We start from the raw sequence: 72,089 nt of genomic DNA, 5'->3' as shown, positions 1-72,089 counted from the left end.
TTGTTGACAAGTTACATTCTGCACCTGTTTTGAGAAGCACGTTTCACCATGGCAACAAACTGATGAGATGTTTGGACTGTGCCTGTCTTGTTTAAGTGATGCTCTGTGTATGTTCGTTTGTGCAGACACGCATGCGAGCAAATCAAAACACACAAATACAAACAGTCATCACTGTGGCTATATCTAAAACCAACGATCAAAATAATGAACAATCGACCGAACTAGCATAAACGACACCAGAACAGAGAAACAAAAGAACTCTCTCTCTCTCTCTCACACACACACACACACACACACACACACACACACAAACAAACAAACACCATTTCAAGCTTTAATTAACTTTTGACCCTTTCAGGGAGGGGGGGGGGTGGACGATTCAAAAAAGCGGCATAACCAAGAACACAATCAGGTTTATCCCCAACACACACACACACACACACACACACACACACACACACACACACACACAGAGAGAGACACACACACACACACACACACACACACACACACACACACACACACACACACACACACACACACAGAGACACACACACACACACACACACACACACACACACACACACACACACAAACACAAACAAGCACACACACACATGTTCATACACATTCTCTGTCTGTCTGTCTGTCTGTCTGTCTGTCTGTCTGTCTCTGTCTCTGTCTCTCTCTCTTTCTCCCGGGTTTCCGACATCGTCACTCATGTCAAACAGCGTCAGTCCGTCTGTGTGATTTATGGTTGTCTGGCATCAACCGCAGTGAAATCGTAGGCGCTGTTTTTCTTGACTTACAGAAAGCTTTTGATCTCGTTGACCACAAAATGTCACTCACAAAATTGTCATTGTATCTCAGAGACCCCACCACGCTGTCCTTTTTCGAATCATTCATCATCGACAGAACACAACATGTGTTCACCAATGGTAGATTCTCTTCTACGGGAGCAATAAAAAGTGGAGTTCCTCAAGGATCTGTTTTAGGGCCGCTTCTATTTTGCATATTTATTAATGATCTTCCTTTGTCTTTATCAGACTCCAGAGTCTCGTGTGACCTTTTTGCAGATGGCACATCCCTTCATTCCAGTGCCGTCAGCGTTGCCTCAGTTCAGAATTCTCTTCAAACGGGCTTAAATGATATTTCTAAATGGTGCAAATCCAACTGTATGACACTTCATCCCAAAAAGAAAACAAAGAGTATGATTATCACGTCAAGACAAAAGCATCAAGAAAACCCCTTTGTTCTCACCCTGAATGTCGATGATAACTCCATAGATCAAGTTCGCGAGCACCGCGTCTTGGGAGTAATAATTGATGAAGAACTGAAATGGCAAGTTCACATTGATTCTGTCTGTAAAAGGTTGGCACGCAGTCTGTTTTTACTCAATCAGCTCAAACCTTACATAAACAGTGAAGCGCCCAAAATGTTATTCCACGCTCACTGTCTTTCTCACGTCAACTATGCATCTGTTGTCTGGAGCTGTGCTGCAGATGTTCATCTTAAGAAACTAAATTCTCTCCACAAGAGAGCAGCCAGATTAATTCTACCAGATCACTCACTGTCAACGTTAGAAAAGCAAACCAGATTAAATATCCTTCCACTTCAAAACCAGCTAGAATTCAACAAAGCATTACTCATGTACAAAACACACAATAACTTGGCACCACAATATCTCAAACGCCTGCTTACACGAGCCTATGCCGATATGGCTCTAACAAATACATTTTACCATGTACCCGAATTGATTTGTTCAAAACTAGTTTTGCATTTTCGGGTGCATCCCTGTGGAACTCCCTTCCTTTGCACATACAAACGGGCAGTTCTCTTCCTATTTTCAAATTAAGTCTGCATAAACATCTTCACCCCTTCCAACAGTAAATAACTCTGATCTTTGAATTACTGTAGGCAGTAACAAAGAGGTCAGTTATGTCTTATTTATTGTATTGTATCAGTTATTGTTGCTGTTGTTGTTGTTCTTTTCTTGCTTTCTCATTTCATCTTGTTTTGTTTTGCTTCTTTTTTTCTTTTCTTCTCTCTCTCTCTCTCTCTCTCTCTCTCTCTCTCTCTCTCTCTCTCTCTCGTTCTATTTCTTATGCATGCATAAATTTATTCATTTCGTTCTATCATAATCGTGACAAATGTCCAAGTAATATTGGTGTTGGTGGTAGTCACTGTAGTATGTTGCACTTGCCACACGTAGATTTCAGAGGCAGTAACAATACTGTACCTTTTGAACACCCGGATGTTTCTGGAACTTCTATACTGATGACATCTCTCAATTCTCTCTCTCTCTCTCTCTCTCTCTCTCTCTCTCTCTCTCTCTCTCTCTCTCTCTCAGTCTGTTCCATCCATCTGTCAATCTTAGTGTGTGTGGGGAGGGAGGGGGGGCTGTCAGTGTGTGTGCGCGCGTGTGTGTGTATATGTGTGTGTGTGCACGCTTGCGCGCGTGCGTCTGTGTATGCATGTGTGTGCGTGGGTGTGGGTGTGTGGGGGGGAAGGGTTGTTTTCTTCATTATGTATGCCCTTCTACATGAATACCTTTTTCCTTCATTTATGTGTGTGCTATTTGTAATAGATGTAGATTAGCAAGGACAGATTGGAAGAATAGGCTATGTCTAAAATCTTAATCCTTGAATAAAAACGTTTTGAGTTCTGAGTTCTCCCCCCCCCCCCTCTCTCCTTCATCGCCTCTCCTGTCTCAGTGGTGAACGTTGGCCACAGCAAGTTCCCAGAACTCTGTGATGTCTGACGTCCAAGAGAGACAACTGCTGTGTATTTTTGTCTTCTCTATCTCCCATCTGATTTATTTCTTTTATTTTCTCTCTCTCTCTGTCTCTCTCTCTCTCTCTCTCTCTCTCTCTCTCTCTTTCTTTCTTCTTTTTTTTTTCTTTTTTCTTTCCTTTCTTTTTTTTTCTTGGTTTCTCTTTCTTTGTGTGTGTGAACTAATTCGTCGGGCATCCTTCTGTTTTGCACGGAGATGAATTGTGTTCCCAAAACTCGTCTTGTTTCCTGACCACTTCAAAGGAAAGGCATCAGCTGTGTTTTTCATGAAAGGAACTAATCAATCACCAAATCAAAACAAAAACAAAAAAAATGTAATCCAGTGTAATCCTAGAAAGATTCCACCCGAGAGCAAACTGGGTCAAAACCTGGAAGACACTGAGACTGTCATTGTGTCAAATTAAACGTGACTGCTTCAGGCTGGTGGATCCGCATCGCTGTTGATAAGCAAACCGAATCCAACACTCATTGCCCACAGTGTGTGGGGACAGCATCCGAGGAGTGTTGGACGGGTGGTGTGATACCCGGGGACAGCACCCGAGGAGTGGTGGACGGGTGGTGTGATACCTGGGGACAGCACCCGAGGAGTGGTGGACGGGTGGTGTGATACCTGGGGACAGCACCCGAGGAGTGGTGGACGGGTGGTGTGATACCTGGGGACAGCACCCGAGGAGTGGTGGTGTGATACCTGGGAACAGCACCCGAGGAGTGGTGGACGGGTGGTGTGATACCTGGGGACAGCACCCGAGGAGTGGTGGACGGGTGGTGTGATACCTAGGGACAGCACCTGGGGAGTGGTGGACGGGTGGTGTGATACCTGGGGACAGCACCCGAGGAGTGGTGGACGGGTGGTGTGATACCTGGGGACAGCACCCGAGGAGTGGTGGACGGGTGGTGTGATACCTGGGGACAGCACCCGAGGAGTGGTGGACGGGTGGTGTGATACCTAGGGACAGCACCCGAGGAGTGGTGGACGGGTGGTGTGATACCTGGGGACAGCACCCGAGGAGTGGTGGACGGGTGGTGTGATACCTGGGGACAGCACCTGGGGAGTGGTGGACGGGTGGTGTGATACCTGGGGACAGCACCCGAGGAGTGGTGGACGGGTGGTGTGATACCTAGGGACAGCACCTGAGGAGTGTTGGACGGGTGGTGTGATACCTGGGGACAGCACCCGAGGAGTGGTGGACGGGTGGTGTGATACCTGGGGACAAACGGGCAGTTCTCTTCCTATTTTCAAATCAAGTCTGCATAAACATCTTCACCCCTTCCAACAGTAAATAACTCTGATCTTTGAATTACTGTAGCCAGTAACAAATAGGTCAGTTATGTCTTATTTATTGTATTGTATCAGTTATTGTTGCTGTTGTTGTTGTTGTTGTTCTTTTCTTGCTTTCTCATTTCATCTTGTTTTGTTTTGCTTCTTTTTTTCTTTTCCTCTCTCTCTCTCTCTCTCTCTCTCTCTCTCTCTCTCTCTCTCGTTCTATTTCTTATGCATGCATAAATTTATTCATTTCGTTCTATCATAATCGTGACAAATGTCCAAGTAATATTGGTGTTGGTGGTAGTCACTGTAGTATGTTGCACTTGCCACACATAGATTTCAGAGGCAGTAACAATACTGTACCTTTTGAACACCCGGATGTTTCTGGAACTTCTATACTGATGACATCTCTCTCTCTCTCTCTCTCTCTCTCTCTCTCTCTCTCTCTCTCTCTCTCTCTCTCTCTCTCAGTCTGTTCCATCCATCTGTCAATCTTAGTGTGTGTGGGGAGGGAGGGGGGGCTGTCAGTGTGTGTGCGCGCGTGTGTGTGTATATGTGTGTGTGTGCACGCTTGCGCGCGTGCGTCTGTGCATGCATGTGTGTGCGTGGGTGTGGGTGTGTGTGGGGGAAGGGTTGTTTTCTTCATTATGTATGCCCTTCTACATGAATACCTTTTTCCTTCATTTATGTGTGTGCTATTTGTAATAGATGTAGATTAGCAAGGACAGATTGGAAGAATAGGCTATGTCTAAAATCTTAATCCTTGAATAAAAACGTTTTGAGTTCTGAGTTCTCCCCCCCCCCCCTCTCTCTCTCTCTCTCTCTCTCTCTCTCTCTCTCTCTCTCTCAAACGAACGAACGAGCGGACGAACGCACAGAAATACAAACGACTGACCTGGTGACTGACTGACCGCCTGACCAAACAACCCCCCCCCCCCCCACACACACACACACACTTCCCCCAGGCCCCAAGACAGGTGGTTAGTGTGGTGTACTGTGTGGTCCCTCAGGGGCAATCCGGGTGGCCGCCCCTTTACCTGTGGGGTCCTTGATCCTGGCCGTGTGTGGCATCGTGCTGACAGGACTGGGTGCCATCCACAGGAACGGCAAGACCGTCATTGCTGCCGTCACCTACATCCTGTCAGGTACCTGTATCAACATACCTACATAGCAATCCCCCCCCCCTTTCTCTCTCTCCCTCTGTGTGTGTGTGTGTGTGTGTGTTGTGAGTGTGTGTGCGTGTGTGTACAGGGAGAGAGAGACAGACAGACAGAGAGAGATGGATAGAAAAATATAATCAAGTCTAGTTCGGAAGAGGAAAATGGGCAGAGGGGGTGGGGGGGGGGGGGGGAGGGCGGAACGAGGGAACTCATGTGAAACAAAACGGGGTGAGGGTGCACTGAATCAACTTCAACTGGACCAAAACTGAAGATCAAAAGCGGTAATGGAAGGGAAACAACTTTCGTTTCAGCCAGGAACATCTCACCTTCATCGCCTCTCCTGTCTCAGTGGTGAACGTTGGCCACAGCAAGTTCCCAGAACTCTGTGATGTCTGACGTCCAAGAGAGACAACTGCTGTGTATTTTGTCTTCTCTATCTCCCATCTGATTTATTTCTTTTATTCTCTCTCTCTCTCTCTCTCTCTCTCTCTCTCTCTCTCTCTCTCTCTTCTTCTTTTTTTTTCTTTTTTTTTCCTTTCTTTTTTTTCTTGGTTTCTCTTTCTTTGTGTGTGTGAACTAATTCGTCGGGCATCCTTCTGTTTTGCACGGAGATGAATTGTGTTCCCAAAACTCGTCTTGTTTCCTGACCACTTCAAAGGAAAGGCATCAGCTGTGTTTTTCATGAAAGGAACTAATCAATCACCAAATCAAAACAAAAACAAAAAAAATGTAATCCAGTGTAATCCTAGAAAGATTCCACCCGAGAGCAAACTGGGTCAAAACCTGGAAGACACTGAGACTGTCATTGTGTCAAATTAAACGTGACTGCTTCAGGCTGGTGGATCCGCATCGCTGTTGATAAGCAAACCGAATCCAACACTCATTGCCCACAGTGTGTGGGGACAGCATCCGAGGAGTGTTGGACGGGTGGTGTGATACCCGGGGACAGCACCCGAGGAGTGGTGGACGGGTGGTGTGATACCTGGGGACAGCACCCGAGGAGTGGTGGACGGGTGGTGTGATACCTGGGGACAGCACCCGAGGAGTGGTGGACGGGTGGTGTGATACCTGGGGACAGCACCCGAGGAGTGGTGGTGTGATACCTGGGAACAGCACCCGAGGAGTGGTGGACGGGTGGTGTGATACCTGGGGACAGCACCCGAGGAGTGGTGGACGGGTGGTGTGATACCTAGGGACAGCACCTGGGGAGTGGTGGACGGGTGGTGTGATACCTGGGGACAGCACCCGAGGAGTGGTGGACGGGTGGTGTGATACCTGGGGACAGCACCCGAGGAGTGGTGGACGGGTGGTGTGATACCTGGGGACAGCACCCGAGGAGTGGTGGACGGGTGGTGTGATACCTAGGGACAGCACCCGAGGAGTGGTGGACGGGTGGTGTGATACCTGGGGACAGCACCCGAGGAGTGGTGGACGGGTGGTGTGATACCTGGGGACAGCACCTGGGGAGTGGTGGACGGGTGGTGTGATACCTGGGGACAGCACCCGAGGAGTGGTGGACGGGTGGTGTGATACCTAGGGACAGCACCTGAGGAGTGTTGGACGGGTGGTGTGATACCTGGGGACAGCACCCGAGGAGTGGTGGACGGGTGGTGTGATACCTGGGGACAGCACCCGAGGAGTGGTGGTGTGATACCTGGGAACAGCACCCGAGGAGTGGTGGACGGGTGGTGTGATACCTAGGGACAGCACCTGGGGAGTGGTGGACGGGTGGTGTGATACCTGGGGACAGCACCCGAGGAGTGTTGGACGGGTGGTGTGATACCTGGGGACAGCACCCGAGGAGTGGTGGACGGGTGGAGTGATACCTGGGGACAGCACCCGGGTAGTGGTGGACGGGTGGTGTGATACCTGGGGACAGCATCCGAGGAGTGTTGGACGGGTGGTGTGATACCTGGGGACAGAAGACCAGCTGACACCACCAGAGGAGAGGTGGACGGGTGGTGTGATACCTGGGGACAGCACCCGAGGAGTGTTGGACGGGTGGTGTGATACATGGGGACAGCACCCGAGGAGTGGTGGACGGGTGGTGTGATACCTGGGGACAGAAGACCAGCTGACACCACCAGAGGAGAGGTGGACGGGTGGTGTTCCACAAGGAATCGAGTGTCCATAGGTTCGAGACCCGGGATGTTCACTTCCACCCTCTCCACCACACCTGGAGCGGTGGTATGGGTGCTAGTCATTCAGAGGAGACGATAAACCGAGGCCCCTTGTCAATTGACAACAAAAAATGTTCCACCTGGCAAAATTAATGGAGAGAATCCTCCATGATGGTAAAATCACATTCAATTGCAATCAGACAGTACAAATACAATACAATGAACAACGCAACGCAACGAAAGAGAATACAAAAGAATACAACAGAATAGATTAGAATACAGTACAATACAATACAATACAATACTATAACGCAACACAAAGCAACGCAACGCAACGCAACAGAACAGACAACAGTACAATACAATACAATACAATACAATACAATACCTGATGGACTGACGTCCATGGTCAACGCTGAAGACATCAGTACAGTGACTGTGAATTAGAGGACGCAGCCCAAGGACAGACGTCAGTACAGTACTGTGAAGGACGCAGCCCAAGGACAGACGTCAGTACAGTACTGTGAAGGACGCAGCCCAAGGACAGACGTCAGTACAGTGACTGTGAAGGACGCAGCCCAAGGACAGACGTCAGTACAGTACTGTGAAGGACGCAGCCCAAGGACAGACGTCAGTACAGTACTGTGAAGGACGCAGCTCAAGGACAGACGTCAGTACAGTACTGTGAAGGACGCAGCCCAAGGACAGACGTCAGTACAGTACTGTGAAGGACGCAGCCCAAGGACAGACGTCAGTACAGTGACTGTGAAGGACGCAGCTCAAGGACAGACGTCAGTATAGTGACTGTGAAGGACGCAGCTCAAGGACAGACGTCAGTACAGTGACTGTGAAGGACGCAGCCCAAGGACAGACGTCAGTACAGTACTGTGAAGGACGCAGCTCAAGGACAGACGTCAGTACAGTACTGTGAAGGACGCAGCCCAAGGACAGACGTCAGTACTGTGAAGGACGCAGCCCAAGGACAGACGTCAGTACAGTACTGTGAAGGACGCATCCCAAGGACAGACGTCAATACAGTACTGTGAAGGACGCAGCTCAAGGACAGACGTCAGTACAATGACTGTGAAGGACGCAACCCAAGGACAGACGTCAGTACAGTGACTGTGAAGAAGAGGACACAGCCCAAGGACAGACGTCAGTACAGTACTGTGAAGGACGCAGCCCAAGGACAGACGGCAGTACAGTACTGTGAAGGACGCAGCCCAAGGACAGACGCCAGTACAGTACTGTGAAAGACGCAGCCCAAGGACAGACGTCAGTACAGTGACTGTGAAGGACGCAGCCCAAGGACAGACGTCAGTACAGTACTGTGAAGGACGCAGCCCAAGGACAGACGTCAGTACAGTACTGTGAAAGACGCAGCCCAAGGACAGACGTCAGTACAGTGACTGTGAAGAAGAGGACGCAGCCCAAGGACAGACGTCAGTACAGTGACTGTAAAAGACGCAGCCCAAGGACAGGCGTCAGTACAACACAATACAGCAATGCAACTCAACGCAACACAACACAACACAATATAGCAATGCAACTCATCTCAACGCAACCCAACACAACACAATACAGCAATGCAACTCAACTCAACGCAACGCAACGCAACACAACACAATATAGCAATGCAACTCAACTCAACACAACACAACATAACACAACACAATACAGCGATGCAACGCAATGCAACCCAATACAATACAGCAATGCAACTCAACGCATTGCAACACAACACAATACAGCAATGCAATGCAATATAATGCAATACAATACAGTGCAATGCAGTGCAATACAATACAATACAATACCATACAATACAGCAATACAACGCAACGCAATGCAACGCAACGCAACACAAGTTACTGTCACTGACAACGTCCCGGCAGCATCACAGTAAGGTCAGAGTACGGTATTTGTGGACAGGGGTTCGGGTCTGGAGAGAGGGGAGTGGCGATGGATGCCGTGAATAACCCCCCCAGAAAGAAAGAAGGAAAGACAGACAGACAATAACAAAAACGCAACAGAAATAAGGGGAAAAGAAGAGACAACAAGAACAAGAAAGAAGACAGACCTTAAAGAGCTTACTGCGCCAGACATGCCAGGCAATCTATGGCCTACGATATCAGAATCGGTGCGACAAGGGAAGCCTCGTGTGCCTGAAATACATCCTTCCTACCAGAAGCGCAGAGCCCTTCCAATCCCATCACCACTACTTCCTCGTGTTCCAAGAGACACAGACAGACAGACAGACACGGGAAGCTTCCACTGATATCACAGACTCTATTCTCGGCCTTCATCCCACACAAATGTCAAAGGGAATGCAAGAAGCTGCTTCCTTGACTTGAACACAACGACTTACATACCTACATTTATGTAAAGACTTCCTTCGCCATCATGTCCTGTGCCTGTACTGTGGCGAAATGTCAGGAGGAAACAGACAAGAAATGTGAAGGTGTGGTGTGTATTACCGCAGATAATAAATCAACGCTAGCTGGGAGAGGGGTGGGAGAAGGGGAGGGGGTCATTGGACGGGATGACTGCCTGCTGGATTCGGTACGGGGCGCGAACGATGTGGGTTTCCTGTTGTTGCCTCCTGAAGGAGCGTCACCCGAGACAACAATCACCAACCACGTCCTTCTACCCGGCTCCTTCCCCCAACCCCCTGTCCCTCCCTCCCCCTCCCCTTCCCCTATTTTCTCCTCAACCCTCGCCCCTTCAGACCCCTGGTCCGTGACTGCATGAGGCGATCATTGCAGCACTGAGTTCGTCACAGAGAAACAATGTTCCTGTGTGTGTGGAAGTTACCATGGAGTTAGGAACACTCTTAACGATCAGTAATACAATACAGTGCTGCTCAGTTGTTCATACACACCGCGTGTCTTCCCGTCCCCCCGTCTTGTTGTTTGTTGCTGTTGTTGTTGTCCTCGTTGTTTGTTGTTGGTTTTTCCTTCTTTTTTGACTCACTTGTGTAATGTTTTAACCCGGTGTTCGGTTGTGTCTGTGTGTGTGTGTGTGTGTGTGTCTGTGTGTCCGTGGTAAACTTTAACATTGCCATTTTCTCTGCAAGTACTTTGTCAGTTGACACCAAATTTGGCATAACAATAGGGAAAATTCAGTTCTTTCCAGTCATCTTGTTTAAAACAATATTGCACCTCTGGGATGGGCACAAAAAAAATAATATAAAAAAAGCTAAATTATATGCAAACTGAATTTACTGTTATATATATATATATATATATATATATATATATGTGTGTGTGTGTGTGTGTGTGTGTGTGTGTGTTTGTTTTTTGTTTTGTTTTTGTTTTGTTTTTTTGTTGTTGTTTTTAATTCTCTAAACTTGGCACTTTGATATGATATTCTGACACAACAACAAGAACAGTCATTTTTATCATTTTTTGTTCAAACAGGAACTTCTTTTGTTAAGCATGGAAGTTATATTTATTCTGCATGTCTTTGCAAATAGTAAAAAAGGGAAATTAATCTGTAATTAATGCTAGGGGGCTTAATTTGCTTTAAACTGATCTTTCTCATCTTAAACATTACATTTTGAAATTATACTCTACACATAAAAAGCTTGTGTGTTTTACTCTTAGTGTACAAGGCTTTCACTATGTTCATTCGTCCAAGTGGTCTTTTTCGGAAAATACTAAAATCAGTACGACGAGTGAACTTTGTAGATCTATTGGCTGAGCCCTGAAGGTCATGGGCAAAAATCAATTACGACAACATATTTATACATATTCAAAGCGCGTGCTCATATTCTTCGCGAATGTGAACGATGCCATTTTGTTTCAAGTTGTTGACTTGCCCGTTCAATTCTATATTCAATCGACAATACACGATAACATGTGATGGAAAGTTGGAGAAGGAGACCGTTAAATATTTATTCAGAGAATGATATGTGAACGCCTCATCACTTACTGGATTATGCCCCAAACTGCCATAAAAATATCTACAGAATCAGTCAGAATTCACAGTTAAAAATAATAAACCATGAGAGTTGAATTGATGAAGCGTAAAAATTTCCAGTCTTGACTTTTTTTCAAAATAAAGTCCTTTTCACTTCATACGACGTTTAGAAGTACTCGTACTTGGCTCTACATGTTATTAGTTTAACAAAATACTCAATTTTCATATCAACTTTAAAACTATAAAACTAGAATGAACATAAAAGAGAAATTGAATCGACCGTGTCAACCAGGTGTAACTTGTACATCTATCTAGATCCAGAGGAAACGGCTAAATGTTGCAGTGTGATTGCGGCGATAGCCACGTCTCCTTTACCGCGGACTTAAAAAGAATTTTTAATTGCCCTTAAAAAATAAAAAAAATTAATGCACCAGATACACCAGAATAATATGATTTAAACAGCGTTCTCACAGCGAATACCGCAATCGATTTATCGCCCTTTAAAAGAGCATGTTTAAATATTATATTTTTGAACGTCAGTTAAGGAGCCATGTTAGAGTAATGGGTAAGACAGTTTCTTCTCACCCGAACACGCGGGGTTCGAATCTGCCGTTAGGACTTTTTTTTTCTTTTTTTCTTTTTCGTTTAACCCGAAGCTTTATAATAACAAATACAGAACACATTAATTTTTTAACGATTAGATTTTTTTTTAAGTGTATCACAAGTGAGTCTTTAAGGCCTTGCCTCTCTCGTTTTTTTTGTGGTTTTTTTGTTTGTTTGTTTGTTTTTTGTTTGTTTTTTTCTGTTGTTATTGTTGTTGTTGTTATTGTTGCTGTTGTTGTTGTTGTTGCTGTTATTGTTGCTGTTGTTGTCGTCGTTGTTTGTTGTTGGTTTTCCCTTCTTTTTTTTTCTTCTTTTTTTTTTTTTTTTTTTTTTTTTTTTTTTTTTTTTTTTGTTTTGTTTGTTTTTGGTTGTTGTTTTTTGTTGTTGTTGTTGGTTTTTGTTTGTTTGTTTTTTGTTTGTTTGATTTGTTTTGTTATGTTGTTGTTGTTGTTTTGTTGTTGTTGCTCCTGCTGCTGTTGTTGTTGTGGCCGTTTTGCTTTTGTTTTATAATTATGTTGCTTCGTTGTTGTTGTTTGTGAGAGACGGCGCTAGGGTGGGAGTGGAGTGCGTGATGTCTGGGTATTTTGCTTGATTTCTTTTTCCTAATTTGGTCTCTTTTTTCATAGATGATTTTCTGCTCGTTCTCATCTTGACTCTGCTGACTCAATGAACACAGGATAGATCTGAACACTCAGACACGTTCAATGAGGTGGCAATGGGCAGTGGGGAGACACTTGTGTATGTACCCACGAGAGACAGACACAGACAAACGGAGAAAGAGAGAGAGAGGGGGGGCGGGGGAGAGAAAGCAGAGAAAGGGGTGGAAGGGAGAGAGAGAGAGCGTTGCCGGCCATCTTCAGGGTTTATTGGGTTTTTGTTTTGTTTTGGGCTGGGTTTTTTTTTCACCCCCATTTCTCACTGGGAACCTGTCAGTACTAATCTCCACGTTTTCCAGTCAGGAACTGAAGCCCTCTTTAACTAGTTACAGCCCGGTGTTCCAGTTTATTCGTACACCCGTCGGTTTTTAGCCCGGGGTCAAATCTGACTCCCCAGACTAACCCCGCGGTCTATGTAAAATGGTCTGGAGTGACCATCGGAGGTAAACTTTACCTGGTCAGAACTGATACCTCTGTCTGGATTTTACCCCCCTGCAAATGGATGCGGGGATCATTCTAGGCTCGCTGGAAATGGTCCCCTTGGGGTAGATTGGCACCAGGTAGAACCAGTTCAGGTTATCAAAGCAGAACAACGTTCACTTCCGTTGAACTGTAATGGAGAGGGTGTAGGGGGGTCAGTAAAGTTTGGCCCGCAACGACACCCCCCCTCACAACCTTCCTTCCCCCTCTTTTTTTCTTTGTTAGCTTCATCAAGCACATGGAGTGTTGGCCTAATGGTAACGCGTCCACCTTGGAAGCGAAATAAATTGAGCGCACTGGTTCCAATCCCACAGTCGCAACTACTCTCTCCCCCTCCACTAGACTTTGAGTGGTGGTCTGGACGCTAGTCATTTGGATTAGACGATAAACCGAGGTCCCGTATGCAGCATGCAGTTAGCGCACGCGAAAGATTCCACGGCAACAAAAGGGTCGTCCCTGGCAAAATTCTGTAGAAAACCCCACTTCAATAGGAAAACATGAAATTGCAGGCAGACAAAAATGCCAAAATAATGCGTGGCGCTCTCAGTGTAGCGACGCGCTCTTCCTAGGGGAGAGCAGCCCGAATTTCACACAGAGAAATCTGTTGTGACAAAAAGTGTGATACAATACAATATAATACAATGCAATGCAATACAGTACAATGCAATGCAATGCAATGCAGTGCAGTGCAATGCAGTACAGTGTGGGTCATTCCATCAAAGGGGGTGTGGGAGGGTTCCACATTGATTTGCCACATAATGACCCCAGGGGATCATTCCAGCCAGCCCAGACTGACTCCACGGTAGAAACCAGCGAGGGCGGGTGTGTGTGTGTGTGTGGGGGGGGGGGGGGGGTGTTACTTGAGGCAGTGACAGCAGGACTTGCGTGTGTGGGGAGGGGAGAGGCAAGCCTTCAGAGGCACGAGGTGACAGGAAAAACTAACAACAAAAATCAGACCACAAGGTGATACACATAGCTTTGTCTCCCCCAACCCTGGTATAATGAAGACAGTCTCAATGCATTAGCTGGTCGTTTCAGCACCTTTCGCTCCCACTTTCCAAGCCTGAGTGTAATGCGCTCTGCGTGAAAATGAAGGAAAAAGACCTTTTTTTTTTTTTTTTAAAGAAGATGTTTTTAATCAGTCAAAAAGAAAATAAAGCAAGCGGGAGTTTCAGATCACAAAACTGTTCCTATTTTTCCCCGGTTGTCATTGATTGGGACTCAGTTTGAAGGGGCATCAATACAACATTAAAGCCTTCAGCTAGAACCAGCATATCTTTAAAGCTGTTAAACGTAGATGCTTATCGTTTCTGTCAAACACTTTTTAGATCTCCCGCTGTCATTTTATGTTACATGGAATAATGTACGAGTAGTTCTAGCCATATGGTATGGCTTCGACAGAGGCAGCGATCTTTCTTTTCTTTTTCTTTCTTTTTTTTTTTTTTGTTTTTTTGTTTTGTTTTGTTTTGTTTTTTATAGAAAGCAGATAACGTTTATTACAAAAATCATCAAGAAAAAAAAAAAAGGTCACATGTGTCAGACACAAGGAAACCTTCCAGATGATGTAATTACAGAGGCAGCGATCGATTGTTCGAGCACCATGATGATACTGCACTTCATCTGCTTGCATGAGCACATTCCTGGCTTACACACAAATCCAACTGTCAGGCTTTGTGACACACAGGGTTCGAGTGGTGGTCTGGTCATTCCTTGTGACACACACAGGGTTTGAGTGGTGGTCTGGTCATGCCTTGTGACACACAGGGTTTGAGTGGTAGTCTGGGCATGCCTTGTGACACACACAGGGTTTGAGTGGTGGTCTGGTCATGCTTTGTGACACACGGGGTTCAAGTGGTGGTCTGGTCATGCCTTGTGACACACACAGGGTTTGAGTGGTGGTCTGGTCATGCCTTGTGACACACATGGTTTGAGTGGTAGTCTGGTCATTCCTTGTGACACACATGGTTTGAGTGGTGGTCTGGTCATACCTTGTGACACACACACAGGGTTTGAGTGGTGGTCTGGTCATGCCTTGTGACACACACACAGGGTTTGAGTGGTGGTCTGGTCACGCCTTGTGACACACACAGGGTTTGAGTGGTGATCTGGTCATGCCTTGTGACACACATGGTTTGAGTGGTGGTCTGGTCATACCTTGTGACACACACACAGAGTTTGAGTGGTGGTCTGGTCATACCTTGTGACACACACACAGGGTTTGAGTGGTGGTCTGGTCATGCCTTGTGACACATAAACAAGGTTTGAGTGGTGGTCTGGTCATGCCTTGTGACACACACACAGGGTTTGAGTGGTGGTCTGGTCATACCTTGTGACACACACACAGGGTTTGAGTGGTGGTCTGGTCATGCCTTGTGACACACAGGGTTTGAGTGGTGGTCTGGTCATGCCTTGTGACACACACACAAGGTTTGAGTGGTGGTCTGGTCATGCCTTGTGACACACATGGTTTGAGTGGTGGTCTGGTCATACCTTGTGACACACACACAGGGTTTGAGTGGTGATCTGGTCATGCCTTGAGAGACACAAAAAAGGACTTTGAGTGCTGGTCCTCAGGATACATAACACGCACGCACTGGGTAAAGCACTCACTGCCCAACCCTTCCTGACGGGAACAAAAAGTAAAAAAAAATAATAATAATAAAAATAAAATAAATTAAAATAGTGGAACAGAGAAAAGCCATCCTTCCTCCTGCCCTTTCCTTGCCAACCCCCCCCCCCCCCCTCCTCCATCCTCACGCCCCCTCCCCCCACGTCCCCTCCCCCACCCCCACCCCCACCCTCATCCCTGGCTTCAGAACCTGTCGAGTGTGATCTGCTGACTGTCAGCAGGTGGGAGTGTGGGGGGGGGGTGATCCGCTTTATCGAGTTATGGCCCGGGCTTTGGGAGCAGAAAAAGGGTTGTGCGACGTGGAGATGGGCCAGTAAGGACAGCAGAAATGGAAGATGGAATGGAACGTCGCCAAGTAGCGGATGATTTGCCTACTCTGCCTTCGATCCGTCAGGCTCCAAGAAGAGGGGGGAAAAAACCAGAAACAAAAACCCACAGAAAACGAAAAGAAAAATGTCCTGAACGCATTAGCTGGCAGCAATTCCTCATTCCATTTCACGTGGCGATGGGTGAGTCACTCCGCCAATGTGTGAAAACAGCCCAAATAAATAAGTCTCAAAACAAAACAAAAAAAAAAGTAAAAAGAAAACAACATATTTTTTTTCTTTTCTCATGGAACCCTGTCCAGTGCAGAATGAAAATGACACTGGCAGCATCTTTATCAAAAGACCACAAAAACTGCTTTGTCTTTGCGAGTTAGAGTTACAGCCTCTCTGTCTCTTTCTCTACTTCTCTTTCTCTCACGGTCTGTCTATCCGTCCGAGTCTGTCTCTCTGTCTCTATCACTATCTCTCTGTCTCTGTCTCTGACTCTGTCTGTCTGTCTGTCTGTCTGTCTGTCTCTCTCTCTCTCTCTCTCTCTCTCTCTCTCTCTTTCTCCCTCAAGGAGAGATTGGAAAAAATAATTATACCAGCCTAAAAACTTAGTCCTTGAATAATGCTTAAAATATTAATCCTCAAATAAAAACGTTTGAATTTTTAGTAACATTCTGAGTTCTAAATTTTCGGTTCTCTGTCTCTGTCTCTCTGTCTCTGTCTCTGTCTCTGTCTCTCTCTCTCTCTCTCTCTCTCTCTCTCTCTCTCTCTCTCTCTCTCTCTCTCTCTCTCTCTAACAACCCGTAAGTAGTTTTCAAGCTAGGATCTTACTGTATTGTGTCCGGTTTTGAAAGACCCAGAGAGTCTTCTTTGAGTCCAGAGCATTGATGGTTTCTCCCTGCGCTTCCAGGAAGCAATCCAGACATTGAATGTACACAGTGGGCGATGGAAACCTCTCAGACGCTTTCCTGAATGCAGCACTGGTACATTATTTACATTGATGTCGCCGATACAGTTTCCTGCATCATCATCTAGTTTGCTTTACACCCCCCCTTCCGTATGACCCTGAACAGCCCTGACATTTCTGCCGCTGAGTGGCCGTCTTGGTGCCGTTCTTTCCGATCCACAAACGCACTCGCCGGAGAAAGCACTCACTTCCTTCATCCACGTCAAGAGAGAAAAAGAGAGTGGCGGGGTTAGTCTTCTGTCTGTTACCTCAGCTAGCTACTTGACTGCCCACCTCAGTCACAATGTTGTGAGTTCTGATGAGGGACATCCACAGTGAACCTTGCCGTTCTCCCTATCCATCTGTGTGGTGTTGTGTTGTCAGTGCTGTCACCTCCTCCTTTCTTCACTCCTTTTCTTCTCCCTCCTTTCTTCACTCCTTTTCTTCTCCCTCCTTTCTTCACTCCTTTTCCTCCCCCTCCTTTCTTCACTCCTTTTCTTCTCCCTCCTTTCTTCACTCCTTTTCTTCTCCCTCCTTTCTTCACTCCTTTTCCTCCTCCTTTCTTCACTTTTTTTCCTCCTCCTTTCTTCACTCCTTTTCCTCCTCCTTTTTTTACTCCTTTTCCTCCTCCTTTCTTCACTCCTTTTCCTCCTCCTTTCTTCACTCCTTTTCTTCTCCCTCCTTTCTTCACTCCTTTTCCTCCTCCTTTCTTCACTCCTTTTCCTCCTTTCTTCACTTTTTTTCCTCCTCCTTTCTTCAGTCCTTTTCCTCCTCCTTTCTTCACTCCTTTTCCTCCTCCTTTCTTCACTTTTTTTCCTCCTCCTTTCTTCACTTTTTTTCCTCCTTATTTCTTCACTCCTTTTCCTCCTCCTTTCTTCACTCCTTTTCTTCTCCCTCCTTTCTTCACTCCTTTTCTTCTCCCTCCTTTCTTCACTCCTTTTCCTCCTCCTTTCTTCACTCCTTTTCCTCCTTTCTTCACTCCTTTTCTTCTCCCTCCTTTCTTCACTCCTTTTCTTCTCCCTCCTTTCTTCACTCCTTTCTTCTCCCTCCTTTCTTCACTCCTTTTCCTCCTCCTTTCTTCACTCCTTTTCTTCTCCCTCCTTTCTTCACTCCTTTTCTTCTCCCTCCTTTCTTCACTCCTTTTCCTCTCCCTCCTTTCTTCACTCCTTTTCTTCTCCCTCCTTTCTTCACTCCTTTTCCTCCTCCTTTCTTCACTCCTTTTCTTCTCCCTCCTTTCTTCACTCCTTTCTTCTCCCTCCTTTCTTCACTCCTTTTCCTCCTCCTTTCTTCACTCCTTTTCCTCCTCCTTTCTTCACTCCTTTTCTTCTCCCTCCTTTCTTCACTCCTTTTCCTACTCCTTTTCCTCCTCCTTTCTTCACTCCTTTTCCTCCTCCTTTCTTCACTTTTTTTCCTCCTTATTTCTTCACTCCTTTTCCTCCTCCTTTCTTCACTCCTTTTCTTCTCCCTCCTTTCTTCACTCCTTTTCTTCTCCCTCCTTTCTTCACTCCTTTTCTTCTCCCTCCTTTCTTCACTCCTTTTCTTCTCCCTCCTTTCTTCACTCCTTTTCCTCCTCCTTTCTTCACTCCTTTTCTTCTCCCTCCTTTCTTCACTCCTTTTCCTCCTCCTTTCTTCACTCCTTTTCTTCTCCCTCCTTTCTTCACTCCTTTTCTTCTCCCTTTCTTCACTCCTTTTCTTCTCCCTCCTTTCTTCACTCCTTTTCTTCTCCCTCCTTTCTTCACTCCTTTTCCTCCTCCTTTCTTCACTCCTTATCTTCTCCCTCCTTTCTTCACTCCTTTCTTCTCCCTCCTTTCTTCACTCCTTTTCCTCCTCCTTTCTTCACTCCTTTCTTCTCCCTCCTTTCTTCACTCCTTTTCCTCCTCCTTTCTTCACTCCTTTTCCTCCTCCTTTCTTCACTCCTTTTCTTCTCCCTCCTTTCTTCACTCCTTTTCCTACTCCTTTTCCTCCTCCTTTCTTCACTCCTTTTCCTCCTCCTTTCTTCACTTTTTTTCCTCCTTATTTCTTCACTCCTTTTCCTCCTCCTTTCTTCACTCCTTTTCCTCCTCCTTTCTTCACTCCTTTTCTTCTCCCTCCTTTCTTCACTCCTTTTCTTCTCCCTCCTTTCTTCACTCCTTTTCTTCTCCCTCCTTTCTTCACTCCTTTTCTTCTCCCTCCTTTCTTCACTCCTTTTCCTCCTCCTTTCTTCACTCCTTTTCTTCTCCCTCCTTTCTTCACTCCTTTTCCTCCTCCTTTCTTCACTCCTTTTCTTCTCCCTCCTTTCTTCACTCCTTTTCTTCTCCCTTTCTTCACTCCTTTTCTTCTCCCTCCTTTCTTCACTCCTTTTCTTCTCCCTCCTTTCTTCACTCCTTTTCCTCCTCCTTTCTTCACTCCTTATCTTCTCCCTCCTTTCTTCACTGCTTTTCTTCTCCCTCCTTTCTTCACTCCTTTTCCTCCTCCTTTCTTCACTCCTTTTCTTCTCCCTCCTTTCTTCACTCCTTTTCCTCCTCCTTTCTTCACTCCTTTTCTTCTCCCTCCTTTCTTCACTCCTTTTCCTCCTCCTTTCTTCACTCCTTTTCTTCTCCATCCTTTCTTCACTCCTTTTCCTCCTCCTTTTTTTACTCCTTTTCTTTTCCCTCTTTTGTTCTTTCTATGACTACCAGGTTCCTGTTCTTTCTGTGACTATCAAGTTCTTGTTATCTTGTTCTTTCTATGACTATCAAGTTCTTGTTATCTTATTCTTTCTGTGACTATCAAGTTCTTGTTTACTTTTGTTCTTTCTGTGACTGTCAGGTAACTTGTTCTCTTTTGTTCTTTCTATGACTATCAAGTTATTGTTCTTTTGTTCTTTCTATGACTATCAAGTTATTGTTCTTTTGTTCTTTCTATGACTATCAGGTTCTTGTTTTCTTTTGTTCTTTCTGTGACTATCAAGTTCTTGTTCTCTTTTGTTCTTTTTATTCTAGTGTTCTAGTGCTTCACCTTCATGCTTTCTCTGTGTCTTTGTCTGTCTATACACTCTGTCAGTTTGTCCTCAACTTAAACTGTGCATTATTTCGATTACTGGCATGTTCCTTGTGTAGCCTACTGTGTAACCTTGCCACGTACATCGTCGTCATGTATTGTTTGCATTTCGTCTGCTGTTTTTTTGTTTTTTTTTGTTGTTGTTGTTTTTATTATTCCAATGTGACCCCATGGGAACATTGTGGGATAATTCTTGACTTATTTGTATCTGATCCTTTACTTTCTTTACACAGTGCAGCTGATGAACTGGACACGGTTCTTTTCACTCAAAGTTCTCGTTCTCATCACTGCCCCCCCCCCCCCCTTCCCCCTTTCATCCTCCCAGGTCTCTCTCTCGCCGTGGGTGTCGTGCTCTTCATCTCGGCCATCTACGACGAGCTAGGCTACCACTCACAGTCTGCCGAGTCCAGCGAGTTCAGCTACTCCTACGGCTGGTCCTTCTACGTGGCTGGCAGCGCCTTCGTGTCGTCAGAGCTGGCCGCCGTCATGTGTGTGACGTTGTACCTACGTCATCACGCGCGCGTGCGCGACATGGTGCGCATCATCCCCGGGCTTGAGGAGAGGATAGAGGAGGAGAGAGAGGGGGCTGACAGGGACAGGGGGGAGAGGGAGGGCGTGGAGAGGGACAGGGGAGGGGACAGGCTGAGGTTTGATCATGATGATGTTGTGGGTGATGAGGATGATGAGGTGGTGGGGAAGGGACACAGCTGTGTCCGGTGTGGGGTGTGTTGATGTGGGGGATGTTTTGATGACGATCATGATGATGATGATGGTGATGATGATGAGGAGGAGGTGGTGGTGGTGGGGAAGGGACACAGCTGTGGATGTTTTGAAGACGACGACGACGACGATGATGATGATGATGATGATGAGGTGGGGGAGGGGCATGTGTCCGGTGTGGTGTGTGTTGATGTGGGGGGTGTTTTGAAGACGGGAAGGAAGTGGTTTTGTTACAGTTTATGTTCTTCTTGTGTTGTTGTTGTTGTTGTTTTTGCTGCTGCTGCTGCTCGCTCAAAATTGTTGATGACGATGGTTCATAAAATCATGCGCACAGCCAAAGACCTGACTGAGTGTGTGTGATTGGACACCGTGAGTGCCTGTGTGTGTGTGTGTGTGTGTGTGTGTGTGTGTGTGTGTGTGTGTGTGTGTGTGTGTGTGTGTGTGTGTGTGTGTTGGTGATCATGATGATGCCTATCTTTCCCATTATCGTTAAGGACATTATAACTTGAGTGAATAAGTATGGCGGCGAAAGTGTTTGTCATTGACTGTGCTTTTATCGTTTATTTCAGTCAATATGACTTGCTGGGTTTTGGGGGGGTTTGTTTGTTTGTTTGTCTGTGTGTGTGTGTGTGTGTGTGCGTGTGCGTGTGTGCGTGTGTGCCAGTGTGTGTCTGTCTGTCTGTCAGTCTGTGTGTGAAACAGGAAGAAAGGGAGAGAGAGAATGAGAGAGACAGAGACAGACAGACAGACAGAGACACACAAAGACAGAGACAGAGAGTGACATGGAAGAATGAAGCTTTTTCGGATTGATACCTGACAATATGAACTGTTTGTGTCAAGCTGCTTTTGTTGTTGCTGCAGCGACAGCCGTTGTTAATCGTAATAAAGATGATAATGTTGATGACTATCGTAGTGACCCTGATGATGATTACTGTCATGATAATAAGGACATGATTAGGATGCTGGTCTTTTATCTATTATTGTATTATTGTTATCTCTGTTACATTGAATTTCCACACATGCACAAACTCGGATGATGTTTGGGAGGCAGGAGAGAGAGGGGGGGGGGGACAAGACAAGACAAGACAAGACAAGACAAGTCAAGACGAAATTCTTTGTTTTCGAGGATGATAGATAAGCACTAACGCGCTTTTGTTTCAACCAGTCCCCGCCCTGAAACAGGGTCTACACTACACAATATTACATTATATATATATATATATATATATATATATATATATATCTGTGTGCGTGTGTGTGTGTGTGTGTGTGTGTGTGTGTGTGTGTGTGTGTGTGACAGATAGGCAGACAGACAGACAGCCAGTGTATGAAACATACAAAGCAACGTATCTGTTTCTATGAATCATTTTACCACGGAGAAAAGCAATATGATTCCTTGTACTATATTTCATAGCTTTGGATATTGTTTAATTTTCGAGTTGTTGTGTGGCCCTGTATTCATGTGTGTGTGTGTGTGTGTGTGTGTGTGTGTGTGTGTGTGTGTGTGTGTGTGTGTGTGTGTGTGTGTGCGTGCGTGTGTGTGTGTGTGTGTGTGTGTGTGTTTTGTTTGTTTATTGAACGATGTTTGTTTATTCTTTAAAAGTCTGTTTTCATACTTTTATTTTCATCCTCTCTCTGTTTCTGTCTCTCTATCTCTCTGTGGCTGTCTGTCAGTCTCTCCGTCTCTCTGTCTCCCTCTACGCGACTATGTTTCTGTTTGTCTGTCTGTCTCACTCTCTCTCCCTCTCGTCCTCTCTCTGGCTCTCTCTCTCCTGTCATATGATTTATTATAGAAGTGTCTTTTAACAGTGTGTGTGTTTGTGTGTGTGTGTGTGCGAGCGCGCGCGCGCGCGAATTCGAATGTGTGTGAGAGATCGCTTACATGTGCGCCTGTGTGCGTACGCACGTGAGTGTGTGTTCATAAAAAAGAATGAAAACAACATATCGAAACAAACAAAAGAAGCAAACATGAAGATAAGTGTGTAAATGAATGAGTGAGTGAATGAATGAATGAGTAGATAAATAAGAAATAAATAAACACATAAATAAATAAAAGTTCAACAGAGCGTGGATATGTGTGATTCTTACATAAAACCGGTTGTCTTTTTTTGACAGCAAACCTGTGTCCTTCCTTTTTATTTTTTATTCTTCCTTTTGTAATACTTTCAATTCAATATTGTACGTATTATGGTGTTCATCAACTGTATCGATGATGTGGTTGTTACTGAAGTGACATTAAAATCTATAACTCTAAAAGTCAGTGTTCGTTGTCTTTTTTTTTTGTTGTCTTTTTTTTTTGTTTTTTTGCTCTCTCTCTCTCTCTCTCTCTCTCTCTCTCTCTCTCTCTCTCTGACTCTTTTTTTTTAGTCTCTGTGTTTGCCTGTCTGTCTGACTCCCCCCCCTTTCTCTATCACACACACACACACACACACACAGAGAGAGAGAGAGAGAGAGAGAGAGAGTCGATTATTGTCGTCAATAGGGGCTCAGTGTGTGCCGGTGGCGTCCTGCATTTGTTAGAACACAACAGACACGACTTAACACTTTGTATGTCAGAACACAACAGACACGACTTAACACTTTGTATGTCAGAACACAACAGACACGACTTAACACTTTGTATGTCAGAACACAACAGACACTACTGAACAGTACCTGTGTTCATATGGAAGACACTGAACACTACCCAAGTCACTCAGCATCTTACATCCAAACTTCCTAAGGGCTGCTGGCATTGACACTGCAACAGGCGGACCTGGTATGGCTGTAGGCCTACATGGCGGACTAACTCGGAATGAGGCGAACCTGGTACTGATGATGGCTGTTGGCCTACATGGCGGACTAACTCGGAATGACGCGAACCTGGTATGGCTGTTGGCCTACATGGCGGACTAACTCGGAATGACGCGAACCTGGTATGGCTGTTGGCCTACATGGCGGACTAACTCGGAATGAGGCGAACCTGGTATGGCAGTAGGCCTACATGGCGGACTAACTTGGAATGAAGCGAACCTGGTATGGCTGTTGGACTACATGGCGGACTAACTCGGAATGAGGCAAATCTGGTATGGCTGTTGGCCTACATGGCGGACTAACTCGGAATGAGGCGAACCTGGTATGGCTGTTGGCCTACATGGCGGACTAACTCGGAATGAGGCGAACCTGGTATGGCAGTAGGCCTACATGGCGGACTAACCCAGAATGAGGCGAACCTGGTATGGCTGTAGGCCTACATGGCGGGCTAACTCGGAATGAAGCGAACCTGGTATGGCTGTTGGACTACATGGCGGCCTAACTCGGAATGAGGTGAACCTGGTATGGCTGTAGGCCATAGGCCTACATGGCGGACTAACTCGGAATGAAGCGAACCTGGTATGGCTGTTGGACTACATGGCGGACTAACTCGTAATGAGGCAAATCTGGTATGGTTGTTGGCCTACATGGCGGACTAACTCGGAATGAGGCGAACCTGGTATGGCTGTAGGCCTACATGGCGGACTAACTCGGAATGAGGCGAACCTGGTATGGCAGTAGGTCTGTGGCGGACTAACTCGGAATAAGGCGAACCTGGTATGGCTGTAGGGCTACATGGCAGACTAACTCGGAATGAGTGGTGTGGGAGTAATGCCACCGAAATAGTGCAGATCACGGGACAGCAAAAACAACAACAACACACCAGAAAACTTTGAACACTTCAAACTTTTCATTTCTAACACCTGACTGCACAGCAGCATGTCTCACTCATAGTTGGCAAAGAGTTTTCCGGTAGCCAGAAACTGGTGTAACACATGCATAGGTATGAAAAAGTTGTGTGTTTTTGTTGTTGGTGGTGTTTGTTTTTTTGTTTGTTTTGTTTTGTTTTGTTTTGTTTTTTGTTTTGTTTTTTTGTTTGCTTGTTTTTTGTTGTTGTTTTTGTTGTTGTTGTTGTTGTTGTTTTTAATGTCCAACACTGAATTAACTAAAAGATTTTCTTAAACGGTTCAGTCACCAAATTTCTCAGATAAAAGACTCAGTTAGAAACGAAAGAGATGAACAGTCAGGAAAGAGAATGCTGCTGCGAACAAATTTCACAACTTCCACGTAGCTTGACAACTGAATGGAATATGACACATCGACACATGCTGTCCAGTGGCTGGCTTCCACACATGTGCCTTCACATCAACATGCCATGACTTGGACTGACTGTATGAACCTCCCACAAGAAAAGGAAAATGGGATGGAGATCCCAGAGCGGCATGAAGCAAGGCACAGCCCCCAGCTGCGGAAACACACAATTAAAATAACGTGGATGTACTTCCCTGGACATACAACATTCACATGAAATCAGCCAGCCAACAAACCATCTGGCAGTATCAGTATCAGTATCAGTAGCTCAAGGAGGCGTCACTGCGTTCGGACAAATCCATATACGCTACACCACATCTGCCAAGCAGATGCCTGACCAGCAGCGTAACCCAACGCGCTTAGTCGATCAGGCCTTGGCAGTGCAACAATAAGGAACTGATCACCATGTACAAGGAACACATGAACACCCTGAAGAAGATCGGCTATTGCCTCAAGAACCCTCAACGACAACAGTTATACCTGGCAGAATTCTGTATTTTGGGTAATCCACTCTGTTGTAATACACACACACACACACACACACACACACACACACACACACACACACACGTGTGTGTGTGTGTGTGTGTGAGCGTGTGTGTGTGCGTGTGTGTGTGTGTGTGTGTGTGTGTGTGTGTGTGTGTGTGTGTGACAGTGTGTGTTCGTTCTTTAATTTAGCGTCTTTTCACTATCAGTGATATTAGACGGGGGAAAAAAACAACGGGGGAGGGACAGGGAGGCGGGGGGCGGGGAGGGGGGGCGTGGGACGGGAGAGGGATGAATAAAACAGAAAAGGTAGAAAACTACCAAAATTGCATAACTAACATGCAATTACAATTAACAATAACAATTCAATAATGATAACAATAATCAGAAATCATTAACACAATTCTGAAGTACATGAAAGGAATGAAGAAATAGGGCTATGAACTAATGCCTGTGAAAGTTCGACAATAAGAACCTCATCAGAAATAATTTTCCAAAAATCATCTGCAAATAGTTATTCTCTTTGAAATTCTTGGGCAAGAAGGTACGTGACTGCTGACAGTGAAACAAACAATGATGCAAGCTGAACTGCTTATCACAGATGCATGTAACATTTTTACTATACTTTGTCTTCAGCGCATCAAGTTTTATACGGAAGAAAGTAGAGGTTACTAATCTTGTATAGCAAGCTGATGGATTCGGTATCTTTTCTTTAATAATATTCTCGGGGAATAATGTCCCTGTATGTTTTTAAAACTTTTCCTTCCATCGGTTATGAAATTGACCCCATGCTGATTTTTCTAACAAAGTGTATGCCTCTTTTACGGAAAGACGGGCATGTATTTCTGTAGACTTTTCTGAATCTTGTGCTCCTCTTTTAGCTGCTTTATCAGGAGTTTAATTGCCATGAATGCCCACATGAGAAGGCACCCAACAACAACTGACCTCAGTCCCTTTAATCCTCAAACAATGCACCAAATGATTAGCCTCAATAACTAAGTCAGGTCTTGTTTCAAGGCTACATAATTCTAGAGCATAAAGCACTGATTTGGAATCGACAAAGAATGCTATTTTCAAGAAAACTATTTGGTGGCTCACTAAGTAGTTCAGAGCTTGTATAATAGCAATTAGCTCAGCCGTGAATATGGAAAGGTGTTTTCCAATAATTTTTCAACTTTAAAGGCAGGATATAGAAGGCCGCACCAGCATTTTTGTCATCAAGAACAGATCCATCTGTAAATATATGGAGATGATTCTGATATTTTCCTGCTATATGAATTCTGGCAGAACTTGTCGTGATATTGATGTTTTCTTCCTTTTTTGTTTCAGAATAACTAATATCAAAGTCTGCTTTCAACATTTCCCAAAAAGGAACAGGAGTATGATGTGGTTTTGCAGCTAATTCTTTCATGTTAACATCAGATTCTTTTAACAAATTTGAAACGTAAGTTGTAACTGTTTCTTGAGGTGAAATGGCTTTAGCTCTTGTAGGAAAATCAGTGTCAGACCTTACTGCCAGTTCATCAGCTATGAAATTTTTTGTCATTGGAGTGTATCTCACAGCGAATTTAAGTGAAGAATTCCGGCTGTTTCGTATGTTTCCTGGTTGGATGCATGAGAGGGCACTCCGAGGGCAATTTTGATAGTCTTACAATCTACACTTTGAATCTTTTGTAATAGACATTTAGGTGCACTGAAAAATATTTCTTGTGCATAGGCTATCTTAGATCTTACAAGGGCCATGGAAAGATGAATCAATGTTTTTGTATCCATTCCCCAGGGTAAGCGGCTTATAATTTTCATAAAATTGATACATTTCCTTGCCTTTGTTAAGATGTAATCAAAGTGAATGTTCCATGTCAGCTTTGAAGTAAGATAAACACCTAAAAACTTCACCACCTGTTTATAATCAATGACGTCACCAAGTAACCTAAAAATGGGTATGCTAGATGGGTTACCACCTGAATTAAACAACATCATACATGTTTTTTCAGTCGACAAAGCTAGACCATTTTCAAACATATAGTTACCAAGGTTATCAAGATCAGATTGATACAAACGACGTATGATACAAACAACGACGACAGTGTGTGTGCGTGCGTGTATGTGTGTGTGTGCGCGCGTGTGTGTGCGCGTGTCTGTCTCACAGTGTGTGTGTGTGTGTGTGTGTGTGTGTGTGTGTGTGTGTGTGTGTGTGTGTGTGTTCATTGTGATTGCGAGAGAAACGGCAGTAACCCCAATCAAACGCGAGAGCGAGCGACTGAGAGCGAGCCAGCACAAGGGAGCTAACCAGTTCAGATTTTAATCGAACTATTGCTGGATTAATTACCTTCCTCCGTTGTTTCGATGATTAAAATTCGCTTGTCGGTGCTCTCTCTCCCTCTCTCGGTGTGTGTGTGTGTGTGTGTGTGTGTGTGTGATCAGCTGAGAGCACGAAAGCAAGCTTGTTCAACAGGGGCTATGCCGAAGTTGACAGCAGTGAGGGAGTGAAGGCCCCGTGGGAGGTACGGGGCACTCTGAAGCAGAAGGGAAGCTGAACAACAGAGCAGTACTCAGCTCTTCTCACTCACTTCGGCCCCAGGGCTTGGTTGCATGAGGCGATCTTTGCAGCACTAAGTTTACCTTGAGCTAAGAATGTTCATAACTATAATATTGAATTTACCGAGGAGTTAGGAACATCTTTAACGATAAGCAAACTTAACGCTGCTCTAAATTCGGTCATGCAGCCCACACCAGCTGCTGCACACATATCCGCCAGTTCGTGAGAAGAGCGACAATGATACATGATAGGACACGCAGACTGGAGAGACTGTTCAGCCCATGTCTGATCTCCCTTGTCTTCATCCAATCCTAGCCAGTCTGTTGACTGTGGCCTCGTCTGGCACTGTTGTCACTTGCAAGAGCGGATGTCTAGCACTGGGGAAGTATACATCATTTTGTTCTGCTTGGAATCCATGCGATTTTTTATGCATTCAACGTTGGAGTATGAACTACATCAGTATCTGAGTTTCTTCCACGTTTCTACACAATTTGAAAGGTGTAGCCTAGTCCCACTATTGTTGTTGTTGTTTTAATTTATAACCATATCTATTTGTTAGACTGTTCATTTTGACATCAAACATAATTTTGCGGTTATAGAAACCATGTGTAAATTCATAAACCTCAATTAAAATAAATTCTTCTATAATGTATACTAGGCAGTTTCAGAATTTTCAGTCTTTCTTATACTTTTTATCTTGGGACCCTCAAATATATTTTGCAGCTCTTCTTAAGACACCGCTGTTTAGTTTTTTTTATTGTTGTTTTTGTTGTTGTTGTTTTACCAGTTGTGGGCTCCAAACACAATTTGCAAATTCTATATGAGACCTACAAAGGCAATAAACAAAAGTCATATTGTACCAGCATGAAGGTATTCATACGATCTAATCAGACCCAAGATTTTATTTGCTTTGTTCCCAACAAAAACACCATGACCTAAACGACCTGTCCTCCACTCTTGACTCCCTCTGCAGGAGCTAGGCTGTCGTCCTACAATGGATTCCCTCTCACTGCAATGTGCTGGGCAGTGACACTGCTGACTCCCTCTGAAGGAGCCAGGCTGTCGTCCTACAATGGATTCCCTCTCACTGCAATGTGCTGGGCAATGAGACTGCTGACTCCCTCTGAAGGAGCCAGGCTGTCGTCCTACAATGGATTCCCTCTCACTGCAATGTGCTGGGCAATGAGACTGCTGACTCCCTCTGAAGGAGCCAGGCTGTCGTCCTACAATGGATTCCCTCTCACTGCAATGTGCCGGGCAATGAGACTGCTGACTCCGTCTGCAGGAGCCAGGCTGTCGTCCAACAATGGATTCCCTCTCACTGCAGTGTGCTGGGCAATGAGACTGCTGACTCCCTCTGAAGGAGCCAGGCTGTCGTCCTACAATGGATTCCCTCTCACTGCAGTGTGCTGGGCAGTGACACTGCTGACTCCCTGGCGAAGGTAGGCACTACACAAATACAGGTGGATAGGTTCACCAGCTATCCTGAGGGAAAGACCATGACCATCATCAAGGTCAAGCAAAAGAAGAGATGAATGCAACAGCATCACACCACAAAAGGACAGACCCCTACTACCTGCTGACAAGATGGGAACATGTGTCAGTGTTTAGACTGACAGGCCACAACTGCCTAAATGACCACATATACACTCGATTCCACATTGGTCAATCAGCATGGTGCCCCTGTGGGACTGACAGCCAGACAACAAACCACCTGCTGCAGTCCTGCCCCCTCCATGAGGTGCTCAGGAAGAGGTACTGGCCCGACCCAACTCCAGTTAAAATGGAGCCAGATTTTGATGTAGATGAACGGTAAGGCAAAACCATCCAAGGAAATCCACCAACTGACAAAATACAATGTCTGTAATGTGTACTTTTGTCAGCATTTCTACTTTTGTCATGTCTAACACTTTTTCAACGCATTTCTACTTTTGTCATGTCTAACACTTTTTCAACGCATTTCTACTTTTGTCATGTCTCACACTTTAAATGCATTTCTACTTTTGTCATGTCTAACACTTTAAATGCATTTCTAAGCTATTTCTCATCATTATTTCCAACCACATTTCCATGTTTCCTTTGGATGCTGTCTATTATTTTAATATAAAATTTTTAAAAAAAAGGAAAAAAAGGCTGTGACCAGATGAGCATCATGAAGTGACTTGATGATATCAGCAGTTTCCATTCCTGTTTAATAATGACCACAGACCTCTTCTCCAAGTGATTTGCCGCAGTAATTGTTGTGCATGAGACCACCTAAAAATAACATTACAGTTCACATCAACAAAGTGTCAGTGTGTATACATATTTGCCACCCATGTTTAATGTTTTCATCAGTTGTAATGACGGAAACAACTACTGAATGATTAAAGCATGGGACTTTCAATCTAAGGCTCTTGGGTTCAAATCCCAGTGACAGTGCCTGGTGGGTAAAAGGTTAGGGTTGAGATTTTTTTCAATCTCCCACGTCAACAGATGTGCAGACTTGCACGTGCCTGAAGCCCCTTCATGTGTACACGCATACAGAAGATCAAATACGCATGTTAAAGATCCGATAATCCATGTCGGTGTTCGGTGGAATATGGAAGCAATAATATACCTGCATGCAACCCCAACCTCCAACCCCTCTGAAAATGGAGTATGACTGTCTACGCTGTATGGGTAAAAATGGCCATGCATACTCATGTATACGAATGAATATGATAGTCACAGTCCACGAACAAGGAAGATCAGTTTTGATAACAAAAGAGAAAGCCACTCCCTCTTCTATGTACCATTTTCATCTGTTTTCTTCTCTTTGTTTTAAATCAATAGTGTAAATCTATAAGTAAGGTTTACGCACAGCAAGAATTTTGCACACATGTATTCCTGTACATGTGTGTTAATAAATTGAGCAGTATGAGATTTGTAATAGAAATGATGATTCCAGAAGAAATCCAAACAAAACATACACTACGCAACTAAATAATACGACAAACATAGCAAAATCATGTGAAAATGAAAAAGACTTTGGAGTCACTTTTGACGTAAATCTTTCATTTGACCTACACATTCATAATGTCTGCATAAACGAAGCAAATCAAATGACTGAAATAATCAAAAGAATGTTTATTTATTTTGACTGTGATATTTTTGTAAAACTACATAAAGCTCTGGTGCAACCACACTTGGAGAATAGAAACTGTGTGGTGTTCTTATCTGAAGCGACTATCTGTTGCCATTGAGAGGGTGCAGAGAAAAGCCACAAAGCTTGTATATGAATGTAGGCACATGACTTACATTGACTGATTAACTTATTTAACAAAATTATTGTCCCTTAAGGGTAGTAGGATACTTAGTGATCTCACTGAGACATATAAACCATTCATTGGTCATGTTGATGTGTCTTGGGATCAGTTCACTGCGCCTCAGTACAGTTCCACAAGAAATACTGATGGAAAAATGTTTGTACAAAGTTCAAATACTAATAAAAGAAAGTTTTGCTCCAGTAATCGAGGTACTAATGTATGGAATAAACTGCCACCTCATCTAAAGCAAGCACCATCTGCTAACACATTCAAGAATCAAATGAACATTTCTACAAAACTTTCAATGATTTTTACAGTTTGATAAATTTTAAAAAAAAACAACTGTAAATGAAGCATTGAACTGACAAAATCTCTACCAAGATATGTTATGAAACAAAGAAGGGACTGTTTAAAAGCTTCAAGCTTACTTTGTCCCTATCCTCCTCCTCCTAATAAAAACTTGTGATTTCTGGTGCATGTTAAATGAGAGTCCAGTAGTTTTCAATCAAATGGGCCTACTATGTGCATGAGAGCAAGAGAGGAAATGTCAATAACTGTCTTGAACTATTAAACAAATATGTTGCTTTTGAATTCTGTATTTTATTTATCCTATTCAAATTCCATTCTACCATGTAAAAAAGTGTTTTCCATTTACTAACTTATTACTAATATTTTGGGGGTTTTTTTTATAAAAAGTCAGCCAGTCAGTCTTACACTCCAATTATTTACAAATTGATCTGGACACCTGCATCAATTTTATTACCAACATCTCAGTCACACAGTTATCAAGAATCACTAAATACACCGACTGATATTTCATTAAAACAACAAAGCAAGAAATCCAAACAAAACCCTTTCACCCCAAACAAAAAAGGATGACACATTTCCACACCTTCACAAGGCACTTTAAAGCAAAGACATAGAAAGTGTAGTCAAGAATCAAAACAAAAAGTGGCTATATCATCCAGAATAAAGGTGTTCAATGCATGAAGACAAAAGTATTTACTGAGTGAATGTCCCCTCACATTGGACAGAATGAAAAACAACAAAAAACCCTGCATAAGCTAACTTTTTACCCTCAGTAAAAATCAAATCAATTTGACTTCACCTGCCATTCTCACAATTACTGATAATACCATAAGCAGCCTGCCCATTCACTTAAATTGTAATATACATATCTGCAGCCATGTTCACTGCATTGACACAACAGGTGTATATCTATCTATCTATCAAAAATTCCCAACTTTCAAAACAACATTTCATTCGTTTGTTTTATTGTGCATTATTCATCAGGTTGTCCTGATGCAATGGATCAAGATGTTTTGATAAAGAAAACTTGACAGAGTACACTGGTCTGTTACCTTGCCAGCATGTAGCAGCAGAATTGTAGCAGATAACATGAATCACATCACTTGCACATCAGTCAGTAAAGAGCATAAATGAGCAATTACCAAAGGAAGAAAAGTAAAAGACCAGGTGCTCCTCACATGCTTGAGTAACAACTTGTGCAGCAGCTTTATTTTGTGAAAAAAACAGATATTTAGCAACATTAACTATAAAACATTTTGACAGCCCTCATAATCATTATAGCGTTCATGATTCACCGACAATGTAACTGACACTTTTCCAGATACATTACATAACCCTCTATGACAGCTTTCCAGATGACAAATGTAATATATCCTCCATGACAGTTTACAAAAGGATTTATGAACATGTGAAGAAAAATACAACAAAGCATAAAATCAACACTATTATCCTGGCACTTATAAACTGGAAAGAAGCAAAAATCAAAAACACAAGTTGCCATTTTCCATGTGCAGAAAATACCAAATAAAAGGAAGAATTATAACACACACACACACATACACACAGGCATGGTAAAGCAAAGTGTGCCAGCACCACAATTCTCACAAGGTGTCAAACGTCAGTGGGGGCAAAATGTCTGGACAGAGTCTGATGAAGCTCAGGGTGGTGGTGTGCCAGCCAGCTTCCTAAGGTCAGGTCTGTCATTTAACACTTCAAATGTTCTCAGTTATTGTCTCAACAGAGCCTGAGGACACAAGATTATCACACGTGTCTACATCTATCAAGCATTATATTTTTATCTACCATCATTGCTTATAGCCCAGCCAACATTTATCAAGCAACGATCCAGGTTTGTCATGGTTATCCAACGAGATATTCTGATGAGATGTTCTCGACACAATTAGATATATTTGTACATCTGACTTTTCTCTCTAATTCTTGAAATAAATGTCATACCACCTATAAATTGCAAGCAGATCATACTCAGTTTTGTTTAACCCTTTCACCACCAGTCAATTCAGAGTACAAATTCCCTTGTGGTATATACACAGAAAAGACAGTGGCTAAGAATAGCTGGGAATTCCCCCTGTGATGTATAGAAAATATGGCCTATCCTACCACCGAAGACTAAGAGCAGTAGGTTCATGGATAACAGACCAATGAATGGTCACCTTTCAGTGACATGGGTCCTCTACCACGCCTGTGCATAAATGTGAGCTTGGCGATGAAAAGGTTAAAGACATACAGTTAACAGCACATGGACATCTGCAACACTAAACATTCTTCTTTCAAAAATAAAAAAAATTCTCTTTCAACAAATAAAACAAAAGGCAAGGCCTTCAAGACTCACTTGCAGAACACACCTCATCCAGTAAATAAAAAAAAAGTTAAAATGCATTCTATTTTTAATGATATAAAGCTTCATGGGGGAAAAAAAAGAAAAAAAAAAGAGCATGTTAACAGGTTAGAACCAAGCACATTCCGTTTGAGAATAAGTAGACTTACTTGGTGTATCTTGATTTTCTAAGAAATTCTTTAAAGTGCGCGGTGAAGGAGATATTGCCATCACTTCAGGCACACCACAACATGTAGCTGTTTTCTCCACATCTGTGTATTCAACAGGCTGACAGAAACTACAGCACAGTCCTGTGATTTCTCTTTCATGTTCATTCTGGTGAATTCAGTACCCACTATAAAATATTCCTGTCCACTAAACACATGGATGGTGTCGTAAGTGTCGCTATATGTGTTCTGTCCAGAATTTGTTTTTCTTTTCTTGTAATTGCAAACAAGAACGAGGTCAGGCTGTCTTCAAATCAACCCATAAATTGTGATTTTTTAAATTCAGATCCTCAATGAAATAAATCGTTAATGATCCAGAAATACAGCTTAATCGGGAAAACTTATATCCCATTATTGGTATGACTGTGAAGATCTTTTTCTCACTGTTTAATCCATATTTCGTATTGGCAGACAATGTATTTCAACATTAAAGTTTACAATGTACACACATACATACATACAAACACAAACACACGTACAGACACACACACACACACACAGACACACACAACTGAACACTGGGTTATACCACGTAACCACCAACAAAATCACACGCTGTGATGCAGATCATACTCATTTCATTTGAAGAATATTTTGCAGCACATATTTTACAGCACATGGACAGCTATAACACTGGACTTTCTTCTCTTTTATCAAAAAAGGATAGTACCTGTAAAACTGCATGCAGATCATACTGCAATTTCTGTTTTTGGATGATGCTTGTGTGTATTAAGAAAGACCCTGTGTGGGTAAGAGTGAGAGAGAGAGAGAGAGAGAGAGAGAGGTATGCTGTTTGTATTCTGCTGAATTTGTTTTTGTTCATCCATCACATATATGTACTACAACTAAGCATCCACCATTGAGTTCAAATATCAATGTCACATAATGTAAAAGGTAGATGCAGGTTGTTGTTTTTTTGTTTTTTTTGTTTGTTTGTTTGGTTGGTTTTTTTTGTTGTTGTTGTTTTAAAGGGTGATGCAATCAAGTATCAGTGACAGTGAAAAGCAGCAACAAGGTGCAGGAAACCATCAGCACAACAATGAGATCAGAGCATAATGACAAGACCAACCAGTGTGTGTGTCAGTCACTGAAAATCTCAAGTTGACTTCCATGTCCACCAGTGCAAACATCCAAGCCAAAACACACACACACTCTCTCTCTCTCTCACACACACAACACACACACAAGTACATGCCTGAAGATAGACTAACACATTATGAATAAAACAATTTACTCACACATACACATTCTCAGGCACATCCCAAGTGCAAATGAAAACGAAAACAGGGTGCAACGCATGGAAAATAGATGGTTAGGTATGAACCAGTTTAAAAAGTCCATCAAAGTTTCAATCAGATGAACAATTACAAACATGCCTGCCTTTTTCAGACCATTCTGACCTTGCTCATGGCAACCCCCTTCCCATTTTATTGCCACGTCTTGGTTAACAATAATAATAGATTTTCAGGTGAAGCCAGTATCCATAATCTGATGATCTCATGGTTCGCTGTCTGATGATAACAAATGAGTTGGTAACAAATGAGCTATCAGATCTTTTACTTTTTAAAGAAAAGAATTCAGCACTGAAAAACTGCCCAAGACCAAGAATCACAGCATTTCTGTTGACTTCAAAATCAGGATGTAACCAACTTACTGAGTTTCCTGGCAGTGAAGTTGTTTCCATATCCAAAACCTCACTGTTAAAGCATTAAAATTTTGGAGGCATCACTTTTGGGAATGCAATGAAAGCCTAACAAATTTAATGTCAGTTTTCTTCATTGTGTACCTTTCACTTTACAATAAAAAATTGTACATTGCATTTGACAATCTGGCAGTGAAAGTTTCCGTTTCATGGAAGTGTGGGAGCATGAAAACAGATCCAGATATGCTACATCACATCTGCTATCATAAAAAAAAAAAAATATATATATATATATATATATATATTGGAGAGGAATGAAATAGAGATGCCAATGAGGATGTGAAAAGAGTAGTTTTAAGAGAGGATTTGAAGGACGACAGAGAAACCAAACTGCGGAGGGAAAGAAGGAGCTTATTCCTCGAGGATGGGGCCTGGAAAGAGAATGACCGTTGGCCTGCGGTCTTGGTATTAAAGTGCGGGATACAGAGAAGGTGAGTGCCAGATGAGGAGCACAACTGTCACGATGGGGTGTACAGATATAGAAGATCAATAAGATAGGAAGGAGCGAGACCGTTCAGGGATTTAAAGCACATCAGAGACAGTTTATATCCAATTCGTGGCTAGACAGGGAGCCAATGAAGAGAACAAAGCAAGGGAGTGATATGGGTAGATTTAGAGCATCTCATGACTAGACGAGCAGCATTGTTCTGCACCTTTTGAAGTCGAACGAGAAGATTCTGAGGACTGCCAGCAAGGAGAGAATTAAAATAATCCAGTCTTAAGACAACAAAAGCAGAAAGAAGAGTTTTGGTGGCCTCTTCAGAAAGAAGATGACGAAAAGAACCAATGTTCCTTCTTCCTCTGTAGCCATTATCCTGTTATTGTCATGTTGCATTGCTTCTCTGGGGCTCAAAACAATTCATGGGAGTAAACTCATTGTCATTATCTGGCTCTTCCTTCCATGAACATGGTTGTCAGATTGAGTTATGTCCCTTGAGTTGTTCCAGCAGTGTTCCATCACCCCTTGAGGGGTCAAATAAATTATTGTGGGTCAAGCTGTCAGAACAAAAATCTGTTTGTAAACCCCATCCCAAGCCACCTCACACACACACACACACACACACACACCCTTCCACCTGTTTGTAAGTTTGTCACTACTATGCATCTTTATTATTTTAGACTGAATGTCTTGAAGATAATGTTTATAATCACAGATGTACAATAATTATGGCAGCCAGAAATAGTATAGTAAAATACTTAGACTGTTGATATGTACTGCAAATATCCATAACCAAACTGACTGCTGAATATATTCCCCAAGGAAACTAACCAGATTTTTTTTTCATGGAAACAAGACAGATTTTGTCTAAAAAAACAAAACAAAAAAACAACAAAAAACAGGAAACATTTCCAAAGGAAACTAATCAGATATATTTTCATGGCAACAAGACCAAAAAAATGTTATTCACCAATGTAAAAAAAAACCACACACACACAAGAAGTATTCCCAAAGAAACTAATGAGATTTATTTTCATGGCAAAAAGACAAGAGATTTGATTTCAACAATGTAAAAAACAACAACAAAAAACCAACGAAAAACACTTACAATAAGTATTTCCCCGTGGAAACTAATCACATTTATTTCCATGACAATCAGACAGATTTTGTTTCATCAGTGTTACAACAACAACAACAGAGAAATCTTTTAAAATGATTGAACTTCAACAAAATTATTTGCCTAAACAAAACAGTGAAACAAAAATGAACAAAACCCATTGTCAAACTATTCTTGTCTTTATTTAGAATGCATGCAAAATACATCAATGAGGGAGTGTGTGTTTGTGTGTGTGTGTGTGTGTCTGAGTGTGTGTGTGCATGTGCGTGTGTGTGTGTGTGTGCTTCTTTTTGTTTTGTTTTTGTTGGTTGGTTGGCTGGGTTTTTTTTAAACAACGAAATGCAATAAAATGATATATACTTCCACAGAATGTATCTCCCCACCTCAACAGACACACTTTGTTCTTTAGGTACTCATACATTCCTCTGTTTTCCTTTTCTTTGATTTGAAGATAAATATATTTCTTTCCAGTGGCACAGTTACTCTTCCTCTGTATATCAGTCTGGTCCTCAGAAAATCTGGACTTAAGAACAGACAGACAGACAGACAGACAGACAAACAAACACCACACATTCTAACACAGTTTCTTCTACACAATTTTTTTCCACTTTAGCATGCTTCTGTTTCTTATGATCTAGATGTTTGGGCAATAGATGTATCACATATATATGTAAATACTTAAAAGCACATTCAAAACTTTTTTTCAAAACATCTCCAAACAACCAATACCTCACACATTCCATGCATAACATCCAGTCTGCAGACTCAATGTGCAAACCAAGCACCCCACACAATGCAGTTTCTCCACAGATCTGGCCATTCAATGTGCTAGTCAGTTTGTTTTTGCACCGAGCATATAATACTCGTTTAGCAGAAAAAAAACAAGTGATCTTAAAGGGGACAGGAAGTGGAATAGCTTCATGCTCTAAAAACTCAGCAAATGGATAAATGATTACAAAACCATGCATCAAACTGATTATACCTGCACATTATAGCTATTATATTGATTTGATTTTATACTATTGTCCAGGAACAACAGAGGATGACTTGGCTCTCTATAAAGAAGACAAAAAGGTCAAGTGTGACTTTACATCAAGTGTTGGGGAAACGTAGGCCTATCACATTAACTGTTTTACAAAAACAGTGACAGTCAAATTATTGTCTCTGTAACATGTGCTTTCTTCTGGCACAATGGAGTGAGGCTGACGTTTCAGCAGCTTGTTTTAACTCTTCTTCAACTTCTTCCATGAATCTGGGAACAAATCCAAAATCCATTCAAGCCCAGTCCTTGCACATTTTTTTTTCTTCTGGGAAGTAATTACACAATATTTTTCAAGGATAATCAAATATGTGACTCCTTCAAAATGTATGCTGGAGTGTATATGCATGGAATAAGACATCTTTACTCAAATCACTGTTGAACTGCATATTGTTATCATATGTCTATATTTACTTTTAGTACGCTATTTTATACCTATCCTACATTTCATGTGTATGGCTGTGATGACATATGAGTCATTTACCTTTTAAGGGTTTCTGTTGTTGTCATTGTCTACTGTGATAACTGACTGTGTGGATGGTTTGCTCTAACCATTTTATGTCATTGACACATGTTTTGAATGACTGATTCTCGGGTATAGTATTCTGTATTCTGTAAGGAATTTGTTTCAATCTGCGTCACAAGTCAGTCAAAAGTGAAATCAAGACTCTGTGTTTCTGAAGTCAAAACCACAAATTGGCAGTCTCCATGCTTACTTAATTATCACATCAGAATTTTTAAAAATTCTAAAAGATACATGTCTACTTGCTTTAAAAAGTATTGCACGAGGCATCATTACCTAAAATTTATTTGTGTAAGCCATGAAGCCAACCCATTTCATGTCCCCTGTCAACACTCCTCAAACACATTCAATGGCACTATTCACTATTCCCCCAACCCATTTCATGTCCCCTATCAACACTCCTCAAACACATTCACTAGCACTATTCACTATTCCCCCAACCCATTTCATGTCCCCTGTCAACACTCCTCAAACACATTCACTAGCACTATTCACTATTCCCCCAACCCATTTCATGTCCCCTGTCAACACTCCTCAAACACATTCACTAGCACTATTCACTATTCCCCCAACCCATTTCATGTCCCCTGTCAACACTCCTCAAACACATTCACTAGCACTATTCACTATTCCCATCTTGGCGCCAGAAACATCCCACTCTCACCATCAAGCATACCAGAAACAAACTTTTCATACCTGGTCAGTCTCACATTAAATCAATACCTGTCTGATTAATCATCACATACATAAGAACTTTCTTCTTCATCTCCACAGATGAAGCTCACTATCACCCTCCATCTCAATCATCCTTCTTGTCCGAGAGGTTTTCGTTGTCATCCATCATCTCTTTAGCGCATCGCCGGGGAAACCAGCCTCGAATGCGTTGCTTCACTGCACAATGGAAACAAAGCCAAGGAACTTTAAACTAATTTCAAGTTTTGCAAACTTTGATTTTTGCACTCTGCGAAAGTCAGACACACACAAACACACACACTCCACAACACACATGCGCAGAGTGATACTACCACTAACAAATGTAGACAGATAAACAGACAGATTTATACATGGAGAGAACAAATGTGTAAGAGATATTTTGTGAACATTTGTCATTGTGTATGGGAGGGGAGGGGAGGGGAAGAGAGAGAGAGGGAGAGAGAGAGAGGGAGAAACAAAAAAGCCTAGTTGTGTGTGTATTCAAGTGTGTGGATACAAGCACAAGTGGAATGTGTTGACATAAAAGAGAGAGTTTATCTTCACTGAATACTAAAAACACTGAGAAGTGTTGGCCTAGTGGTAACACATCTGCCTAGGAAGTAAAAGATTCTGAATGTACTGGTTCAAATCCCACAGTTGCCAGTATTTTCTCCCCCTCCACTTGATCTTGAGTGGTGGTCTGGGCACTAGTCATTCGGATGAGATAAGCCGAGTCCCATGTGCAGCACGCACTTAGCGCGTGTAAAAGAACCCAACTGGGTCATCTCTGGCAAAATTCTGTGGAAAAATCCACTTCAACAGGAAAACATAAAATTCCAGGCAGGAAAAACTTTTTCAAAAAAAGAAAAAAAGGGTGGCGCTCTCAGTGTAGCATAAACACATACCAACGGGCAGATACAACAATGAATGTATTAAAAACGCTTTCCTTAACCCCTAGGCTGCCTGCATGACGAGATAACTCGTCATGGCAAGCATGTATGCTTCGCTGCCTGCATGACGAGATAACTCGTCATCGAAATATTCTGACTTTTCCCTGGTTTGCATTCACTTCCTTGGCAAAAATAGTGGTAGCTTTAGCCTGGGGAATCTCTCTAGATTCTATTCATAGCTAGAAACCCCATCTACGTCATGAAGCAGTCCTTTATTTGAACGTTTTGGTTGGGTCACTGTCCAAGTGTTTGCCTGACTTCTCTCCTCGCTCGCTCAACAAAATGTCGGACTGACGCCGTGCTCAAGACATGCGATCGTGACGAACAAAATCAACCATGATTTCTTTCTTTAGCTGATGCTCAGAAAGAATTGAAGTGTAAATTCGAAGGAGAAGATAGAGATGAACATTTATAGGACGATCCGATAGAAAATAAATGAATAATGAAGAGAGTGGCCAAGATGCGACTGTCAGTGAGTGATGCCTGCTGTACACATGTTAGCAGACGACAGATGACCGAATTAGCAGCAGAGCGATATTCTTGGCACGCAGCCAACGAGGTCTGATGAGAACTGAATCAAGTGACCGTGTGAGAGGGGTGAGGAGGAGGGGTGGTGGAGACTGAGGGGGCGTGGCCTCACATCCATCTTATCACTTGGAGAAGTCACAATATATTGTGTATCTATCTCTTAAAAAAAATATATTCTGGTTGTTCTAGTATGATTTTGTGTTTGTCCAGAAAATATGATGTTTTTGTGCAAATTACCTGACTAATGTTTGTAATGAACAAGTTGAAAATGTGACAAAAAACAAAACACTGATTTCAAAACAACAGCATGTCACTAAAACTATATAAAATGGGAAAACAGCATGTGTTTTGTATTCTTTATTCATTTACCTTTCAGAAAATATATACTTTTATGGGTCTTTTTCCAATAACAAAGAGCACAGAATTTTTGGAAAATTTATACCCGTTTTTTGTGAAAAAACCCTGGCAAATAGATTTCACTTAAATCTTATTTTCCTGGCAGCGAAAGGGTTAAATGAAGGAACCATATGGTTTTGATGATATAGGTAATCTGATACACATTGGCAGGAAAACAACATTTTTTTTTAACACAGGTAATCCACTTCTTCATGCTCTGAATCCTCCTACACTGGTTCAGTCACACTCCTGTACTCTTGGTTTGATGTGCTCATGATATCATTTATTCATACTGCATAAAAAAAAAAAGAGATTACTTGACTTTGGCCACTCTTATGTTCCGCACAAATCGGTTTCACTGGGTGCCGCCATGTTGAAAACCATGTGTTTCTGTGAAGTTAGGGTCGGTCAGAACAAAACCATCTAAAGCTACTACAGAATGAATGAACAACAGTCTAAGGGATGGATTTTGCGAGATAAGTGTCTGAGTTACCTGGAAATCATGAGTTGTCGCCCTTAAAGTAAGATCGGTAACATTAAAAAATTATCAAAATCTGTCGGAAGAATGTGTCCGACACAACTTTAAGCGAAAGGAACAGTGTCGGAAATCTGCATCCAGCAAGACTCGACTGAGTTAAACATCTATCAGCAAGCACCCATTCCAAGACAACCTGACAGTCATTAAACATCTATCAGCAAGCACCCATTCCAAGACAACCTGACGGTCATTAAACATCTATCAGCAAGCACCCATTCCAAGACAACCTGACGGTCATTAAACATCTATCAGCAAGCACCCATTCCAAGACAACCTGACGGTCATTAAACATCTATCAGCAAGCACCCAGTGCAAGACAACCTGACAGTCATTAAACATCTATCAGCAAGCACCCAGTGCAAGACAACCTGACAGTCATTAAACATCTATCAGCAAGCACCCATTCCAAGACAACCTGACAGTCATTAAACATCTATCAGCAAGCACCCAGTGCAAGACAACCTGACGGTCATTAAACATCTATCAGCAAGCACCCAGTGCAAGACAACCTGACGGTCATTAAACATCTATCAGCAAGCACCCAGTGCAAGACAACCTGACGGTCATTAAACATCTATCAGCAAGCACCCAGTGCAAGACAACCTGACGGTCATTAAACATCTATCAGCAAGCACCCAGTGCAAGACAACCTGACGGTCATTAAACATCTATCAGCAAGCACCCAGTGCAAGACAACCTGACGGTCATTAAACATCCATCAGCAAGCACCCAGTGCAAGACAACCTGACGGTCATTAAACATCCATCAGCAAGCACCCAGTGCAAGACAACCTGACGGTCATTAAACATCTATCAGCAAGCACCCAGTGCAAGACAACCTGACAGTCATTAAACATCTATCAGCAAGCACCCATTCCAAGACAACCTGACAGTCATTAAACATCTATCAGCAAGCACCCAGTGCAAGACAACCTGACGGTCATTAAACATCTATCAGCAAGCACCCAGTGCAAGACAACCTGACCCTGTTCACAACTTGTCCTTGAGATCACAAGAGACAGTGACAAAATCAAGTGATCTGCCCGACCCTCAATACACTTTCTGCAAATTTATCCATCCTTTCCATCCTGCGCATCATTACGGACAGTGGTAAAGAGGGAACAAATGAACAAGGAAAGAAAAAGAAAAAGAAAATAAGAGAAAATACACACATAAAAGAAGCAAATCATTCACCACAGCAAAAAAAAAAAAAAAGAGAAGAAATAATATATGTATGCAAATTACATAATCATAATTCATATACACTGACAAGTTTTTATGTATAAACAAAAAGATATGCATAAACAATACAGTGATGGCAGAGACAGAAAGCAAGAAGGAAAAAAGAAAAAGACTAGATGGAGAAACAGAAAGACAGACTGGCAGAAACAGAAACAGATGGAGAGGGAGGCATAAATACAATATTGATAATCAATAAAATTAGTTGATTATTATTTTCATGACAAGGCACACTTACTTACTTATTTAGGGAGAAAGGGTGAGAAAGACTGACCAAAATACCCACAACACATACCTTGTTTTTCTTCAGCAGATAACAGCTTTGTTCCATACAACCAATGTCTGAAATCACACAAATGTCATTCATCAATCCAATCACTAACAGTAACCTCTGAGAAAATAATAGTGTTCTTAAAAATACAGCAACAAGCAGTTTGGAATACAACTAATGATAACAGACATCCATCAGTCTTGGGAGACCATGGAGTTCAACTCTGGGTGGGGATGGATACAGTGTCAAGTGTGGCTGACAGACTGATACAGAAGAGACAAGATGCAGTCCCTCCCACACTGTGCACAGGTGATGTCTGAAACTGGACTGTGTCTTGCTGTGGGCCTTTCTCCCATGACCATTTGCCTCAGAACCCCGGGCCTTTCTCCCATGACCATTTGCCTCAGAATTCTGGGCCTTTCTCCCATGACCATTTGCCTCAGAACTCTGGGCCTTTCTCCCTTGTCATGCCTCAGAACTCTGGGCCTCTCTCCCATGTCCATTTGCCTCAGAACTCTGGGCCTCTCTCCCATGTCCATTTGCCTCAGAACTCTGGGCCTCTCTCCCATGTCCATTTGCCTCAGAACTCTGGGCCTTTCTCCCTTGTCATGCCTCAGAACTATGGGCCTTTTACCCCTTGTCTATTTGCCTCAGAACTCTGGGCCTTTCTCCCTTGTCCATTTGCCTCAGAACTCTGGGCCTTTCTCCCTTGTCATGCCTCAGAACTCTGGGCCTTTCTCCCTTGTCATGCCTCAGGACTCTGGGCCATTCTCCCTTGTCATGCCTCAGAACTCTGGGCCTCTCTCCCATGTCAATTTGCCTCAGAACTCTGGGCCATTCTCCCTTGTCCATTTGCCTCAGAACTCTGGGCCTTTCTCCCATGTCCATTTGCCTCAGAACTCTGGGCCATTCTCCCTTGTTTGTTTGCCTCAGAACTCTGGGCCATTCTCCCTTGTCATGCCTCAGAACTCTGGGCCTTTCTCCCATGTCCATTTGCCTCAGAAATCTGGACCTTTCTCCCTTGTCATGCCTCAGAACTCTGGGCCTTTCTCCCTTGTCATGCCTCAGAAATCTGGACCTTTCTCCCTTGTCATGCCTCAGAACTCTGGGCCTTTCTCCCTTGTCATGCCTCAGAACTCTGGGCCTGTCTCCCTTGTCATGCCTCAGAACTATGGGCCTTTTACCCCTTGTCTGTTTGCCTCAACACTCTGGGCCTTTCTCCCTTAGGCCTTTCTCTCTTGTCCATTTGCCTGAGAACTCTGGGCAAGCGTCTTGCTGTGGACCTTTCTCCCATGTCCATTTGCCACAGAACTCTGGGCCAGCGTCTTCCTGTGGGCCTTTCTCCCATGTCTATTTGCCTCAGAACTCTGGGCAAGCATCTTGCTGTGGACTTTTCTCCCATGTCTATTTGCCTAAGAACTCTGGGCAAGCGTCTTGCTGTGGGCCTTTCTCCCATGTCTATTTCAGTATTTGCCTAAGAACTCTGGGCAAGCATCTTGCTGTGGACTTTTCTCCCATGTCTATTTGCCTAAGAACTCTGGGCAAGCGTCTTGCTGTGGGCCTTTCTCCCATGTCTATTTGCCTAAGAACTCTGGGCAAGCGTCTTGCTGTGGGCCTTCCTCCCATGTCCATTTGCCTAAGAACTCTGGGCAAGCGTCTTGCTGTGGGCCTTCCTCCCATGTCTATTTGCCTAAGAACTCTGGGCAAGCGTCTTGCTGTGGGCCTTTCTCCCATGTCTATTTGCCTCAGAACTCTGGGCAAGCATCTTGCTGTGGACTTTTCTCCCATGTCTATTTGCCTAAGAACTCTGGGCAAGCGTCTTGCTGTGGGCCTTTCTCCCATGTCTATTTGCCTAAGAACTCTGGGCAAGCATCTCTTGAAATAATAATAGTTTATTTATACTGCACCTTTCATTAAGTTACAGTAATGCTCAAGGCACATTACACGAGTAAAATATAACAAAAATAAAAACTCTACACAAAAATCACAACCATGAAAAATAAATATATATATATATTTTTTTTAAATTGCGTGAGTATGTGAGTAGTGTGTGTGTGTATGTGTGCGGTTGTTGGTGTATGTGCGTGTGCGTGCGTGCGTACAAGGCGCATGCATGCATGCGTTTTGTATATTTGAATGTATGTGAATGCATGCTTGTGTGTGTCTTTCAATTGTCAACATTGTTGTTGTTATTATTTGACTTTATCTTTTTATAACTGATATTTTTCTTGATTTATTCAATGAAGTGAGCTCTTTTAATTGTTCTCTCTACCTATGTATCAAACCATATGCATATGTTTGTGTGGGGATGTTGGTCTCAATAAATAAACTTCCGTACATGTGTAATGTTTAGTTAGGTAGAACTAGAGGGAAAAAAGCTCTTCTGCAATCTAAATGCAAAACAGAACTATCAAAGTATCACTGCATATGAAATTGTCCACATATATACACACGTGTGCATGGACTGTACATATCTATGACTGATCAAGAAACAAGCATGCAGAATGGAAATGGACACTTCTTGCATGAAAAACAACTTCGGATCCATGAATGCTTACACTTTGTGTAAAAATAATGGGCTAATTTTCAGTGATAAACCACATAGTTTCAATCTCGCTGCAACCCATCTTTCATCTCAGCTATTCTCTCTCCCTCTCCCTCTGGCCAAATGTTTCTCAGCCTGCTTTGTATGTTGCTAGTTGCATGGATTCTTTGTGTCAGAAATGATCACGAATTGAGCACAACTGTACCATTCCTGTTTTTTTTTGTGAGCAAAAAAAAAAAGAAAAAAAAAGAAGCAAAACTCAGATTACAAACCACAGGTAAATGAAGTCTCTTTCTGATTCTGTTATAACACCAAAATCAATTCGCTGGTGAATCTGTCTTGGTTAGTAAATGCTGTGTATTTTCATGTTTCCATCAACCAAACATGAACATGAATTACAGGATCTTTAATATACATATCAGCCCTTCAGCATGTGTATACACATGATGGGGCTTCACAAACTAGAGTTCTGCACATCTGTTGACCTGGGAGATCAGAAAAATATCCACCCTTCACCCACCAGGTGCGCCAAAACCAGGAATCAAACTCAGGAAACTCATGCAAGATTCCAAACACAAACGATTTGGCCAGGACACCTGCTGAACTGTAAAAATGGGTGTTTCATGGCCATTCAGAAGGCGGTACCTTTTCCACCTGGTGACCAGCACTCTGTCGCCGGGGCAGAGAGTAATGCGGGGTTCGTCAGTGCAGGGGAAACAGCAGGCCACCTTGATGCCCTTGGAGCAGGGGAACAGTCTGCCAGAGTAGCCCTCCATGATGTTGTACAGCACTGTGCGGTCCCGCTTCTCTGCTTTCTGCTTGATCTGTTCTTCCTGAAACACAACACCAATCACAGCTCTTCTCTCTACTTTCTGCTTGATCTGTTCTTCCTGACACACAACACCAATCACAGGTCTTCTCTCTACTTTCTGCTTGATCTGTTCTTCCTGAAACACGACAAGGAGATGGAAAAAAAACCCACAAAAAAAACAAAAAAAACGTGGAAAACGGTCATGGAAGAAAGAGGAGGAGGGGTTGGGAGTCAGGGGGGACTAAATAATCTAACACCACTGTATTTCACCTGTGTGGAGTGACTGTTACTATGTTTCACTCACAAGACAACATCGCACACGCACACGCACACACACACACCATACACACACACACACACACACTCCCACTCTTCAAGAGTGCAACAGCCAAGTGGTTAAAGCACTGGAGTCTAAATCCCAGGGTCCCGAGTTCAAATTCAGGTTGAGTCACCTGCTCAGTTTAGGATGGAGATATTTCCTATCTCCCAGCTCAACAGATTAACAAACCTGCTTCTGCCTGAACCCCCTTCAGTGAACTCAACACAGAAGAACAATATGCATGTTAAAGATACCATAATCTCTGTCACCATTCAGTGGATTGTAGAAACAAGAACATACCCAGCCTGTCACCTCCTCCTCCCCTGAAAATGGAGAATGGCTGCCTACAAGGCAGGGCAAAAGTAAAAACGGTCATGCACATAAAAGCGTACTTGCCAATGGATACAATGTGTAGCCCATGAATGCAGAAGAAATTCCCACTCTTCCACTATCATGAACAAAAATCAAATACTTTAATACGATGATTATGGAGTCTCCTGTCGGACCGATGATGAGTAGGCAGGCAGGCTTATCTGTCGGTGTGTGTCCTCATATGGGAGAAGAGACTGATTTTGGATGCGCAGTACTTCCCACAGGTGTTGCAAGGGAAAATGTCTCCAGAAGTTGAGCCCTGCTTCCTTTGCTCATGCTTCTCCTTAATGGCCAGTGTTCTCTGTTTTCAAACGTCTTTATGCCACTAGAGCACAACATCCTCCAGCGAGAGCGGTCAAGGGCATCAGTTTCCCAGGAAGCGTTGTCTATGTCACAGGCTTTGAGGTTTGTCTTCAAGGTGTCCTTGAAGCGTTTGCAGGGTCTTCCAAGTTCGCGATGGCCTTCCTTCAGCTGGCCATACAATAGCATCTTCGGGATAATGCTGTCTGTCATGCGGACGTGTCCTGTGCAGCATAGCTGGCACTGGATCAGCAGGATTTTGATGCCGGGCAGGCCACTCCTCTCTAGGACCTGGAGGTTGGAGACCCTGTCTTGCCACTTTATGCCGAGGATCTTTCGTAGGCATCTCTGGTGGAACTGCTCAAGTTGTTGAATGTAATGGTGATACGCCATCCATGTTTCACAGCAGTAAAAGGTGGTCAGCACAACAGCTCTGTAGGTTTTGATTTTGGTGCTGAGCCTGATGCCTTTGTTCCACAGCCTGTTGTTGAGTCTGCCAAAGGTGGTGCTGGCTTTGGTGATGCACAGCATCACTTCTGCATCAAGGGCTCAGTTGCTGCATTGGGTGCTGCCCAGGTAGCAAAACTTGTCGACTGACTTACCTCTGTGTCATCAATCTTAATTGCAGGTGGGGGGTAGGCACTGGCATTCTGTGAGCTAGCTGGTTGGTACATGGACTCGGTCTTGCTCCCCATGTGGGGAGAGCAGTGCTGTCCCTAAAAAGGGCTGCTCTGATGCAGTGGGAGGATACGGGCGCCGCATCTGCCCCGATCTACAGCAGATGACCATCACCCCACAGCTGCCAGCATGCAGAGTCGTGAATAGGAACTGCCAGCAGCATCCTCTGCCTGTCCCCATCACCACTTCTCCATCACCACAGGGCTTGGGAGAGCTGGGTGTTGAAGGGCTAGCTCGTTGTTCCAACATTAGCCTAGTTGCCTGACTAGCACAGGTGACTTTTTTTTAGTGAAGAGGAGTGGAGCAGTCCGTTCCCCACTCTCTCGCCTAACGACGCTCAGAGTCCCACAGGTGCAGATACTGTTATGTGTAGAACGGCCTCGGCAGGTGCAGGTTTTTTCTTCAGAGTTTCATCTCTTAGGACGACTTCCAGCCAAGGATAAGAACTCCCCCTGCCCTTTGGTCATCCTCTTCCGCCTTTACAGCTGTTGGGAAAGGTTTCCTCCTCCACCTGGTCTGTCGTTGGGAGACTTCACATGCGGCAGGTAGTACTGGGTTACATGGTACCAGTAGCAAGGGCTATGTCCCTGACCCGACGCACAACAATATATATAATAATGAAAGAACATTTGGTACACCCAATCTAATGATACAGAAGCTCTGGGCATCAACAATGAAAAATACAATGACACATGCATCCAAAAAATGCACAAATACACCCGCATGCACAAATCATCCCACTTCAAATCCAACCCCCTAACCCACACCACTCCACACAAGATGTAGACACACACACATGTGCATGCAAGCACATTCTGGCTGTTCAAGGCATATAAACATGTTTACATTAAAAAATAGTAAAAATAACAGAAACAAAAAATTAACTTGACGCAAACATAAAAGTGAAGACAAGGACTTACATACTGATTCAAATGGCTGGAAATGAATTTTCAAAGAGGTTTTGAAAGAAGGGCAAGAAACAGCATGACAGACAGGAAAAGGGAGTGAGCTCCGTGCGGAAGAAGCCTGGAAAGAAAAAAGTGCGTTTTCCATTTGATCTGGTTCTTTAGGAGAGAATTTTTAAGAAACGGTCATCACCTGATGACCGGAGCTGATGAGATGGAGAGTAGTAATGCAGAAGCTCAGATAAGTAAGGAGACACGCCAATCATAAATTTGTAACACAGGAAAGTTTGTAATCTACTCTTTTCTCAATAGGTAACCAGTGGAGGGAATGAAGGAGAGGAGTGATATGAGCAGATTTGGGAAAACGGAAGAAAAGCCCTGCAGCATGGTTTTGGACTCTCTGAAGTCTGGAGAACAAGCAGCTGGGGCATCCACCGAGCAAAGAATTACAGTAGTCAAGCCTAGATAGGACCAGGGAACAGACAAAGGCTATTGTTGCATCCCAAGACAGAAAGTGCCGAACAGAAATTATTCCACCTAACTCAAAGTAACAGATTTGACAGATCGAGGAAATCTGCTGTTCAAAAGATAGAACCTGGTCCAAGTAAACACCAAGATAGATATATATACTAACACCAAACAGAATTAGTTCACCCTCAGGTTCTCTCTCTCAGAATATGTCTCAATGTTTGTGAAGCAGCAGACAGCAAGCCCTTACTGTGAGGGTGAACTGGGTGCAGCCATCCACAATGTCCCAGGTGAAGCCGTTGGACTTGGGCCGTCCTGACCAGGTGAACACCTGTCGCAGGTTCTGTCTCCACCCTAGGTGGTAGGGGTAGATGAACTCTCCCTCCTCCTCTGTACGATCACGGTCCAGAGCCTGCAGCAGTGGTCAGCACTCTGTCTCATCGTGGTACTGTCTGTCTCATCATGGTAGTCTGTCTCATCACGGTACTGTCTGCAGTCTTTATCATCATGGTACTGTCTGTCTCATCACGGTACTGTCTGCAGTTTGTCTCATCATGGTACAGTCTGTCTCATCATGGTACAGTCTGCAGTCCGTCTCATCATGGTACTGTCTGTCTCATCATGGTACAGTCTGCAGTCTGTCTCATCAAGGCACTGTCTGTCTCATCATGGTACTGTCTGCAGTCTGTCTCATCATGGTACTGTCTGTCTCATGGTACTGTCTGCAGTCAGTCTCATAAAGGCATTGTCTGTCTCATCATGGTACTGTCTGTCTCATGGTACTGTCTGCAGTCAGTCTCATCAAGGCACTGTCTGTCTCATCATGGTACTGTCTGTCTCATGGTACTGTCTGCAGTCAGTCTCATAAAGGCATTGTCTGTCTCATCATGGTACTGTCTGCAGTCCGTCTCATAAAGGCACTGTCTGTCTCATCATGGTACTGTCTGTCTCATCATGGATCTGTCTACAGTTGGTCTCATCATGGTACAGTCTGTCTCATCATGGTATGGTCTGCAGTCAGTCTCATCAGCTCATCATGATAATGTCTGAGGTCTGTCTCATTAGCTCCTATTGATATCATCTAAAGTCTCCATTATTGTGGATTATTATAATGTCAGCAGTCTGTCTCATCAGCCTCTAATGATACCTCCATTATTGTGGATAATTATACAGCTGTTGGTTTGTTTGTTGGGTGTTTTTTTTATATATCATGTCATTATTGTTTAATAGTATGGATTTTAATATTTGTTCATGTCTGTCTAGCACACTACATATTGCATATAAATGTCAGAACAGACACACATATTCATGGTGCTGTGTTTCTTGTATTTCTTTGTTTTGTTCATACAATGTTGAGATAACCTCTCACAATTTGTACTTGTAGCAGTACTGTGGCATCCACAACTATAATCTTACTACCAAAATTTTGTATATAGGTGTTTTCACAATTCCACTTGTCTTCCTTGTATTGCAACACTTACTGGAAGAATGTTCTCCCTGCCAAGGTAAAGAATATTTCTACGATTTTATGTATAACTTCTCATTTTTACTGCAACCATGGCATATGTGAAACTATGTTCAGTTTTACAGATAACTTTCTAAATTACACAGCACCTGTAAATAAAACCATTATCACTTCCTACAACTAACAATGGTTTACTCACCTTATCAATTATCCAAGATTCAATGCCGGTTTCATTCTTTAAAACACTTTTCATCTGAAACATTCAAGCGAACATTTGGTGAAAGCTCAGAACTTTCAGTTTACTGCTCCAGTTCACAGTCTAAGGAAGGAACATTTGGTGAAAGCCAACACTTTAACTGCTCACATTCACATTCTAAGGAAGGAACATTTGGTGAAAGACAACACTGTAACTGCTCACATTCACATTCTAAGGAAGGAATATTTGGTGAAAGCCAACACTTTTACTGCTCAAGGTCACACTCTAAGGAAGGAATAATTGGTGAAAGCCAACACTTCTACTGCTCACTTTCGCAGTGAAAGGAACAGGAGCACAGTTCCTGAAATAAATACTACAGTAGATTTTGAAGCATATTTCACACAACTCTCACCTCTAAACTGCAAATCATGTCAACGACAAATGTCCATCAGAGTTGAAATCAGCATTACTTGAATCATAAAACTTTGACCCACACCTACATCCATTCATATTTTACAACATGCTCAGCTGCACAGCACTTGGAGATAAAACAGCAAATGATATAACAGAATCCTCCATCAAATAACAAAAAAAATCAACAACAAAAACAACCTGCCCTTTGCTTTAAACCAAGAGAAATTTTTTCTCACTTTTCCCCTTTCCTTTTCAGATAAAAAATAGAATAAAATATTTAAAAAATCCAGTATGTCAGTAGCCCACAATTCTGTTTCAAAAGCAGAACACTACAAATGACTGTAACAAATACAATACCACCTGTGACTGAACGGTTACCTGAATGTAGAACAGCATGCCCACAGCAATGATGACACCTATGGCCAACCCGATGCTGAACATGGTCAACACAAAGCCATACACGCTCAGGTACACCAGCGGCTCACTCCGTCGGTAGTAAAAGTAGTATTGCTGAAATTCAGCAAGAAAAACATTAAACAATCTGCCAGGTAGTTTTCATTTCTACATATATGCAATCATTTATCTGGATGTTCATTGTAGAAACTTTTCCTAAATGATACATGCTTAACTTCTGTGTTAATGACTAGCTGATTTAGATATTACAATGAATGAAACACTTAAGTAACTGAGCCATTAAGATATAAACCATGGCTTGTGACTTGTTATACAAATAAATAAACACCTTTGCATCATTCTGACAGAAACATTCACAAAATAAATGGCTTAAACTAACAGGCACATTTCATGACACAAAATTGTCTCGCACTGACATGTACCTAACATGACTCACAAAATGGGCAGCTACCACTTTACAGGCACACAATATGTTGCACAGATAAACAGGTAACACTAGCAGGCAAATGATATGTCTCACAAAAAGAACAAACACTAACAGGCACATCACATGACTCACAAAATGAACGAATAACAATAACAGCATGTTACATGACTCAAATTTTGAATTGTTAACACTAACAGCATGTCACATGACTCACAAAATAAAATGCTAACACTAACAGCATGTTAAATGACTCAAAAAACAAATGGCTAACACTAACTGCATATTACATGACTCACAGAATGAATGTCTGACACTAACAGCTTGTTACATGACTTACATAATGAACGAATAACACTTACAGGCACATAAATTGACAAACAAAGAGGCACCTGAAGTGACTCACAAAATGAATGGCTAACACGAACAGGCACATGAAGTGACTCACAAAATGGATGGCTAACACCAACAGGCACATGAAGTGACTCACAAAATGAATGGCTGTACCGACAGGCACATGAAGTAACTCACAAAATGGATGGCCAAAACGTTGGAGGCACATGAAGTAACTCACAAAATGGATGGCCAAAACCAACAGACACATGAAGGGACTCACAAAATGGATGGCTGACAACAACAGGCACTTGAAGTGACTCACAAAATGGATGGCTCTATATATGGAAGGCAGTAGGATGAACAGGGCGTGGACACAGCCGCAGGGAGCAAAGAAAAGAAAGTAGCAGAAGTTGGCATGGTTCCAGTGACCACAGCAGGTGTTGATCCAGGGGCAGTGGTGGTCCATCTTCATCACACACCTTCCACACACATGGCATTTCACAGTAATGATGTGGGTGATGGTGATTATAATACTACTAATAATAATAATAACAATGATGATGATAATTTTTGTATTATTATCATTCTTATTGTTATTACTATTCTCAGTAGTATTACATATGTGTATTAAGTAACTAGCTTAGAGTATAGAGCATGCGTAGTAGTTTGGTATAAATAGAAGCAGTTTGCATATTGAAGTAGAGATAGTAAAGGTGTTGTGGCTGTTATTGTATTTTGCATTATTTTGATGACAAGTACCCACATTACAATCTCTTACATCAAAAATTTACTGTTAACAGTATAAGCCAGTAACACCTTCTACAATGATATTCCCACAAAAACAACACACACAGCCACATCACATGACTCACAAATGAGATAACAAAACGTGCAGTACAATGGACTCAATGTTAGATGTTGAACATACAGTGTCACATGACCAGAAATAAAATTACACACACAGTAAAATGATTAAAAACAAATGGTTTAACATAGCTATGTACATGAACTTTACAGAATAAATCTGACACAACAGCTTCCCACCATGCTACTAATGAACACATCACACTGTAGACACATAGACATTGACAAAAGGATAAAATTCTTCAAAATGATGGTTTGAACAAATAACATGAAGTGATCAATAATATGGCTAATACCACGACATGAGTACTAAAAGCACCTGGCTGCGCCTACATGAAGTAACTCTCAGAAAGGCATGACCTAACGCTTGACCACATGAAGTAACACAATGGATCAAAATAAACGACCCTGGACTCACAAGATTCGCTGACAAAACATGCCTGGTGACTCTAGCTTGGGATCTTCTAATTGGAAGCATAGATAAACAGGGCGTCGAACAGGCAAGTCAAAATGAATGTTAGAGTTGGGTTAGTGCCCAGCAGGTTTGGCTGGTCCTTTTCCTCACACACCTTCCACAAAATTTCCGAATGATGTGCCGTGATTATGTATGATACTAGCTAACTAATAATAACAAGATAATATTTTTTATTATGATTCAATTAATTGTAGTACAATTCGCAGAGAAGATAGTGGTGAGTTATAGAGATATGATAGAAAAAAAGGGGGAATCAGCAGAGCGGCCCAAGATATGTATGAGTATAGTGAGAGTGATACCAGTAGTATAGGCTTGTTGTATGCTGATGAATTACATATTTTTGTACAGGAGCAATTATATCTCACTTAGCCATCAAAACGATGCAACTGTAAAGTCAGTGCAAGGCACAACTGATGGTGCACTACCGGCGTGGCCTCACACGCCACCTATACACTACAGAACACCTACACACATCAATATCTACAACAGAGTAATAATGGTGTCATATGATTCTGTGTTGCTGGGATCTATGTCTAAAGCATTTTTGCAAATCCCATGTTGTAGGATAAAAGTAAAGTGAAAAAACAAAACACACATTTAAAACAACTGCTTCACAATAATACATTAAATGGAAAACTCATGACTTCGATCTGAAATCTTCCCTCAGAAATCCTTCCTGCATGAGTCCACACCCTGCAATACAAAACACAGTGTTTTGAAAGATATAACTCTTTAATTTGTTGAAAAATATGAATAAGATTAATACTATATTTACTCAGTCGTAAAGGGTATAATAATAGATAGTACTTATATGGCGCAAACTCCCCATATAATAGGCTGTGAGCACCTCACATGAAACAACACATATTTAATAGTAAATGATGATACACCTCTATACAAAAAAAACAAAAACCCATATAAATCATATGTGTATCTATACACCAAGATAATACAAATTGCAGCTATGAACAATCATAAACACACACACACACACAAACGATTACAATGGAAAGATTTAATAGCAGAACAATGTCTGAAATCAGTTATGACAAAAAGTACAATACAACTGACCTGTCACATTTTCTGCAGTGATGAGATCTGGGCGCTTTGTAGCCTTTGCAGAAATCACAATACTGCAATAACCTTGTGCTCTCCAGTTTCTTCTGAAATGATGGTTCATTTTGCTCCAGAATATGCCAGAAGACAAGACAGAAGCAAACTCTAAAATTAACTATTTTCATGTGTGATTTTTCTAGGCAACTAGTAACACAGCATTATTCATCATACAGGAAAAGAACAATCATATTTAGATGTGTTAATCTCTTTTGAGTCTTGTTTAGAATAAGCTTGCTTGAAGTTATTCTTTTACAAAATTTGATGTCAACAGATTTAACAAAATGACTGCAAAAACTGTGGTAAACATTGCATAATCAAGACAATGATCTAATTCATTCCATATAACATAAATGGATCATAACTATTATTGTATCAAAATTAGAAAAAAATCACTGTTCAACTTCAATCAAAAAAATAGTAAACCATGAAAATATGTGTATGTGCATGTGTGTGTGTGTGTGTGTGTGTGTGTGTGTGTGTGTGTGTGTGTCTGTCTGTCTGTATGTGTCTGTGTCTGTCTGTGTGTGTCTTGAGTATTCAGAATGACATGACAAAGACAAGAGTGAGACAGACAGGCTTTGAAAGGAAGGAGAGCTGGGGGGAGGTGCAGGGAGAAAGGTGCTGACTGAATAATCTTGAAAATATGATGGCACAGCTTTCAAGGGCCCATTACTCCATTATATTTATCTATAGCATCCATCTATGATCCGGAGTAAAAGGAGTGCAAGATATCATGTTTGAGATTAGGATATACCACTTTTCAAATGCCCATTATTTCTTCTATAACATCTGGAAGGCACATATGACTTAATGATAAAATGATTTGTGTAAAGTAATATTTGAAATGGTAAGAAAGTTTATGTATCAATGCTATTCATACTTCATCATACAGTATGTCTCAGAATAACACACACACAACACACACACACACACACACACACACACACACACACACCCTCCACACAAATTTGAAATGGTAAGAAAGTTTATGTATCAATGCTATTCATACTTCATCATATAGTATGTCTCAGAATAACTAAGACGCACACACACATGCACACACACACACACACACTCACACCCTCTACACAAATACACACTGCCACACACACACACACACACACACACACACTCACACCCTCTACACAAATACACACTGCCACACACACACACACACACACACACACACACACACAAACTAAACCACTGTCTGACCGGCTTCCAGCCCAGCGGGACGAAGCCGGGCCCTTTGAGCATGGCCATGAAGTAGTTGAAGAGAGTGAGCAGCACCCAGGTGAGGAAGGCCAGAAGGTGGAGGAATCCTCCCAGACTGTGGGTGGGGGGCCACCACATGGCCGCACACTTGATGGTCACTGTGCTGATGGTGAAGATGACGCTCAGCGCCAGGAACGGCCCCCAGTGGAACACCTGCCGCCACGTGCCCACCACTTCATGTCCCATGACAGACTTCAGGGAGGAAGTGGTTCAATTCTCCTCTCACTTCTGAACAGAGGTAAGCTCAAGTGACAATTTCAGTTTCTCAAGAAGGCATCGCTGCGTTCTGACAAATCCATATAGAAATAAGCAAACAGGAAAATAAGGGAATAAGAAATAATAAAATCCAAACTATCAATACTCTCTAAGTTTTATTTCATCCTTCCTATCCTTCACAATAAAACAAAAGGGTAAAAAGTGAACTTTTATTTGCAATTTATTCTCTACACTGTGCAGTATTGGCCTAACGCATCCACCTAGGAAGCGAGAGAATCTGAGCACAGTGGTTCGAATCACACCTGCAGTCGCTAATATTTTCTCCCCCTCCACTAGACCTTGAGGGGTGGACTGAACACTAGTTATTCAGATGAGACAATAAACATAGGTCCCATGTGCAGCATGCATGTAGCGCACGTTAAAGAACCCATGGCAATAAAAGGGTTCTCCCTGGCAAATTTCTGTAGAAAAATCCACCTCAAAAGGAAAACAAATAAAATTGCAAGCAGGAAAAAATACAAAAAAATAGGTGGCGCTGTCAGTCTAGCGGAGCTCTCCCTGGGCAGAGCAGCCCAAATTTCACACAGAGAAATCTGCCATGGCAAAATAAAAAAAATACCAATTTATATATTTTCTATTTTTTCAATACATTATCTCTACATATTCTCTATGTAGATCTATATATATTCAATAAATAATCAGCTTTCACCTATCAGGTGTTGCAATGAATGAGTCAGAAAACGGATGCTTTTTCAATTTCTCAATGAAGTGTTACTGCCTTCTGACAAATAAGCTACACCACTTCTGCTGCTGAGTGCTAGGAGGATGCCTGACCAGCAATATTATACCAAATGTGCTAAGCAACTCCTTGAGTGACTGCATATATATATATATATATATATATATATATATATATATATATATATATATATATATATATCTCACACACACACACACATTCTTCTAAAGAATTTTGCAAGATACTTAGACAGCAACACTTTTGTTGCCATGGGGTCTTTTTCAATACGCCAAGTGTTTACTGATCACAGAAACTCAGTTTATTGTCTCATCTGAATAACTAGATGTCCTGTCAGATACTCACGGTGTACCACCAGACTGCCACTTTCTTCCATAATGGATAACCATAGTGACATATGTCTAAAATTTCCAATGGAATGATTAATAAGTACGGACTTTTAAAACTCAGACCCATAGGACAAAAGTCCAACCCTGTATAATTGCTTGATTATTGAGCCTTTCACCTTCTGTTCACAACTGTCATTTGACACTGACATAACTAGTCATACTAAAGTAATCATAATAATATGAAGAAGGAGACATATAGAGCTACTAAAGTACTATGATCTGAAGAGAACTCTTTGTCTGGCACAGTCCAGAAAATATTGTGGAAATCAGTAACAGAAAATATGCAAGATGTCATGAAAAATAAAACAATCCACATTTTTTTAATCAAACTGTAGAAACTACCTGGGCCACACTTAACACTCTTGACTGATGTTGTGTAGACAAATTGAATCAATGTTTGTTCTGATCCCATAGATGCAGACTGTTATGCTACACGAACCCCTCTCCCCCCACCCCAGCCCTAAATAGTTATCTTTGGGTCTTATGTTAACTCTTTTCAAGATTGATGTCAATGACAACACTGAACACACGTTAACTTTTCAATGAGCTGGTTGACCTTAAACTTTGAGGAAATAAACTCTCGTGGAAATAAACTGGACAACAGGAAGTGAGTGACTCTGGTCATGAAACGGATGCCCAAAACATTATCAGATCTTCAAAGCAAGGAGGCTGCTCTCTCTTCTCTTCGAAACGGATTTGGTGACTGATGCCGTGATGTCTCTGCTCAAGCTGGGCTCGGTCCAGTTCGCAAACCATAACTCATATCAGAATCATAACAAATGGTATTTGGTGATTAAACCTTAAAAAAACGATAAACACTGAGTAGGAACTCACAAAATTGTAGAAAATAGACTCGCAGTGCGAACTCTTGTTTCAATTGGTCATTAGTCGGCATCAGGACATCATACTTCGTGGAAGGGCTGTGCGTTCCTAACACTAACCCACCGGAGTTATGTATCGTGGGAAAAGCAAAAATACAAACTTAAATCAGAGAAAACTACATTTGTTCAAAAATGAAAAAAAAACACAATGAAATAGTGATCTTGATGTAAGTTCACAGAATTTACAGCAAAAGAGCCACAATAATTTGTTTTTCCTTTAGCTGTATTTTCAGGCTAACAGATTTTTTTCGGTTAAAATAAAGTGCTTTATTTTGAATAACATTCAGCAGACTACAATTTTCGTCGTCCCCGGTCTGAGTATAATTAATTAAATTTAAAAGTGTATCTGGGTGGGGTAGTTAAGTCTTGCAAATGACTTTTAGCTTGTGGGTTAGGGTAGTATCTGCTATAGCAGTAAATTATTCTGGGCACAGCCAATACCGTATTATTATCTCGAGTTAGCTGACAAGTATTCTGGCTGTGCTGACATTGTACGAGCAGACGAAAGGGGTCGTCTGTTTTGGGGGGGGGGGGGGTTGTTTTTTTTTACTGAGAACAAATAAAGTACTTGTTCGTAGGTTTTTCACTGACTCCCAGGCATACACTTGACACCCAAAACATGTCGTTGGACTGAAAGTTTCAAGGCAAAAAAAAAAAAAAAAAAAAAAAGGATATTAAATGATCCTACAGAAATTTGCTGTTTGGGAAAAAGAAGTGAGTTTAAAGTCACGTGATTTGCACATTCAAGATGGAGTCTTGTGTGCATGTTTACTGACCACAAACGCTGAGTATTCAAAGAATTTGAGTTGTTGATTATACGATTACTTGCTTGTAAGATTGTATAATCACAGTCATTTGATCGACAGCCCGTTACACCGAAATGTAAGTGTGGTATGTTGCTACAACACGATTCATGAATTGTGTTTTCAATTTTTCAGATCAGTGACTGGCACTTTTAGTTTATCATCAACACTGTGCTTTTACCGCATAATAAGGATTCACTTCTTTAATTATTGAGTATGCATGGAAGCCCAGTCTTAGGATATATATGACTCATTTACAGTTAGTTGCATTCAGGGTCTTCTTTAAAGTATTCATTACCTCACAAGTCGCCTGCTCATATTTTTGTGTGTGTTTGAATGAGTCATGTGCTCCTTGTTGCGAGTTCTGATGCTTTATTTCTTGTCTTTTTGAAGATTAATTGCACCAGTGCTACAGTTTGGTTTTGTCACGATAAGTGTTTGTTTATACTTTATAAATCATACAGTGGATTTCACTTTCAATCTGAGACTGAGACTGAAGGTCAGACTGAGACTAGTGTCTGTACTAGTGAGAGCAGGTTTGAAGCAGTAGCTTTTAATTCAACCTAGTGATTTACACACACACACACAGAAACTCACACACACACACACACACACACACAGTGGCGTACATCAATACATTGACTGAGAAGCATGAAGCTGAGTCAGTGAATATTAAATTAATGTTTCAGCTACTCAAGGCTTGAAGGAGATATTGCTTTCAAACAAATCCACATCTGTTAGCTGATGCAAGACCAGCAGCAGAATGCAATGCCCTAGTGAGGGCTGGAGTGCATGCATATGATATATACATATATTACACACACACACACACACACACACACACACACACACACACTTACAGAAAGAAGAAACCACAACAACAACACTTTGAATAGTATAAAGATACAGCGATGGGGGAAAAAAAAGGGGGGGGGGGGCGGTGTCAGCGAACGTAGAAGACAATGGTAACATGGTTGGGCTAGAAATGACTGCAGCTCTGCGCTCAGCATAAAGATGAATGACATATCAAAACGTGTGTGTGTGTGTGCGTGCGCGTGTGCTTATGTTTCTGTGTATGTGTTTGTGTCTGTGACTTTATATATTGTCACTAAAAACCATAAAATGATTCATGTGTTTGATTGTGTAATGAACTATATATGCATGTATATATATATATATATATATATATATATATATATCAACATAATCACTTTTATCTGTTATTGTTAATGTTCACATTTTTTCTCATCTATTCTGAATGTCATAATGAATTTATATATATATATATATATATATATATAATAAAACGGTGGTCGACCCAAGAAAGTCCGGAAAAAAAAACAAACAAAAAAAACCAACAACACTTTGGTGTTAACAAAATTTTCGTCATTATTGGCTTGATCACAGTTACAGCCTCATATATATATATATATATATATATATATATATATATATATATATATATATATATATGTATATATATATATACCTATCAGAGTGGATGTCTTCGACATAATTTTAACAGCGGACAACACTTCCATTGCCATAGGTACTTTTTCAGTTCCCTAAGTGCTGAGACAACAAGGGGCTTATTCTCATTCAAATGAATATATCAGTAGATGTTCAGTTTGATTTTCCAGTCAAACTTTGGAGAGAGTGTGACAGCGAGATGTGAACTCAGACCCTTATGGACACTGCATAAATTATAATTGGCAGAAAAGCATCATGACTGTTCTGTCACATTCCTCTTGTCTCAATAAAATATGTATTACAGCTTTTTCATGAATCATAAATGTCTGCAATTAATTTATTTGGCACTGAAGTGTACAGGTCTGGATAGAAAAAAATAAAATGAAAATGTCATTATTATAATTATGACATGGTTCATTTTCATTGATTATTGTCTTCTTTTTATTTCCGACTAAAAACGTGTCAGGCCTGATAACTGAAAAAGAAAGTACCAAGTAGGTTTCATTATCTGGCCATATAATGTTTCTAAATTGATCCAGTTCAAATCAGTTTGGGAAGGGTTTGGAAAAAATGAATTAAGGAAGTGACCCGCCCCTCCCCCATATCCTGAAAGTTCATTAATTTTTAGCACAGTTGGGTAAAGTTTATGCATTTTGACAAGCACTGAAGCAGCAATAAACATTTGTAAACAAAAAGCCAAGCAGTTGTGAACGCTGTGGAAAATATCTGAATCTTTCTCTTCTCTGTTCCAGACCTCTGAGATATCTTCCTTTTTTTTCTTTTTTCCTTTTACTAGTAACTACTGAAGTTCCTGAGAAAATGTCCAATGCACTGTTGGTTCAGCTGCTGACGCAGCCTCATCTTCAGTCCTCTGAGGCATCAAGGACTGGCTCCAGCAGCAGTAAGACCATTTTCTTCTTCCTTCATTATTACCATGGGTGGGTCGCATTAGTTATGTATTACTGGGTTCACATTAAGTTAAGGACTACTTAAACTACCTGCAGAGTTTTCCTCTTGGGGGCATGGCGAAATGATGCTCAGTTTTTGGTAAACAGAAATGTTTGCAGCCGTTGTAATTGTAATAAGCAGCAAAGGTGCTTTATAAAAAGTTTATTACAAAACATGTACATGCTGTACATTTCCATTTTCTTATGTGACTGTGAAAAACAACGGGTATCATTTTTATACCACTTAGTACTCTCCATTTTAGGCTGAAAATTTTTTTTTTCAAACACCTGTTTTTTGCTGTTTTTTAACAGTGCCTGGTGTACATGTGCCTGAAAGTGAAACATTCTGTACAGCTGCAGTATTATAATTATGTCCAGTGAGAGTATGGTGGTAGACCATATGCACCTTGCATGATTTATAATTATTATTATCTCTGAATTTTTTAACATTCTATGAAAATATACTTGCTTTCAAGTGTTATGTGGTGGTCTTAACTTTTTGTTGAGACTGCACTTGCACTTTAATACATGTAAGTATACATACATGTGCATGTTTATAACCTATAAAAGTCATGTGCATATGCATGTTTACACATGTCTGCACATGCCCCTTCACTCACACACATACACTCTCTCTCTCTCTCTCTCTCTCTCTCTCTCTCTCTTAGAGGATATCAAGTCAATGCATGTGCTTCCTTGAATATATGCGACACATTACATAAGATGGATGGGGCTGATGACAAGATCTGCAGTCATATGGTTGCTGATTGCACAGAACTTTGTTTGATAAATTTGTACACTTTTGATTGTTCTGAGAAACAGGCATTGATTGCATTTGGGAAGAAGCTATTGGTGAAGCAATTATTTATGGTACTAATACTTCTGTACTGACGACATGATGGGGAGTGGCTCAGAAATCCTGAAAGCTGATATATGATTCATCCTGACTGGTTGACCTTGCTTTTCTGAGCAACTGCTTGTGGTGTATGTTGTCCAGAGAGGGTAGATGAGACCCAGTGATCTTGGTTCTAGTTTTTACAGTTCTGATCAGAACTGTGATTTCATCTGTCAAACTAATCTTATGGCTCATTTGGTTCCATTTGGCTTAGGATACTTCATATAGTTTACAACAGTAACAATGATAATGACAAGAAGAACAGTGGGTATCTATAATAAGATAAGTATGGGGAAACAATGGTTCCAAAAACTATTAACACAGGGCACTATCATCAAGACTTACAAGCAACACAAGTGGAATGCATCAGCAAACAGACACACAGTGCGAAACACAATACAACACACCACGTTACACATCACTATGTAGACATCTATGAAAGCAGATTTTTAATGTGTTTTTCACTCAATTTGAGGCCATGTTTGCAGTGAGTAATTTTTTGCGCTGCTGTCTTTGCAGACAAGTATGTGCTGAACCTGCAGGGGAGCTGCACTATGATGAGCAAAGTGCAGCTGGAACAGGCCATCGACATGAACACCAACGCTCTGCAGAAAGGTCAGTGCTTGTAAACTGTTTACAAGCTTTGCAGTTGTTATCATTAACATATAACCTGTTTTATTTTCTTCTACAATTTATTGTGACTATAAGCATGCTATTTCCAGTTGGTTTTTGTTTGTCTTCTTTTCGGATGTCATTCTGTGGAGTTGGAATTAGACTTTTTAGTACACAAAATGTATTAACGTCACTTTGAAATGCCAGGATAGTTATCTAATATCAAAATGAATTGGGGGAAAAAAGCTCTGATTCAGAATCCTTATTCATTTTCCATCACAAAAGCGTTTACTTAGCTTCTGTATCTTGTATAATTTTTGTGCTGGAATTGCTTTTAGTTTTGTTACCCCAGAATCCTCAAAATGCCTTGGGAAGGGGAGAGCACTTAAAAAAAAAAAAAAAAAAAATTATACCCAACTTCCCTGGCACTGAACGGGTAAATTCTCGATGTAGACATTGCTACAACTCTTTGGAGATTCAGATATTCATATTGCTACAAATCTTTGGAGATGCAGATATTGCTACAACTCTTTGGAGATGCAGATATTCCTACAATTTTTTTTAGATGTAGATACTGCTACTCTTTGTAGATGATGTAGATATTGCTACAACTCTTTGGAGACTATGTAGATATTGCTGCAACTCTTTGGAGACTATGTAGATATTACTACAACTCTTTGGAAATATAGATATTGCTACAACTCTTTGGAGATTATGTGGATATTGCTACAACTCTTTAGAAATATAGATATTGCTGCAAATTCTTTGGAAATATATTGCTAAATCTCTTTGGAGACTATAGAGATATTGCTCCAGCTCTTTGGAGATGTAGATATTTCTACAACTCTGGTGATATAGATATTGCTGCAAGTGTAACTCTTTATGAATGTAGTCTATATTGCTGCAGCTTCTTTGAAACAGAGAGCTACAACCCTGCAGAGATGCAGATAGCTACATAATTCTATATTGGTATATGAATGGCAAACATCTCTTCTTTTTTTTCCTGATGCTTATTATTGTCAAAAGTGGCCTTTTCAGAAGACAATTTCTTCATATAAATATATATTACACACACACATAAAAAAAACAAAAAATCATAGGTCAATACAGATGAAAGGGTGTGGAGTAGTTACGTTCCTCAGCTGTTGACTATCACTATCAGTATGATGGGAGGCTGAGTGACTATAGATAGTCAGATAGATAGATGTAGATATGTGTGTTTAATATTCTACAATATAATGATTTTTGTATCTTGAAAAAGAAAAGTTGTTTATAAAAAATTATGTATATATTATATGTTTGTGTTTAATATTCTGTAATATATATTGAAACTATCATGTTTAGCTTGCTGTCATGTGTTGTTTGATTGTGTTGTTTGTTTTGTCCTCAGTTTCAAAGTTACCCCCTTCGCCACATCCCCTCCCCCCAAATTTGTTTTTGGTTGTGTGTTACCCATTGCTTTACCCTCCAATTCAAACTGAATCAGTTATGTCCCTTCTCTTTCAGATTTGCACGAGCAGAGATTGAAACAGCTTCGTAAACTGGCGAAGGAAATTGATGAGGATGACTGGCAGTATGAACCTGTGGAGAAATTGATTGGGCTCAGGTGATGACGTGTGCTGTAAATTGTCACAGGTTGTGTTCAAAAGATTTAGTTTGATCAATGCTGTCTATTAGTGTTATGTTAGACTCTGTTAATGATTGCATGTTTCAAGACGTCTCTTTGGTGTGGTGCTGGTTGGTCGCCTGTGGATTCCTATCTGTGCAAGTATGAAGACATTTCAGTATTGAAACTTTTCTTTGGTTGTGCATGATGCTGGCATCAGTATTTGGATGTAGATCTTAATCCTCCATGACTTTTGGGTTCAGAGACTTTGGACAGTTTAAAAGGAGAAAAAAAAAAAAAAAAACAAATTTCACTGAGTCTGAAGTTAATAAATGTCATGGCAACAGTGCAGAAAGAGTAGTTTTATAGATTTTTTTTTCTTTGTTGTTGGTGTTTTTTTGGGGGGGGTTTTTGTTGTTTTTTTGTTTTTTTTATTGGTCAAACAATTTTCACTTACGAGTTAAACAAAATGATCTGTAACATGAATCATGGCTAAAAAGAATAGAAGAATCAATCTTTATTATAGGCTGTTAAAAAAAAAAAACAACACTTTGAAAACATACTTTAAATAGGTGCAAGAATCGACAATTGTAAAGTGTTGAAAACAGTCAGCAATACTGTCAGTAATGAAGTAAGGATTCTATATGTAGCTGAGTTACATTTTAGAATTGACACAGTGACAGGATTCAATATGTAGCTGAGTTGCATTTTAGGATTGACACAGTGACATGATTCTATATATAGCCAAGTTATATTTTAGGGTTGACACAGTGACAGGATTCAATATGTAGCTGAGTTACATTTTAGGATTGACACAGTGACAGGATTCAATATGTAGCTGAGTTACATTTTAGGATTGACACAGTGACAGGATTCAATATGTAGCTGAGTTACATTTCAAGGATTTTACACAGTGACCAAAAAAAAAAAAAAAAAAAATCTGAAATGAGGGTTTCACAAGACTGCATCGCAGAAAATATTTTGACGTGTTTTTTTTTTCAGTGTTTTCTAATCGTTTTGAAAGTTGTCTCATTTTTAAAAGGATTAGCAGTTTAGCAGATGATAGTCCATGTAAGATAATCATGAATATGTTATCCTTTGACCCCTGTTGGGGCATGGAGGATTTCATTAAACAGCAGTTTAAAGTGCAAAAAATCACTACATTGCACTGACCATGTAGTATCAGTGCATTATCTTGCACTAACCATGTAGTATCAGTGCATTATCTTGCACTAACCATGTAGTATCAGTGCATTATCTAGTTCTTCTGAAAAAACAACAACTGCATATACAGTGTCTTATGCTAAAAAAATAATAATAATGTTCAGCAAAGAGAATCTCAAAAGAAGCAAGAAAAAAATTATAGTTAGTGATTTCCACTATTTTCACTGGAAGATTAATGTTTCATTTGTCATGATTGCTGACAAGATGGGTTTTGTTATCCTTCAATATTGCTGTATATATGACAGTTTATATATCTAGTGCTTGTAGTTCAGGAACTTGTTTTTCCATAGTGCTTAATTAAAGCAGTGTTTTGATGAAAAAGTACTAAACATTATTATCGCTTTTCTTTCTTTCAACAGTTGAAAATTGTTTTGGCTTGTACAAAGCATTGCTGACTCCAGTGGCAATGACAGACTTTAAGCCTAGGTGCATGTGTTAAGCAGAAAGAAAAACAAACTTTTTTTCAAAGTATCAGTGATTTAGAGTAATTCAGGAAGTTTACTTTTGTGTTTGTTCCTTTTTTTTTTTTCTTTTTTTTTTTTTCTTTCTTTTTTTTCACTTTATCATATAAATCATATATTGTGTTTTAAAGTACCAACATTTTCATTAAATCTTTTTTGTGACTAGTCTTAATGTATTTGCATTTTTCTTTGTTATTGAGTACCTTTTGTTTATCCCCACCTCCTGTTATCATCTGTGTGAAATATATATATCATCAGCGTGGAAACCGCTGTTACCTGGTGGTCAGGTTCATATATGGAAAGATTGCATTAAATCCACAGTCTCTCAGTGTCTGTGCATGCTTTCACATGCATGCTTGAGTGCTCACATTGCCAGATGTGCCTGGCATCATGACTGTTGGGTAAGGAAAGTCAGTGGCATGAACAGCACACCACACCACACCTCGCCACCAACACCACACCTCACAGCACCACATCATATCACACCACACCCACACAACACCACAACACAATAACACAACAGTACAAACCACACTATAGTAGTCCAGGCAGTGTGGATGTTGTAGATTGGCCATATGTTTCGGAAGGAGTTCTTGAAGACATCAGTACAGTCTGACCTTTTTTTGACGTGTTACCTTGGTTGACTCAGTAAATAAAGAGTTCAGTACAGACTAAACTTCCTGTTGGCACCATTACCATGGTCAGCTGTCAGAGATATCAGATTATTTGTGTACCATCTATCAGAAGAAAGTCCTTCGGTCAACGTATCCTTTCCTTTCAGGGTCCAACTATCTGGAATAGCCCTCCATTTAACATCAGACACTGTACTTCTTCAGCCTCTTTCAATGCTTCTCATGCAAAGCGCCGTGAGCTATATTTGAGAAAAAGCACTGAACAAGTGTTCCTTAGTAGTAATAGCAGTATTATGTGAAACAAAATGAAACAAATTTTTATTTCACAAGGGTAGTGGGGTATTGTAAGCATAACTGCTTTTTTACATCCAGCCTTCAGGAGGGAAAAAAAGAGAAAGAGAAGTCAAAGCAAAGGCAACACACACACACACTCACACACACACACACACACACACACACACACACACACACACACACACACACACACACACACACATGAAAATAAAAGGCATAAATGAAAGCATGTACATAAACAAATGAAGTGTGATACATACAATTATTGGAAAAGATCACATCATGAAAAAAAAGGGGGTGGGTTGGGTGGGTGGTGGGGGGGGCGGGTGGGGGGGTTGTAGAAGGAGAGACAGAGTGACAGAGACGAGATAGAAGGAACATGAGAAGTGAATATGAAAGCAACTATCATTTTTATGTGTAAGAATTAATTGTATTGAAACATAATGAGTGCATTTTAGGATAAAGGGGTGTAAAGTATGAAAGATTCATCAAGTATATATACATATGTAAGTTAGATTTCAAATTTAGAAACATTGATTAAGTTTTTAAAATTTTTGGGATATGATTCCATAACCAACCACCTGAATATGCAAGGCTTGATTTACATAAAGTAATTGGAGTAAATGGAAGATTTATCTTATGTGAATGTAGAGTTCAGCATTGTCAGCTCTCCCTGTTGGCACGTTGCCATGGTGATCTCCCAGAGTGGGAGACTTGTGCCCATAAAGACTGTCTTCAGTTCTCATGACATGGTCAGACTGTTACCTTTTCCACATTCAAACATGGCCTGAATATCAGGCAGGATCTCTTGGTTCAGAAGTCTGCCATACTGTTTCAGTGTTTAATACAGAGGATCTTGCATACACACACGCGCGCGCGCGCACACACACACACACACACACACACACACACAGCAACCTACACATGACAACAAATATGTTCTTTACTTTGATAATTTTGTACTTGGAAAAGGTTTCCCACAAAACACCATTATGATATCAACAGTGTATTCATGATGATACAGAATGGGATTTCTTAAAATCAAATGATAAAATGTAAAATAATTGTTGAGCAATTAATACTGATACCCTGTTCAACCATGGTATTATATTTGCTTTTATGTATCATTGTACAAGATTAAAATTGACATACACAAATAATGTTTGTCTTTCGTCTGTTGTATGCCCCTCCACTTTCTTGGTGGATGTTTGGGAGGGGGGTAAAAAAAACACGTAGCGACTGACTAAACTGACATGTATATGTTGTGAGGTTACTATTATCTTTTTCCTGTTGGTTTCACGAAACTAACAGATGTGTTGCTCCAGCTTTAAATCCACAGTTGAAGGCGAACCCCATCTGAGAGAAAAGCAAATACCAGCAGCATCAGGTGTAAAGCCTGTCAACATAAATCTGTGCAGATCAGAAAACCAGCGACTGATTGAAAACTTTGTGACTATCGGTAGCTTTTGATGGTCAAAGCATGGGAGAGACATCAGCTGGACCAGGGGAACAGAAATCAAATCTTCCTGTCCTGCACAAGCAGATGTGTGTGGCTGGTTCAGTTTGTTGGGTAGAAACAAAGACCCTATAAGATGTTTGCAGGGTCTTTGTCAGAAGCTAGAACAGGATAGATTGATGATTTGCAGTCAGTTTTAAAATTGGAACTATGCAATAGATTATTTTAGCCAAATGGAGTGGCATGTGATTGGTTCAGTCTGCAGTGGGTAGAAGCTAGAGTGTAAAGTGGTTTTATCAGCCTGTTTTAACATTGAAGTTGTGAAATTGATTGCTTTACTGGTTGTTTTATCCAATATTCTGATGTAAATTAAATAACTGAAATTTTAGTTATTGAGATCATTGCATTCTTCCACATCTCTGTGTAGTCTTTTTTCGTGGTTCTCCTGTATCATGGAGGTAAAGGCTTGTGAGGCTTAGTGAACTGAAATCATTGTTTTTGTTTCAACTTTTAAGACCAGATTGAAGGTTTTATATTCTGTGACCTTTGTTTATTGTAAGCGACAGGTTTAAAGATCAGGTCTTATCTTTGGCGAGGTGTATTGTAAACATAAATGTACAGTAATTTTTTTGTGAAGGATGGACTATGGAAAGTGAGGCAACAGTATTCACTTGTTTGTTTGCAGTTTACTTCACCTCATCACATGCAAAAAGCAAGGATTAAAGATAAACTAGTCAGTGTGTGTGCCTGCATTTGTGTGTGTGTGATGTCTGTATGCATTCATTTATTCTTAAGTTTTGTCTTTTCACCATATAATGTTAAATAGCTTTTGTGCAGACATGCATGCTTATGTGACTGGTGCGTTTGTGTGAGTGTTTACGAATGTAACTTTGGTTTCATGTTTGTGTGTGTGTGTGCTTTACATAATTACATCCTTAGTCATTGTCACTGTTTATTTATTGAAGCTCTTAGCTAAGCAAATTGCCTCGCCCATTTTTGACTTTAAGTTCTCAATCCATTTGTGATACTAGTAATTACTCATTCCTATATGCACACAAAAGCAAAGCATTTAAATTTGCATGCGTAGTTCACGTACACACACATCTAATATCACTGATTGTGAAAAGACACTAAACTAAACACACACATACACCATCGCTGATTGCTGCAGATGTGGAGTCCTGATAAATCAGATACCACCATCTTGCTGCTTACCTGGGGTTACAGTCATCTTCTTGTTGGTTCATGGGCTGCAACTCCCACGTTCACTTGTATGTACACGAGTGGACTTTTATGTGTATGGCTGTTTTTACCCCGCCATGTAGGCAGTCATACTCTTTTTCGGGGGTGTGCATGCAAGGTATATTCTTGTTTCTATAACTCACCAAACGCTAACATGGATTACAGGATCTTTTACATGCGTATTTGATCATCTGCTTGCATATAAAAAGGGGGGGCACAAGCAGGTCTGCACATATGTTGACATGGGAGATCAGAAAAATCTCCACCCTTCAGCCACCAGGCGCAGCTACCGAGATTGGAACCCAGGACCCTCAGATTTAAAGTCCAACATTTAACCACTCGGCTATTGCGCCCGTCAGTGTACAGTCAAATTGTTACCTTGTTACTTACCTGGGATTAAAGTCAAATTTTACCCTGTTACTTACTTGGAGTAAAGTTCACTTGTTACCTTGTTACTTACGTGGGGTAAAGTCTGCTTGTTATCTGGGGGCAAAGTGTTACCTTGTAACTTACCTAGGGGTAAACAGTTACCTTTTGCTTACATAAAGGTAAAGTCAGTGTGTTACCTTTACCTGGAAGTAAAGTGAACTTGTTACTTAATGCTTTACCTGGAGGTAAAGTCAGCTCAGTACTTTGTTCTTTACCTTGGGGTAAAGTCAGCTTGTTACCATGTTCTTTACCTTTGGATAAAGTCAACTTGTTACCATATTACCTTCCTGGGGGTAAAGTCAGTTTGTTACCTTGTTACTTACCAGGGGGTAAAGTGTTACCTTGTTCTTTGCCTGGAGGTAAAGTCAGCTTGTTACTTTGTGCTTCACATGGAGGTAAAGTGAACTTGTTACCTTGTTCATTACCTGGAGGTACAGTCAGCTTGTTACCTTGTAGCTGACCTGAGGGTACAGCCAGCTGATTAGCATGCTGTCCATGCATGCAGGTAGAGAGGAGAGAGCGCCAGGTGCGTGCTCTTGATTGGTGCCTCAGAGGCTGTGTGCTTAGTTTAGCTGCACACTTTCTGATGTCTTCTCTCTCTCTCTCTCTCTCTCTCTCTCTGTGTGTGTGTGTGTGTCACTCACTCTGTCTAACACTTGTCTTTCTCTGTCTTTATGCCAAAAAGAAAATGCCTTTCTTTTCTCTTTCCCAGTTTACAGACACGTTGGAAGATTTTTTGTAGAACGGTCACCTGACCCCATGCCGGATGCAATTGGAAAAAAAAAGAATTAATTGAAAAAAAAAAAAAAAAAAAAAAATATATATATATATATATATATATATACACTTGAACACTTGTATGAAAAATCAAAACAACAGAGGAAAAGAGATTAAAAGAAAAATTATAATTTAAAAAGAACAAAAAAAGACCGCAATAACTACAACAAAAAATATGAATCAACAGCTATATGAAAATGAATATGATTCATGGCTGAAAAAGCGGATTCCCCCCCCCCCCCCCCCCCCCCACCACACACACACACACACACACAC

The 72,089-nt window shown here is 41.5% G+C and overlaps 3 protein-coding genes across 9 annotated transcripts in view; 2 read left to right on the top strand and 1 right to left on the bottom strand.

Moving 5' to 3' along the window:
• LOC143297665 (voltage-dependent calcium channel gamma-5 subunit-like) overlaps nucleotides 1–27,751 on the top strand; it is an 89,872-nt gene extending 62,121 nt beyond the window's left edge. The window contains exons 3-5 of the mRNA XM_076610485.1: nucleotides 5,068–5,202; nucleotides 20,230–20,551; nucleotides 27,670–27,751. Of these exons, the coding sequence (XP_076466600.1) occupies nucleotides 5,068–5,202; nucleotides 20,230–20,551; nucleotides 27,670–27,751 (539 nt within the window). The remainder of the gene's footprint in view (nucleotides 1–5,067; nucleotides 5,203–20,229; nucleotides 20,552–27,669) is intronic.
• Nucleotides 27,752–31,776: 4,025 nt separating this feature from the next.
• LOC143281258 (palmitoyltransferase ZDHHC6-like) lies at nucleotides 31,777–59,039 on the bottom strand. Of its 3 annotated transcripts, none has more exons than XM_076586378.1 (10): nucleotides 58,919–59,039; nucleotides 56,663–56,950; nucleotides 55,403–55,494; nucleotides 53,315–53,471; nucleotides 52,197–52,328; nucleotides 51,408–51,461; nucleotides 49,994–50,155; nucleotides 46,536–46,723; nucleotides 43,370–43,416; nucleotides 31,777–39,622 (listed from the first exon to the last, which is right to left on the bottom strand). In XM_076586378.1, exons 2-10 carry the CDS (start codon nucleotides 56,906–56,908, stop codon nucleotides 39,531–39,533), a joined length of 1,170 nt encoding a protein of 389 aa, XP_076442493.1. In that variant the 5' UTR covers nucleotides 56,909–56,950; nucleotides 58,919–59,039; the 3' UTR covers nucleotides 31,777–39,530. The 3 variants fall into 3 exon arrangements, with proteins under 3 accessions (XP_076442493.1, XP_076442509.1, XP_076442501.1); XM_076586394.1 differs by having other exon boundaries at nucleotides 55,403–55,491; XM_076586386.1 differs by having other exon boundaries at nucleotides 56,663–56,947; nucleotides 58,919–58,998.
• Nucleotides 59,040–59,705: 666 nt separating this feature from the next.
• Nucleotides 59,706–70,102, top strand: LOC143281232 (uncharacterized). 5 transcript variants are annotated; one of them, XM_076586342.1, is made up of 5 exons: nucleotides 59,706–59,847; nucleotides 62,035–62,139; nucleotides 63,600–63,695; nucleotides 65,199–65,298; nucleotides 69,328–70,102. In XM_076586342.1, the coding sequence occupies exons 2-5, from the start codon at nucleotides 62,058–62,060 to the stop codon at nucleotides 69,377–69,379; spliced, it is 330 nt and encodes a 109-aa protein (XP_076442457.1). In that variant the 5' UTR covers nucleotides 59,706–59,847; nucleotides 62,035–62,057; the 3' UTR covers nucleotides 69,380–70,102. The 5 variants fall into 5 exon arrangements, with proteins under 5 accessions (XP_076442457.1, XP_076442447.1, XP_076442474.1 ...); XM_076586332.1 differs by having other exon boundaries at nucleotides 61,991–62,139; XM_076586359.1 differs by having other exon boundaries at nucleotides 59,706–59,856.
• The last annotated feature ends 1,987 nt before the right edge of the window (nucleotides 70,103–72,089 follow it).

This window comes from Babylonia areolata, chromosome 1 (genome assembly GCF_041734735.1).
Source record: "Babylonia areolata isolate BAREFJ2019XMU chromosome 1, ASM4173473v1, whole genome shotgun sequence".
NCBI classification, from domain to species: Eukaryota; Metazoa; Mollusca; class Gastropoda; order Neogastropoda; family Buccinidae; genus Babylonia; species Babylonia areolata.
The sequence above is the reverse complement of the archived record's forward strand: the minus strand, read 5'-3'. Positions and strand labels throughout refer to the sequence as shown.

What these genes read in the sequence shown, in the direction of transcription:
- LOC143281258 (XM_076586378.1), bottom strand. Translation starts at nt 56,908, where the DNA reads ATGGGACATGAAGTGGTGGGCACGTGGCGGCAGGTGTTCCACTGGGGG. An exon ending in CACTGCAGAAAATGTGACAG is followed by an intron (nt 53,472 to 55,402) that starts GTCAGTTGTATT and finishes TGTGTGTGGAAG; the next exon opens with GTGTGTGATGAAGATGGACC. An exon ending in ATCTGCTGAAGAAAAACAAG is followed by an intron (nt 39,623 to 43,369) that starts GTATGTGTTGTG and finishes TCCATTGTGCAG; the next exon opens with TGAAGCAACGCATTCGAGGC.
- LOC143281232 (XM_076586342.1), top strand. Translation starts at nt 62,058, where the DNA reads ATGTCCAATGCACTGTTGGTTCAGCTGCTGACGCAGCCTCATCTTCAG. An exon ending in AAGGACTGGCTCCAGCAGCA is followed by an intron (nt 62,140 to 63,599) that starts GTAAGACCATTT and finishes CTGTCTTTGCAG; the next exon opens with ACAAGTATGTGCTGAACCTG. An exon ending in GAGAAATTGATTGGGCTCAG is followed by an intron (nt 65,299 to 69,327) that starts GTGATGACGTGT and finishes AAATCTGTGCAG; the next exon opens with ATCAGAAAACCAGCGACTGA.